General features: G+C 35.0%; 1 protein-coding gene across 2 annotated transcripts; it reads left to right on the forward strand.

The window, feature by feature from the left end:
* The first annotated feature begins 12393 nt into the window (after positions 1-12393).
* On the forward strand, positions 12394-54482 carry LOC122025293 (TBC1 domain family member 13-like). Of its 2 annotated transcripts, none has more exons than XM_042584073.1 (9): positions 12394-12775; positions 12867-12953; positions 13158-13262; positions 13415-13567; positions 25660-25758; positions 25851-25979; positions 49663-49842; positions 54002-54118; positions 54196-54482. In XM_042584073.1, exons 1-9 carry the CDS (start codon positions 12452-12454, stop codon positions 54358-54360), a joined length of 1359 nt encoding a protein of 452 aa, XP_042440007.1. In that variant the 5' UTR covers positions 12394-12451; the 3' UTR covers positions 54361-54482. The 2 variants fall into 2 exon arrangements, with proteins under 2 accessions (XP_042440007.1, XP_042440008.1); XM_042584074.1 differs by having other exon boundaries at positions 25681-25758.
* The last annotated feature ends 17607 nt before the right edge of the window (positions 54483-72089 follow it).

Below are 72089 nucleotides of genomic sequence, written 5' to 3' on the forward strand. Positions count from 1 at the left end.
ATTACCTTGAGTTTGTCGTTGTTTCCAAAGGCAACTGTTCCTAAGCTTTTGTAAGTGAGTTGAGTGAACTTGGTGTGATCTCCAGTCATGTGTTTGGAGCAACCACTGTCCAAAATCCACTTGGTTTCCTACAATGAGTAGGAATTAAAGTTAATTTAAAAATAATTGTTAAAGTTAATTTAATAGTTTTAAAAATAGTTTTTAAAGTTAATTTAATAATTTTTAAAATAGTTTTTAAAGTTTAATTTAATAATTTTTAAAATATTTTTTAATAATTTTTAAAATAGTTTTTAAAGTTTAATTTAAGAAATTTTTTTAAAGTTAATTTAATAGTTTTAAAATAGTTTTTTTTTAAAGTTACTTTAATAATTTTTAAAATAGTTTTTAATTTAATAATTTTAAAAATAGTTTTTAAAGTTTAAAATAGTTTTTGAGGTTAATTTGGTTTTAAAATAAAAAGTAAATTAATCGTAATTCATTTTAGTTATTTAATTCGAAATTTGGTTAGTTCAAAATTTAACTTAACTGATTCAGTTCGAAATTTAATTTGATTAATTTAATTTGAAATTTGATTTAATTAGCTTAATTTTAAATTTAATTATTTTTTTAATTCAAAATTTAATTTAATTTGATTTTGATCCATTGTCATCTCACCCGATCTAAGTTTTCAATCAGGGAATCCTATAATTTTGTGAGATGGATTGGATTTTTAATTATGGAGTTTTGGTTTAACTTGTGTTAGATTCAGGTTTAGCTTTGGTCTCTACAAACAGGCATTCTTCGGATAAACTTCTAAGCTTGGTGAGTCACATGGACGTCATTAGAAGTAACCAACCTTTCGAGGTTTTCCGAATAGTCCTATCCACGGAGCTTAGTACTAAACCTTGGTCTAACTGGTTAGGATTCATTTAAGGGTAGCTTCGGTCAGTTTCACTTGGGCAAATGCACAAGATCGAAACCATATCTTTCTAGACATGCGATGCCCAAGCTTCCCTAACGTACTATCATCCAAAAACTTCACCAGTACCATGATTCAAGTTAAACTTGGTCTCTTTTTAACTAATCCTAATTACCCTGCCGGGTTAGTTTGTTTAGGTTACCCTATCGGGTAAGTTAGTTTTGGAGGTGCCAGCTATTCTGGAGCCTCCCCCTGAATTATTGGTGTTTAATTTAAATTTTCGTTTTAGGTTTGTTTCGATTCCTTTTATAGTTATAATTAACTTGGTGATAATTTATATTTTGTTGAGTTTTAATATTTTTAAATTTTGATTTCTTTGATTTGTGTTTTGGTTTTTGATTTAGTTTATTCGAGTTTATATAATATATATTTTCTTTAGGTATGTAATATTGATTAATTCCTACTTGCGTGGTCAAACATGCTTTCGGAACCCAAGCTTGATTAGTTGATTTGTATTGGGTTATTAATGACTTAAAGGTTTTATTTGAGTTCGACTTGTATCCAAGTCCGGTTTTATTATAACATGCTTTTTGATTGTTCAGGATTAAGTCTAGATTTTTTGATCTTGTAGTGAATTTTTCTAGTATTTCTTTTAAGTTATTAATTTCTGATTTTAATGATGAATTCTCTTCAAGTATTGGATCTTGAGTTGGATTTGAAATTTTTATTTGTTCCTTGAGGTTTTGATTTTCCTCAAGGAGTGATTTGTTTTCATTTTCTATTTTAATTAACTTACTATTTAAGCAAGAAATAATTTTAAAGAATTTTTTGTTTAAATTAAAATATACCTCATCCGGACCTTCAGAAACGAGTACGGACTCGTGGCTTGATTCGGGTTCAGACCCGTCTTCATCTTCTGACTCGTCTTCTGTTTCAGCTTCGCGGGCCATCAGCGCGAGGTGGCTCTGGTGTTTCTCCTCTTCTGCCTCCGATTCGTCCGAGGAGTCGTCCCACGTTGCTTTGAGGGATTTCTTTTTGGTTGGCTTCGATTTGTCGAACTTCAGTCTTGGGCATTCGTTCTTGTAGTGCCCCTTTTTGTTGCATCTGAAGCACGTCACGTTCTTTTGTTCCGAGGGAGAACTGATCTTTTGAAGGTCCTTCTTGCTGAAGCTTCTTTTTCTCCTGGTGAACATTTTTCTTACCAGGTTCACCAGGTGTTCTTCGTCTTCGGTATCTTGGTCAGAATCTTCTTCAGATTCAGGCTTGTTCTTTTTTTCTTTGGATGAGCCTGCAAATAAAGCAATACCTTTCTCGGCTCCAGCATTAGTTTGTTCATGTAATTCTAACTCACAAAAAAGCTCGTCTAATTTTAACTTAGATAAATTTTTCGAAATTTTGTAGGCATCTACGATTGATGCCCACAAGCTATTACGAGAAAAAGCATTTAGTGCGTACCTTATTAAATCTCTGTTTTCCATCTGGTGGCCTATCGCGTGGAGTCCGTTGAGGACGTCCTTGATTCTTGCATGCAGTTGACTTGCCGTTTCCCCTTCCTACATTTTTATATTAAATATTTTATTTAAAAGTAGGTCTCTTTTTGTTACCTTCGCGTCGCTTGTTCCTTCGTGCAACTCGATCAGTTTGTCCCACAATTCTTTAGCATTCTGATGTGGTCCGACGCGATTCAACTCTTCTCATGTTAGACCGCAATGTAGCGTGTTGATTGCCTTGTTTTTTGTTGATGCCTTTTTCCTCATGTCCGGAGTCCACTATTCCGGGTCTAGTGGATTTCCAGAGTTGTCGACTGGAGTTCGATACGCTTTTATAACGCTGAACCATTGATCGTAGTCTGTCTTTAGGTACACCTCCATTCTTTTCTTCCAGTACGAGAAGTCATCTCCGTTGAATAGGGGAGGTCGTACTGTGCTAAATCCTTCTAGTTGAGACATCCTGCACACAAGTAAACAAGGAAAAAAAATTCCAAGACTTGGTCTTGGATTAGTAGTGCGGAAAAAAAAATAATAGTTGTATCTAAATTGGTGTTGCACCAATTTAGATTTAATTGCAACGAGAAGAAAAGTTTCTAAATTAATAGTAATATCAACTTAGAATTAAGCGTAAAGAAAAAGAAGAAAAATATTTTCACCCCCTATCTGATTGGTGGTTGTACCAAATCAGAGCGGTACCTGCTCTGATACCACTTGTTGGATCGTGAAACGTCGATAGAGGGGGGGTACTCGAAGGCAGCGGGTACCGCTCTGATTTGGTACAACCACCAAAGGCACGATCCTACTCGTTATACTCCAGGTACCGCTCCGAACGAAGTAAACGTCACAGGATAACGTTTATACTCGTTATACTCCGAACGAGTATAAACGCAGCGGAATAAGAAATTTGAACACAATGAATTTTACTTCGTTCGGAGCCTGTGACGACTCCTACTCGAAGGCACGTACTCCGTGAGTACTTTCGTTGGGCAATTACTAGCAGTTCGAAAATTATTACAATTTAAGATACAGTAATGCTAGCAAAATAAAGAAAATACCGACAAGAATTAAAGAACAGGAAAGGAGTATATCGTCGGATCTCTTGTTAGCGTCGCTGGAGCGCAGAGCAGCAGAGCAAGCAACAGAAGACTTTCTTTTCGTTGTTGTTTTGAAGCTCCCCTCTGACCCTCCTTTTATATGAGGCTCGGGGCGCCTTGGATCCCTTCCGGGCGCCCTGGTGGGACGTGGCAGGTCCAACCAGCAAGCTCCACGTGGCGACGCGCGAGTTTGGATAAAACTTACCTCCGGGCGCCCGGATTCCTTCCGGGCGCCCGGACCTCCTATTTCCAGGAACTCCTTCTCCTGCAAAATAGAGTTAGTTTGAGGCAAATATATATCCTGTAAAACAGATTGTTAGCACAATTAAAGTTCAACAAAGTAGTAGCAAAGAGTATGACTTAGATTCCGTCTTTCCGAGACCGGAATCTAGTCACGATCTCGACTTAGATATCCGAAATGGATCTAAGCCGAATCGACGCCTAATGTTCCCTTCCCGGGAACGCGTCCTCGCAGTCACTCCCCTCCAGTGACTTACCTCACTTACCTGTCAGACGTCCGGTCAGCCCTTCGACCCGTCTGGACTTCTCGCCAGCTATCCGGTCGGCCCGTCGACCTAGCCGGACTTCTCGCCAAGCGTCCGGTCAGCCCGTCGACCCGCTTGGACTTCTCGCCAGCTATCCGGTCAGCCCGTCGACCTAGCTGGGCTTCGTGCCAGACATCTGATCAGCCCGTCGACCTGTCTGGACTTTTCCTGCACACTCGATCAGAGTGTTTAGACAACAACAAGCTAACTTAACCTGATTTGTCATTCATCAAAACCTGGGTCAAATCGTTAGTGCAAACCGCACCAACAGCATCCGACGATCGAACCTTAGTTTTGATAATGGCAAAGGGATTCAAAGTTAAGTTTGATTGTTATCTAATGTGTATGACTGAGTATTTCAGGAAAGTCCTAGCTGCAGTTAGGCAAGGTGAAAACCCTAGGGGGTGGTAACCCTAGGTCCTAGGGTGTGGTAACCCTAGGTGGAGAAAAGTCCTAGCTGCGGTTAGGCCAAAAGGAAAACTCTAGGGGGCGGTAACCCTAGGTCATAGGGGGTGGTAACCCTATGCGGGAAGTCTTGGCGGATCGGCGCTTCGGGTAAAAATCCTAGGGGGTGGTAACCCTAGGTTAAAATCCTGGTATCGCGAACCGGGTAGAAGACTGGATGGGTCGAGGACCGGACATCCAGCATGAAGACCGTAAGCATCGGACGCTGAGCAAAAGTCCAGTCGATCTGGAGGATCGAATTGGCAAAAGGTAAAATCTCCTTAGTGGAGTAGGTGAGGACGCGTTCCCCGTAGAGGGAACAGTAGGCGTCGGGTCGACCTAGGGTTTCCGGTCGGAAACTTGAAGTCAGACCCGGTCAGTCCGATGACTGACAATTATATTTATCGTGTTATCTTTTTGTGTTTTAACTCTGTTTTGCAGGTAACTAACAGTTTTATGTAGGGTTAGAACTGACCAGGATCGGTCGACCGAACCTCTAAGCTACCAGATCAGATCTCCAAAAGCTGGACCGGGTTCGACAAGGGATCGGTCGACTGGACCTCGGGATCGGTCGACCGAACCTGGGATAGGTGTCGACTGGATCAAGCCGAGGAGTGCGGGTCAGAGGAGACTGATCGGTCGACCGAACGCAGGGATAAAGTTTGACCAGATCGAAGCAGAGCGACGGATGGACGGATCAGATGTAGTGGAGATCATCTGATCTGTCGACCGAACATGCGGATCGGTCGACCGATCCGCTTCGGGTCAAATCTGATCCCGAGACTTGGGGATCTGGATCAAACCTTGCAGAGCTATAAAAGGAGGCCTCGAGGTGCAGCTCAAACAATCAACTTCGAACAGAAAACTCTGCTCTTCCGTGTGCTACTGCTAAACGCCTCAACAACGCTCTGCTACTCCAACGAATCACTCCAAAGTTCTCTATTCTCTTTTTCATTGGTATAGTTTTCTTTACTGCACTTATTTGTACTTATTCAATTGTAAAGATTTGCGCTATATAGTTGTTGCCCACCGAAAGTGGTTAAGGACCGCGGACCTTCGAGTAGGAGCCGAGATAGGCTCCGAACGAAGTAAAACACCTGCGTCTCTGTGTGTTTGATTTTACTTTCCGTTGCGTTTCTATTCTGTGTTTTAAATCGTTAAAATAGCCACGAGCGCTATTCACCCCCCCTCTAGTGCTTTCGATTCATCAAGCAGCAGGAAGGGCAAGTGTGTGTGTGTGGCAGTGGCATGGTGGAAGTGATCTGCTTATGTTTTCAAGACTTATATATGTTTTAAACTTTTGCATGTGAACTTTTACTATTTCCTATTCCATGAAACCTTGTTAGTTATCATGAACTCTAGAGAATAATATCCATGTTAGTTCTTTCATATTTGGTACACTTTATGCTCTAGTTAAACAAGCATGTATTATGTTTCAAGGGGTAGATATCAAGTCACGTTATGGACTCTAGCATGTTCACATGTTTAATATGTTACAAGATGATATCGTTCTCCATATTATGTTGTTAACATGCATATGATTAAATGAAATGAAAATCTTTCTTCCGCTGCCATGACCCCATATGTAGCATTGGTAACACCGCCCCTTCTGAGCACGAGAAGGGCGGGCGTTACAGGTGGCATTCTCCAGCCCTAAATCGCCGACAATATCTAATGTAGGATAGCCCTCTTAAGTTGGAATACCGGACGATCGATCAATAGACAGGAGTTCTGCCACTCCCGGTTGGGCAAGCTCAAGCACTCGATCAGCCACAACAAGAGGCAACATCCACCCGACAAGAAGAAAATCGTAGCAACGCTCCCCAGGGTAATATTAACATGATAGCTGGATGACCAACAGATGGTGATTCTAACCGAGCAAGGAAGTCACATGTCCAACGACTGGAAATTCATGTTGTAAGATGCAGCGCAGAAAAGGCCGCTGAACTAGAAATTAGCTTTGGGCACAGAGATCTAGAAGAGGTAGAAGTAACCCATGATGATGCATTAATAATCAAGGCTATTATAGGCAATTATAACATTTCTCGTACCTTCATTGATACTGGTAGTTCAGTTAATATTATTTTCAAGCAATTTTTTGATCAGTTGCAGATAGATCTGAGCGAGTTGCAGCCCATGGTAACTCCTTTATATGGGTTCACTAGAAATGAAGTTCAGCCATTGGGTCAGATAAAATTAGCTATATCTTTGGGAGAGGAGCCTTTAATGAGGACGCACCGATCATCTTTCATGGTGGTGGATGCACCCTCTACTTATAATATTATCTCGGGTTGACCGATCTTGAATGAATTCCATGCGGTCGTTTCTACTTTTTGTCAGAAAATTAAATTTTCTGTGGATGATCAAGTAGGAGAGGTAAAGGGTGATCAATTGATAGCGTGCAAGTGCTACGTGGAGATAGTCAAGGCGGAGGCCAATGCTGCACGAAAGATACAAAGAATAGAGGTCAATGCCATTCAGGAAGGGTCGCCCGCCCTAGTATATGAAGAAAAAGAGGAGGTACAGATTCAAGCCAGCCGACCAGAAGCTGTTACTCATGTGGCATCAGGCTTGTAACCAAAATTGAAGGCCGAATTGATACAATGTTTAATACGCAATAATGATGTATTTGCATGGATGTCCAAGGAAGTAACAGGGGTATCCCCCAGGTCATGGAGCATGCACTTCATGTGTATCCTGATGCCCGACCGGTTAAACAAAGGAAGCAAGATTTCGGAGCTGATCAAAATAAAATTATCAAGGAAGAGGTTGATAAACTATTAAAACCTGGTTATATTCGAGAAGTTTAATTCCTTAATTGGTTGGCTGATGTTATCCTGCTCTCTAAGCCTGAAAACAAATGTCGGGTGTGTATAGACTTCTGGGATCTTAATAAAGCTTGCCCAAAAGATTATTATCCCTTGCCTCGCATTGATCAAGTAGTGGATTCTACTACTGGATGTGAATTTATATGTATGCTAGATGCTTATCAGGGATATCATCAAGTCCCACTTGCTAAGGAGGATCAAGAAAATGTTAGTTTTATAACTACCGAAAGTACTTATTGCTATAATGTTAAGCCTTTCAGACTAAAGAATGTAGGGGATACCTATCAAAGGTTTATGAATAAGGTTTTTCATAAGCAAATTAGAAGAAATATGGAGGTTAATGTGGATGACATTCTTATCAAATCTTTAAAAGCCTCAGATTTATGTGCGGATATAGAAGAAACCTGTGGAACTCTGAGGCAATATGGACTTAAGCTCAACCCTTGCAAATGTTTATTTAGAGCCAAAAGTGAAAAATTCTTAAGATACATAGTGACCGAGAGGGGGATAGAAGCTAATCCCAGCAAAGTACGGGCGCTTCAAAACATGGCTCCACCACGCAACATAAAGGAGGCGCAGAGGCTGACCGGTCGGATCACTGCTCTATCACACTTTATCTCCCGATCGGCCGATCAAAGTCTTTATTTTCTTCAAGATACTCTGAAGGACTACTAAAATCCAATGGGATGAAGAATGTGATAAGACGTTTGAGGAATTAAAAATTTATTTATCTACTTTACCTGTATTAGCTAAACCAATTGTGGGAGAGACTTTGTGGGTTTATCTATCAGCCAAGGAGCATGCTATTGGCTTAGTTTTGGTAAGGCAAGAGGGGAAGGAATAGCAGCTTGTGTATTTCTTAAGTCATCTATTAAAATGAGTCGAGTGTCGATACATTGCACTCAAGAAATTGGCTTATGGATTTATTCTGGCTGCACGGAGATTACGTCCTTACTTCTTATCACATTGATGTGAATCCAAAGAGAAAGATATCTCAAGAACCCACAACGAATGGAAGAAGAAAGAAAGAAAGAACTAAATCGATAAGATTGATGAAAAGAACCCCGACTCAATGCTTAGGAAAGTATGAACCTTGGTATAGAAAATGGAAGATGCCACAACCTTGGGATGGAGGTTGATAAGTCTTCGAATGCCACAAGGAAATGCCTTGATAAGTTCTAATTCAATGAAGAACCAACAAGTGAGAGCATCACCACACTTTGGATTGAAAATATGCCAAAGATATATGGGTGGCCATCACCCCTTTTATTTATAGCTATAAGGTGACTAAAAAATCCTAAAAGGCCAAAATAAAGCCCATTTAGTAAAGGCCTATGTAGACTACTTAGCTATTTTAAGCTTATGGCTTTATTACAACCTAAATAAAAGTAGAAATTAAGTCTAAATTGAGCCTACATATCCCTACTACATAGACATGAGACTTAAGTGCTATTTAAGCTCATCTAAGGCTTGAATTAGGTAGACTATGCCGAATGACTTGCTCTTGGTGAAACCTTCTTCAATGGTAGCTTTGATCTTCACATCTTCAATTAGTACAATAAGTGCTTCCTTCATCTTTTCAGCCTTAGCCCTTGTAATTGAGCCTTCATTGATGAATAATGGATCATCATTAATATCTAGAGTGGGTAGATCATGATCCATATCATTAGCTTGTTGTTCTCTTTCTTTAACTCCATCAAAGGGCGCAGAGATTAATTGACAGATAAAAGGTTCTGTCGACTAATAGGGTTAGTCGATATAACAGATTTTCAATCGAATGAACAATGCCTATAAAAGAAGGGCTTGCAGTCCGAGAAAATAATTCAATTCACTTTATGCTCATTCATTTCTTGGTAGTTACTACTTGTGTAAGCTTTAACTACTACCATGCAGGGAGACTTCTAACAATCTAGGCTTCATCTCTATCATATTGTTGTTGGTATATTTTATGTTCTTGCATTATTTATTACTATACATCTCATACTTATATGAATTCACTTCTTTTCCAAAAGTTTTCGAAGAGAAGAACTATATTAGATTGCTCATCGAAAGAGATTAAGGATCGCAGAATTTAGAGTATTAGTCGTTAGACTATGAACCAAGTAAAATCGAACTGTGCCCTAATCTACTTTACTTTATTTCGTTGCTATTTACTTTAATTTGGTTTTATGAAACAAGATGAAAAAGAAATAATTTTAAACGAACGAGATTCACCCTCTCTCTTGACTTCCACGATCCCACACTTTAGACCAAACTAATCGATTTTTAGTTCTTTTACTTGTTATTTATTGTAAAATTTGGATTATCGTTTGTTTATATGGTTTGACTTGAACTCTATTTATAATTATAAATCAATTATCAGTTTATTTGCTTGATTTATTTTTGAATATATACAATTTTATTCCTTTATTTGCTCTATATTTCTGACTTAACCCGTCTTTTGATATATGAAAAAGGAGGGCTAAATATTTTTTATTCTTTATCCGATTCAGTGGAGCAATAATTAAGGGGAAGTTATATTTTATTTGTTATATTCATGTATAACTGCACTAACTCCTTTTTTGTTTATTTCATACATTGAATATAAATTCATTCCAATGTACATTTTTGATTAGTATTTACTAACTTAGTTTTCATAATATTAAAAAGTGATAAATTGTCGGTGCTAAGTGTATAATATTTAATCTAGAGTTTTAATATATGACAAGATTAAAGTTATGTTAGTTGTATTCTAACTAATTGTGTCAAGTTTGCAGGTGCAGGATACTTGACAAATGTTAAAGTCCTGGTTGTGAACCAAGCAATGACTAAGTTCTAGTGGATTTAAGCATCAAAAGTTCTGATTGAGAGTTAGGCATGAGTTAAGTCTTGGTTGAGACCAAGCAAACAATTCCTTACTAGAAACTAGGTGAATCAAGTCCAAATGATTAAGGTTTGATAAACAAATTTTAAGTTAGGTGATAGGTGAATTAAGCTCAATTGGAGTCAGCTTAGCATTGAAGGCTTGACAAACAAGTCCAAGTGAAAGCAGCTGGAGATGTGATTTAGCAAGTCAGTCTAGATGAGTCAGCTAGAGGCTGAATATCTAGACCCAACATAAATGTGAGTAACTTTACATTATATACCCTACTCATTACGTGTAACCATTATAAGGAAACATGTTCAACAGTTCTAGGCAACTAGATGAAATTTGGGGGCGACTAGCTAATGATAGCTCTCGACAAAAGGATTTAGAGGGTTCAGGTGACTGGGAAATATGGGTGACCGGAGCAGCTTCAAGGTGACTAAGAGATGGAGTTATTAGCAATCTAAGCAAGGGGTCAAGATGAAATTTAACTTTTACCCAGGTGACCTGAGGTTGTATGTATGACCGGAGAGCTTCATTAATGTTATCTTACGGATAGAAGTTGTAGTCATGTTAGCATGGATATATGCAACCAAGAAGTCCTGGTGACCAGTCCTGCTGATACAATGTTTCGAGGCCGAGCTTAAAAATCACTTGTATACTCATAATTCACTCTTGTACTTATGCTCTAAGTACCCTTTCACTTTTTCATTTGTTTAGTGCTGCTTTATTTGTTTTATCATGCTTAAACTTTTTTGATTCTTTTATATAAGATTTCTCTATATTGGAAAAATTAGAAATAAAAATTATATTTTATAATGCTACGTGTCTATACTTGTGATTTAATTGATCAACTTATATGTTTAAATCGTTAGTTAAATTTATTACATGTCTTTATTATCTTTGTCTTACTTATTCAATTAGTTTAAGTTAATTTTATTGCTGCTATGCTAATTATGATAGATTTAACTATTTATTTACTATTTACTCATTTTTAAAATAATTAATGATATTTACCCTATAGCGTTGAGTTCCACTTATATTCAGTTGACTATCAATTGAAAGTATTAATTCAATCAAATAAAAAAGTTTATAATTTAATTTATCTATTATATTTTAATAATCACAATTTTCTTGTTAAAGTTTAATATTTTTGTACCATTTGTTATAATTTCACCAAATTAATTTTTATAATATTTAAATTAAGTTTGATAATTTAGTTTAAAATTAAATAAGGGCAAAATTAAAATGGGCGCTAGAAAAAAAATCCAAAAAGACATCCCACTAGATATTATATATGAGAAAACTCTTACTTCCATTATTATTGTATCGACTAGTTGTAATTATTATAATATGTAAAAAATTATTAGATAAGTATTAGAACATGTAATATTTAATATAATACTGTTATAGAATTATAGTAGTAGTAATTTTTACACATTGTATCTGTTACAATCATTTTCAAATGATTTTAATTATTTAAAATAATATTGATGTACTTTAAATAATTTTGAGAAAGTTAGCAAAAAAAAAAAAAAAAAAATTTAATATAATAGCGTTCATAATTTATAATTTAAGGGTTAAGATTTTTAATGAAATAACTTTCATACACTGTAGTAGCTATCGAGTATTTTCTATATATGATTAAATTCTAAATTTTAAAATTTTGAACTCTAATCCTAAATTCTAACACTGATATAATTGATTCTTTGTGTTGCAGTAGCTACTAAATAATATTTACACGTTTAGTAGCTACTGAGTAAGCTCATACGGTATGATTAAATCATAATTTTTTTAAAATTTAAGTCCTAAATTTTTAATTCTGATCATTATAATATCAAACATACTCTTTATCAATTATATTAAATTATTTATACATTTTCAAAATTATTTTAAAAATAATTAAATTATTTTTTAAAATAAAAATAATTTATACACATTAAATTAACTACATAGTAACTTTTATAATAATACTACTAAAAGCAAGTATTAATATTGTGATAGTTACGTGTAGTTATTACACCAATGTTGCATAACACTTATCTTGAGATAAAACATCTAATAGGCAGCTTTTAATTTTTTTTTTAACGCGTATGATTTGAAGTTTTTATTTTTATTTTTATTTTATTTTTATCCATTAAATAAAATTTATTATTTTGATGGAACTGATAAATTTAATAGAACATTATAATAAAAATGTGTTTTTGAATATCTATAAAAATGCCTTTTTAACTTTTTGCCATGCTAATGCCCGAATTAAGAGGCAAAACGAGGACAGGGAAGTCTGAAGCGAAAGTCCGGGGGGCCATGGTGATGAAGAAGAAGAGCGTGCCCGAGTGGCTAAACAGCCCCCTCTGGTATTCCAAGCCACCTGATGATCGCCCCATCTCCCACTACAATACAAAAACTCTAAGACCGGACTCTTCGCCGCCGCCGCCGCCGTCGCCGCCGCCGTCTCCCCCGCCGCCGTCGCCGCCGCCGTCTCCCCCGCCGCTTTCTAAATCTCCTTCCCTTCCTGCGCTTCTCGGTTCCGAGAGATCGGACTTACCCTCCGGCGAGCCGAGTCCATGTCGTCCTTGGTTAGAGGAGGAACCCCGCGACTCGGAGCTCTTAGTCGACTTCCGGATCACGGTTAGGGTTACCCTACATGTTGTCGCCGCCCCCAGGTTCCACTTGTTTCGTTTTCTTCAATGTTGATGAACTTATCGTCTTTGGTTCTTAGTTGTCGAAGAGGGTCATCAATCTTGGGGAGGTGCGGAAATTAGCGTGTCAGGGAGTTCCGCATGCCGTGCGTCCGACAGTATGGAAGGTCCTGATTGATTCCCGTTGAATTACGAGATTTTATGGAAAGTTACCAATGTCCGGACACTTGATCAGTTCACCATTCTAGCATTCTCCATAAGACATTTTCTCTCTCTAGATAGCTGAATCACCTTGTGATGCTACTTATTAGTATGATCTCTGTTTTTATTCATTTATTGTAACTTATGAGAATAATCTTTGTAGTGAGCAGCTTTTGTTGGGTTATTTTCCACTTGATCACACATTATGGGCACTTGAATTGGAGAAGAAGATGAAGCAGTATAATAAGCTTAAAGATGATTTACTGCTAAACCCCGTAAGTCTCTATCATTCATCATATTTGATTGTACCATTATTGACTATATGAAGTACTGGAAACACAAGGGACAATTAATATTTCCTTTAGATTTCTATATTGCATTATTTTTACGTTTTCTGGGTTTCTGAATTTTTACTGTTGCTAGTCAGTCAGAAATCACGCGTAGAATGGAAGCTTCAGCTGCCACAAAAACTGAAGAGTTAGCTAATGAAAACATTGGCTTGCTTTCAAGGTCAGAGATAAAGCATGAAGATCATCCTTTGAGTCTTAGTAAAACTAGTGTATGGAATCAATACTTTCAGGTATTACTATTTTTTTTCTGACACTCTGACTTTTGCTGGAGAAATTTAATGTTTGATCGAAAAGCTATTTAAGAGCACTTTTCTTGTGTGATTATATAACATGAATACCTATCATGTTTCTTCTGATAATATTCTGTTTTTCTTTATCACATTCAATTTCTTTACATGAAGAAACCATGTGGAAGAGAAACATTTATCCATCTTATCTGGTCATTTTTTTTTTTGAATTTTATCCTATTGACTATATAGCAGGACGCTGAGCAAATTTTTTCATCCAGTTGTTTTATCTTTATTTGATCTGGAACCTCTTTCATAGAAAGATTGCACTTGAACCAATATATAAAAAGAATACTTTTACTTTTCAAACAAAGAGGCAGTTGGCTTTCCATGTTGACTATGTTACCTATCTATCTAGTGCATATCCCATTATTTTTGATCTGCTAGTTATTTTAGTAATCTTTGTCTTTGGAATTGTGCTTAAACCAATGCTTTCAAACTCAGAATGCCCAGGTGGTTCAACTAGTTCAATCAGAAATTGTTAGTGTTCTGATCCTATTTATTAAAAAAGGCCAAAAAAAGGAAAAAGCAACTAAGAAATAACAACAGTTAATTTCAAAAATAACATGAGAGTCGAAGAAAGATGGAAGAAAAAAAATAAAGGCGCATACAAACATTGCAAAAATCTGGCAACCAAAAATATTTAATTTTCTGAGTGTTAATTCTTGCATTTAACTATACAACCATCAACCTTGATTATTAAAATCAATATCAAAATCAATGTCTGGTTGGGACGGTTAAAAATGCTTGGCATCAATTGAGATCAGTAGGATTATTGAAATTTAAATCGGTAAAATAATTCAAATAGGAAAAAATAAAATGTCAATTTTTATTCCGACAGTATCAACTTCAAATTCTACATTAGCTCAAATAATTGATCTTAAAAGTAGTTGGATTAAGTGAACTAAATGCAGTAAAACACAAACCCTTTTAAGTTAATTAATCTTGATTTTATTGATCATTCTTATTTATTTTATTGATTCATTTAAAATTATTTTTTCTAATTAATTGATTGAAAATTTTGCATTTAATTAAATACACTTAGGTGTCTTAGAAGATAACATAACAAATTTGTATGCTATTTATTAGTTCATTGATAGTTGTCAAGCTTGATAGCATGATAGTTAAGATTATGGTCTAGACTTAGGATCTTATGATCCAATCCAACCTAAATGAGCCAAATCCTACATAAATGCGCTAAATCCCAAGTAGGTCTAATTGAGCCAAATCCCAAGTAAAATCTGAGTGGCGCTATAGCCTTCTTTTGTAGGATCTCAATCCCAATAACCATGATAAGATAGAAAATAAGTATGCTTACACATTCTAAACATTGATATTTGCTATTGTAATTTTTTTTTTTATCATAATTTGAAGAAATCAATTATATAATATTCTTTTTAATTCAGTGGAAGAATCTTTTTTAATTATTGTCATTATCATTCATATTTCTAGTATCATTTATGTTATAGAAGTTGTTACTTGCTAAATAAATATGAAACAGTAAACATTTTATTGTCTTTTTCATATACTTTCTATTAGGGATGTAAACAAGAAAACCAAAGCCAAACTTTGTATTGTTCAAGCTTGTTTGATAAGGTAGAGTTGTTAACGAGCCTAACCAAGCCAATCCTTGTATTATTCAAGCTTGTTTGATGAGGTAACCGAGCCAAGCCAAGTCTAAAATGAACCAAGTTGTTCAAGGTTGGGTTTGGTTCGTTTAGGTGTTACTTACCTCTAAATTTTAGCTCGTTTGAAAATTTTACATTTTAAAGCTTTTTTGGTTGATTAGTGAGCTTGATATTGTAAGCTTATTTATTTGTTTTGAGAGCTTGTTTGTCTATTTATAAGTTTGATAAGAATATTGTTGATGAATATGGTTCATAAACTTTGTTCATGGACATTGTTCATCAATATTGTTTATGAACAATTCACAATTATTGTTCATGAACATTAATGAGCCGAACACATGTTCAAGCTTCTTCATTTAGTTTAATAAATTGTTCAAACTTGTTTACTTAATTGATCTTGTATATATTGAGCGAATATAAATAAGCTCTTACCAAGCTGAACACCAAGTTTGCTTATGAACATTTGGTTCACTTACAACCCTATGATAAGGTAACTGATCCTAAAATGAACCAAGCCATTGAAACAAGTGATTAAGCTTGGCTTGATTTTTTTTAAGCTTGAGCTAGGTTCGAGCTTGATTCATTATCGTGTTCTTAATTCGAGTTTGTTGATTCTTAATTTTTTTTTATATTTTTAAGTTTGTTTGGTTAGTGAGCTTAATATCGTAAGTTTGTTCTTTTTGGGAGAATCTTTATATATTTACAAGTTTAATAAGAGGTTTGTTAATGATATGCTTTTTAAGTTTTGTTTGTGGAGATTCTTCATGAACATTGTTAACAAATAATTAAAAATATTGATTAATGAGGCAAAAGGCGATTCTCTTGTCCCTAGTGCCCCACCAATCCGTCCCTGTGCCAACATGGAGGATGTAAATCATGGATGACTACTAGCCATTAGTGCAGGTGGCCAAGGCATACTCAAACATGCCAAGTTTCGACCCCAATACCTCATGTGGCAACACCCTATGCCTTAGCTACCACACCGAAAAAAGACACGAGGATTCATGAACATTAACAAGATGAACATATAATTGTTCAAACTTGTTCATTTAGTTTAATGAGTTATTCACAAGAGTGCAGTGGTCTACTAAGGATCGCTAGAGAGGGAACAGTGAATAGCGTACCTACAAATAATTTTTTTTCTCTTGCTAATTATTTAGCAAGTCCACACATTAATTAAAATAAATAACAAGCATAAAAGAAGAGACACGAGGATTTACTTGGTTCACGACTCCAAGGATTGCTACGTCTAATGCCTATACACAAATCGCTGTCTATTATCTCTCTCATCTTTGGTAAGGTGCCAAAGATGGAGAAACCTCTTACACATATCAAATACAAAATACAAGGGAGGTTTAATAGAAAATAAGAACAAATCTTTTCGAGTGTGGTTGTGGTGGTTTGAACATGAGCTCCAGACCTCCTTTTATAGACTCTGGTCAAGTGCTGACGTGGCATGTTTGGTCGATCAATCGGAAAATCCTATTTGGTTGATTGGAGATAGCCAATGTGGTAGATCAATTTCATCCACGAACAGGTATTTGCTCTTCGCCGTTGTTGCCATGATGTCCTTTCGGTCGCTCGAACTCCAGTTTGGTCAATTAGAACTGATCTTTGCTTTAGATCACATCCCACGTGACATTCGGTCGCCTGGTTATCGGTCACCCAATTCAAATCCTATTATAACCTATCCAAACAGATAATGGATGATGACTATGCATCGATTGATCGGACGTGCTAGTTCAATCAACCAGATCTTTAGAACCAAAACTCTTATTTTGTTTGTTCGAACCTCCTGACTCAGCTGATTATGCCCGAGTTTGCCTAAGTTGAGTCTACCCTCATCCAAGTATAGGTCACAAAATTCATCTCATCAACTTACTTTCTATAAATTTCTTCAAGGCTTCTCGTTCTTTGGATGTACCAAGCCTTTCTGCTTCACTTTTTGTGCGTTCTTCTCACACTGAAGTACTCTTCCGTAGCTTCTCGTACCTTAGAGTCCGTCGGTTCTCTTCCTTTGCCATCTTTCGAGCTCTCTTGTCTATTCTGCCAAAATCTCGCTGTCGCTAATGCTCCTCGTCCTTTCCAATCCCTCGAGTGCCCCATACTACCTTTCATCGTAATGCATCGGATCCATCATATACTATGTGTTTTCCTAAGTCTTTACACACTTAGACACATGCATCAATAATAACAACAAGACAGATCCTAAACAAATTTGACTAAACATCAAAACAATTATGGCTCTCACCATTTGGGGTTCCCGGTGATCTTCCCCTCAACTGTTCGGGGTACTAACAATCTCTCTTTCTCTCTCTTTTTTGTTGATGTTTGTCAAACTTTATTTAAGTTTGGGTAAATCAAAATAACTTCAAAAATAACATAACAAAAATGTAGACAGGAAAGAATTAGCCCTAATCCTAGGCTCCCCTTGCATTGCATTCAACCTTTCTTGATAAAAAATTAACCTAACTTAATCATTTGACTCTCATTTTTCTCCCTCTTTGACAATATAAAAAATATGGGGGTCCAAAAATTAAAGATAAATTTTTTTAATAATTTTAAAATTTCAATTATTTTCCCTTTGATTTTTGAAGTTAGAGAACTTTGCATGCCTTAGAATATTTATTAAAAATTTCTAAAAGTCGAAATTTTTTGAAATTTTTATCATGTCCAGTACACAATTTGCCCTTTCACAGAAAATTGATTCTATTTAAAAATTCGTTTTCATTTTCGAAAACTAAATTGCTAATTTTGAAATGCATGGGTTTCTTTAGAAAATTATTTAATTTTTTATTAAAAGTTTGAAAATTTTGAAATTTTAACTACTAGTAGTAGACATGATATATTTTCAGAGAGAATTTTAACTTCAAACTTGCATATTGAGTCAACCATCTTATTCATTGAAACTTTCATTTTCTATAGTTGACTAACCTAGGGTTTTTCTTAAAAAGTCAATTGATTTTTGGCACCCAAAATAAAATTGTGCCTACTCCACACTTTTCTAATATAACCCTTAGGGTGCGTTTGGTTCAAGTTATCATGTATAATCTTGGTTATGTGATTACCAGGTAATCACATAACCAAGGTTATGGGGAATAAAACACAACCAAATGATGTTTGATTCAATTTAGGTAATGCAACAAAAACTTGTTTGTTTGAAAGTTCTAATGAATAACCTAGTTTAATATTTTACTATATTACTCTCAGTTACAAAACCAACTATACTTAACTCTACGTTTTTTTACTTTTTCTTTTTCACGTTTTTCTTTATTTATATATATATATATATATATATGTATTTTTTTTTTTTTGATGCTTTTTAGTTTTTCATTTGTTTATTTTTAAAGTTTTTTTTACTTATTTTTTATTTTTGAAGTTTTTTTTTTAAATTTGTTTTTTTATTTTTTTATGTTTTTTTGTTTAATTTTTTATGTTTTTTACAATTTTTTTATTTTTTATTTTTTAAGTTTCTTTTATTTTATTTATTTTTAATTTTTTTACGTTTTTTGTTTTTTTGTTTTTTTTAATTTTTTATGTTTTTACATTTTTTTCTATTTTTTATGTTTTTAATGTTTTTTTATTATTTTGTTACTTTTTATTTATTTTTTTAATTTTTTAAGTTTTTTATTTTTTTTATATATTATATTTTTTATGTTTTTTTATTTTTTCTCATTTTTTAAATGTTTTTCCTATTTTTTAATGTTTTTCTATTTTTTAAGTTTTTTTACAATTTTTTATTTTTTAATTATTTTTAATGGTTTTTAATTTTTTTATGTTTTTTTAAATTTTATTTTTTAAATTTTTTTGTTTTTTCTTTATGCTTTTCTTTTTTGTCACATTTTTCTCTTATCCGAGGGTATTTTGGGTAAAAAAAATTCATTAACCTCGAAATCAAGAAAAACTTCAGTTTTCCGATTCTTGGTTGCACGCCCCTTTTGCTGACGTGTCGGGTATTGAACATTACTCGGGAATCATCAATTACCTAAACCAAACAGGATTTTTGTTGATAACCTTGGATGGATAACCAAAGTTATCCAGAATAACTCCCAACTAGACGCACCCTTAGGTTTTACGAACTTACAATTAGGTCCTCCAAATCTCAAGCCTTCTTTCTATTTTTTTTTGTGTTGTTCAACAATAATTTCATATTATTTGACCCGATTGAAAATTTTTCTAAAGTCAAAGTCAAGATGGTCAACGGGTGGAATGCTGTCGGCTGGTCGAGCGAGCCATACGCCGATCGCGGATTAAGAGCAGACCCACTGTCTTCGACATGGAGTAATCAAATCGACGCTCAAGTGACGTGCAGAAGTCGAATCGAGCGACTTCCCCGCTTGGCCTAGCAACAGACTCCACGTCAGTCGAGCATGCGGACAGTGAGCTTCCGGCCGAGCGGCCTTCCCGCTCGACCCAGAGACAGATCAGGGCAGCGGATTTCCAGCCGAGCGACTATCCCGCTTGACCAATTGCAGAATGCACGGGATAGTGGACTTGCAGCCGAGCGGCTCTCCCGCTCGGCGCGACAGCGGACTTTTTGCCGAGCGACCATCCTGCTCGGCGTGGTAGCAGATAGCACAGGGATAGCAGAATTTTGGCCAAGCGGTCATTTCACTCGGCCAAGCAACAGACACAACCGGATATCCTTCGGCATCCTTTTGGGAGCTAGTGTCGCTGACAGACGACATGGTTAGACAGAGGATCGTACGGCGGAAGTTTCCACTATCACTTCAGAGATACGCTCGGCCCGTTAAGGTATTGTGTCAGGGACATTTTACTGACATGTCTTCTCAGGAAAAGCTTGGGAAAGCGTGCTCGCTTTAAGAAGCGTGTACACACGCTATAGGAGCCCTATATAGAGCGGGGTCCAGACATTTCTCTGTTGCGCTACGTTTCTCTTTGCTTCTTGCTCCATCAACTGACTTGAGCGTCGGAGGGTCATCGCCGGGGACCCTTCCCTGACTCGGTACTAACGCTGCTTGTGTTGCAGGTAGGAGCAAAGTCCACCGGAGGTCAATAGGAGCGCCACGTCCCCAACATCCGTCTCTTCGACTTTCGGACAGGATCAGACACACTTGGCATAAGAGAGAGTACTCATGCTGATCAATTACTGCAACGATAAATTTTGATCATGCCATTCAAATGGTTGGAAATTTCAAACCATGTTTGATAGTGTTGATGTTGATGTTCATGTTCACATGTGTTGGTAGGTTTCGGGTCACAAGTAGAGGTTGCTAGTAGTGGTGCTAACCAAGGAATGAAATGCCGTTCCGTGCCGCTCGGCACGGACGGTTTTTACCATTTTGTCGTGCGGCCGAAATTGGCACAGGAGGCGTCCCCATCTCGGTGGCGCCGGAGGAGACGTGGGACACCTCCAGTGGTGCTGGAGGAGACGCGGGATGTCTGCAGCGTCACTTGAGGAGACGTGAGACACCTTCAGCGGCGCCGGATGCATCCCGTGACACCTTTTGCAACGCCCAAGGCGTCGCCGAAAGCGTCCGGCGACCCTGCCGGCGCCGCCGGACACATCCATCGACCCTTCCGACGTCGCCGGACACGTCCCGTGTCTCCTCCGCCGCCGCTAGAGGCGTCCCGCGGGGATCGCGTGGACGATCTCGCGTTCACGATTTTTTTTTTAATAATTAATTATTTTATTTAATTAATTTAAACAATTTCTAAGGATATATGATATTTCGAAAAGACTTTTATAAACCCTAATTAAATTATCCTAATAAAATATATAAAAAATATATTTAAAATTAAAATAAATTTAATAATTTTTATTAATTAATATTCTAAACAAAATAATATTTTAAATTTTATTTAAAATTTTTTAAAAATATAATAATTATTATTTATATTCTAATATTTTTTTTTATTATTTTGTATTATTTTAAATTTCATTTAAATTTTTAAAAAATTCTAAAAATTTTTTAATTTTTTTAAACAAATTCTAAGAGGCGTTTGGTTTAGGGGAATAGGAGTGGGGAATGAGAATCATTGATTGCCATTGTTAATGTTTGAATTATAGGAATAGGAATGCAAATAGGGGAATGAATCCTTGAAATTGGGTAATAACTCATTCCCATGTACCTCCCCTTCAATGAGCCATTACCCTATTTTCATCAATCAAAATATTCCCTTATTCCAAAAATACCCTTGACTTAAAATTAAAATTTTCTCCCTTAATACCAAATATCAAACTATATTTATTTATTTTTTCTTTCATATCACTTCTCTCTCCTTGTTCTCTCTCATCATATTTTCTCTCTCATCATTTTATCACACACTTTCTCTCTCCTTAATCTCTCCTATCACACTCTTTTTCCTCTTTTTTTCTTATTATACTTTCTCTCTCATCATACTTTCTCTCTCCTCAATCTCTTCCATCGCACTCTCTTCCTTCTTTTTCTCTCATCATACTTTTTTTCTCCTCAATCTCTCCCATCACACTATCTTTTTTTTTTTTTTCTTATCACACTTTCGCTCTCATCACACTTTCTCTCTCCTCAATCTCTCTTGTCACACTCCCTCTTTTTTTCCTCAACACACTTTCTCTCTCATCATTCTTTCTCTCTCTTCAATCTCTCCCATCACACCATTGTTCCTTTTTTTCTCATCACACTTTCTCTCTCATCATACTTTCTCTCTCCTCAATTTCTCTCATCACACTCTCTCCCCTCATTTTTCTCATTACATTTTCTCTCTCTTCATCCTCTCCCATCATACTTTCTCTCACATCATATTTTCTCTCTCATCTTCTCTCATCATGATCTCTCCTATCACACTCTCTTTTCTCATTTTTCTCTCATCATACTTTCTCTCTCTTCATTCTTTCTCATCACACTTTCTCTCATCAGACTTTCTCCCTCATCATTCTCTTTCATCATATTTTTCTCTCACATTCATCTTTCTCTCACATCTAATTTTTTCTCTTATTTTCCTTTAAGGGTAAAAAGGAAAATTTTGATTTATTCCGATAGAAAATATGCAACTAACCAAACATTGTTTTTAAGAGTGATATTCATGCTCATACCCATTCCCATTCCACAATACAATGATTCTTATTCCGATTCCTATTCCTAGAAAAGAACCAAACGCCCCCCTATATTTTTTTAAAATTCTAATAAATTATATTTATATTCTAATATTTTTTTTATTATTTTAAATTTTTTACTTGATATTTTTTTACTATTTAAAATATATATTATTTAATTAATAATTACTTAAATAAATAAATAAATAGTTAATTTATATAATTATTATTATATATAAAGTAATATCTTGTATTAATTTATATACTTATTATTATAGATAGATTCATTTTAATTATATATCAATTCTATTTAAAAAAATTATTTTTAATTATTTTTCTAACAATATTAAATTATTCAATAATTGAGAACTTATAATAAATCAATATATAACTTATTTTTATATACACCATAAACATATTTATCTTATAATTATTATATATAAATAAAAAAAATACCGAAGCTGTATCAGCATGGCATGATATGATACCGAAACCGTATCATTCCGATCTGAGACCGACCTTAGCACGAGTCAAAATTTTAAACCAAGTCCTTAATAGTGAGCTGAAGTAGGTGTTTAAGTTATGAGCATAGGCTTTGGGTATTAGTGCTCCCCACATCTTGGTTCTGGCATTGCTTTAGATCTTCAAAAGCAGAGGAGGATACCATTGGCAGGTGCAACAATTGTGTGTGAGCTTTGGTGTTATAAGGATCAGAATTAGGAGTAGCTAGTGCCTACATGTAATAAAGAAGGATTATGAAAGACAACGTTGGAATGCACATGAAGCAGTAACTCAGGTAATAAAGGATTTTGCAAAATTGAAACTTCATCTAGAAATTTGGAAAAGATGTTCAGAGGTACAAATTTGTGCTGGAGCCTAAGGTTTCGATGACCTAGTGTTGGTATTGGATAGATATTTATTTTGCAGACCTAACTACTGAGTGATAACATGAAGTAGTGTATTCTCATGACATGGAAAGATATTAATATAAGTCTAATGTGCATCTTGACCGTGAAGTTGTCCAAATTGCTAATGATATTTCTCTTGGGCTAGTTGTGGAAGCTTTTGTATGGTTATCTGTAACGATCATAATAGTGTTTGGCTTGTATAGCTTAGGAGGGCGGCGAGGCTATGTCGCTTGCAAAACAAAAAGGGTGGAAAATTTTCTCTGAAAGATTGGGTTCAGCTAGAGTGGTGGCATGAGCATTGCATGACACTTATTAATGGATGAGCCATATTCGATGTTGTGGAGGCATTGATGGTGACCAGGTTGCAAATAACGTGAAAGGCTTTGCTTTGGCGCAATAGGGATTGCTTGAGCAGTGGGCACGCGTTTCTTTAGTGATTGAAGTATCCATGGAATGAAATGCTGTTCCGTGCCGTTCGACACAGACGATTTGACGACAAAATAAGCACCGGAGGCGTCCCTATCTCGACGTGTCGTAGGTGGCACCAAAAGCATTGTGACGCCTCTGACACCGTTGAAAGCCTCCGACAACATTTTCTGCGCCTCCGGCGACGCTTTCGGCGCCGCCGACGCGCCCCCCAATCCACCGTGGGTGGGCAGTAGCGAGTTTAGGGCAGCGACGTTTTTCTCTCGAGAAATTAAATTTTCTATTTAATTAATTTAAAAAATTCCTAAGGTACGTGTGATATTTCGAAGAGACTTTTATAAACCCTAATTAAATTATCTTAATAAAATATATAAAAAATATATTTAAAATTAAAATAAATTTAATAAATTTTATTAATTACTATTTTGAAAATTTAATAATTCTGATTTATATTTTAATATTTTTTATTATTTTAAATTTCATTTAAATTTTTTTAAAAATTTTAAAAATATCTTTAAAAATTCTAAATTTTTTTGAAAAATTCTAATAAATTAGATTTATATTTTGATATTTTTTATTATTTTATTATTTAAAATATATATAATTAATTAAATGAATAAATACCTAATTTATATAATTATTATATATCTTTGTATTAATTTATATACATATTATTATAGATAGATCAATTTTAATTTGAGATATTGATAAATCAATTTTATTTTAAAAAATTATATTTATTTATTTTTCTAACAATATTAAATTATTCAATAATTGAGAACTTGTACAAAGTCATTATACAACTTATTTTTATATACACTATAAATATATTTATTTTATAATTACTATATATAAATAAAAAAATATCGAAATTGTATCGACATAACACGATACGATACTAAAACCGTATCGTTTCGGTCTGAGACCAAAATCTTGGCACGGGTCAAAATTTTAAACCTTGGAAGTATCTAGAGGAGCTGGTAGCGAGCCATGAGGCCCCAAGTTATGCAAAGGCATCACACAATTTAAGAGGGTGCAGGTCATGTGGGCAACGAGTGTCAGATTTAGGAAGAAATTTCTTTGAACCCCACAAAGCATAGAAATAGGGAGAAGACCTTGATGGGGAGGTCAAGAATCTCCTGTTGAGGAGGATTGTCTTTGTAAAAACCTTAACCCTAGAAAGGGGCTGTGATAAAATGTAGAATTTAGGAAAGAAATATTGGATCTTACCTCTAACTTGATGTAGAATTTAGGAAAGAATTTAGAATAATAACTAAATAGCTAGATGTAGATTCATGATAAAACCCTAAATGTATGACTACTAATATGAGCCCAAATTAACTATTCTAATACCTCTAACGAAAAAGAAGCATGGAAACAAATCTTCTTATGAGAGAAATTTGCTGGAAAACATACAAAAAGGAGCATGGAAAACATTTGGGGATGGAAAGTGGTGGCAGAGTAAATGGAAGTTGCAGTAGGAAGAAGGGTTTGTTGTATCAATATGGTTATGTATCGGAATGACTGACTAAAGTTGTTCGATTGGTCAACTGCGTAGCTGAGAAACAACCAGTCGCAGCTGATGGACGCAATTTTAAAAACATAAGGGACGCATAAATCAGGGTTATTTTTGTGGTTGTTTGTCTTTGATGTACTAAATTACGAGAAAACTTATAGTTAGGCCACTCAAGAGATAGCAGATTTTACTGTGCCACCAGTTTTTTGCTGCACATTGCACTAGTGTTTTCTCTTGACACTGCTATGCAGGAATATTCAGCAAGTCCAGTCAATGTAAAACCACATAATAGATCTACAAAATGAGTGTAAAATTCATAAGATCCAATCAATATCTGTAACCGAAGAGTAACAGAATATCAATAAGCGGAAACTTGAATCTCCATGAGTCATATCCATACTTACCTCTTATTTTGGTTATTGTCTGCCCTCCTGATTATATCTTTCTGCAATTACATCCATTATTTCCTTCACTGCTTATCATTACTTCAATGAAGTATTTTTACTATCTAAACTATTTAGGAGGCTGAGATTCTGGAACAGATTGATCGAGATGTAAAACGTACTCATCCAGAGATGGATTTTTTTTGTGGAGACTCTCCTATTGCAAAGACTAATCAGGTGAACAAGTGACAAACATGGCCACACATTTTTTGCAATATATTTGATGTATCAACTTTAGTTTCTTACTCTTTTTTTGTTTTTTTTTTCAGGAAGCTTTAAGGCGTATACTTATTATCTTCACAAAATTGAATCCTAGTATAAAATATGTACAGGGAATGCACGAAGTTGTAGCACCTCTCTTCTATGTCTTTAGGAATGATCTAGATGGCACTAATGCGGTAAGGACAATGTTAATATATTAAGACAAATTATGTTAATTATTTCACTTGTTTATTGTAACTTTCTGTAACATTATGGTCTCAATCGCTTACACCATTCTATTATTGTTTAATTTTTAATTTGACACCGAAGACGATAGTTCACTTTGGGACAAAATTCAACTGTCTCTAATATGCTAGAAACAAGTTCGAGTTACATGACTTGATTATGAGATTTCTAGCCATTCCAGAATTGCTTTATACGACACTAGAGAATTTTTTCTTTTGTTATGAGATAATTTGTCCCTTGCCTACATGCCATATTGTCGGGATTGCCATGCCAACATATAATTATATTATTTCTTTAATTGTAATTAATTTTAATAGTGAAACGGTGATAAGTTATATATTGTCATGATACAATTTCAAACTCAATTTAATTACTGAACCCTCTCTACGCTAATGTAGCATTTGACTCCCAGTGAATGTAATGACAGGTTGATAGTTCTTAGGATCAATTTATTGCTTTGGGTTTTTTATGGTGTAATTGAGGGTTTGGATTTTGGGTTGCTAAGACTACTTGAATAAAAAACAATGCAAGTAATTAAAACTCTAATATAATCTAAACTACAATTGCAAGGGAATTAAAGGAAGCACAATAACTTAAGACATCTAAATTAATGACAAGAACTTAAAACATTAAACAAAGCAATCATGCAAGTAATTAAAGGAATTGAAATGCATTAACAAAAGTAACAAAATATAAGGGGCATTTAAACAAGCAATTGAAATGCAGAAAAATTAAGTTAAGCTAAGACTAGGGTAAGGTTTGAGATCTCTCCCTTCGATGATGGATGTGGATTCCGGCGATGAAGGGGGGAGCGCCTTTCCTAATCCGGACTAGGGATCGTTGCTATGGATGGATCCTCATCTTTAAATGATGTCGACGAAGTGGCGAGGAAGAATGGAACACGTTTGTAATCCTGACACATGGTGGAGAATCCGAGCTCTCTCTAAGTTGTTCGAGCTTGGGGGAATGCCGTCGGAGATGAAATGGATCCTTTTCTCTAATCCGAGCAAGAGAGGTGGATTCTGGTGAAGTGGTGGATGTGGATCGCCTAACCTCGGATGCGGAGCGGACTTTCCTTTCTAATCTAAGGAGGAGAGGTGGAGATGATCTCCCTTCCTCCTAATCCGGAGGAAGGGAGGTGGAGATGGCGGCTAGGGTTGATGGGTTTGATGGAAGTTGAAGGAGGCGATTCCAGAGAGATTCCCCTTATTTGAACATACTTGCCTTTGAACCACTCAAAATTGCAAACAGAACCTAAAATCGTGGATTGTTACGCACCTTGACACAACCGTGCCTGGAGGCACACCTTGACCGTGCTTGGGGCTGCCCTCCTGACCGTGCCTAGGGTTGTCCTCTTGGTTTTCATGCTAATCAACTAGTGCAGTTTACACAGCTTGGCCATGTTCTTTGCTGAATGAGCCCTAAAACTCCTTGATATACTTCTCAAATACCCTACAAAACAAAGTATATATCAATTCAAGCATTAGAGCCATCAATTAGATGATATTTGCATGCTTATAAAACATGTTAAGTCATGTGAAAACATCGAGAAATAAATCAAAATAATGTGTCAAAAATGGTTGTTATCAAAAGGTTCATTATGGATGAAGTTGTAGAAAATTTTGTTTTATGTAGTTTGGGATAAAAAGAATACTATACCACTTTATTGAAGAGGGAGACATTTATATAAACTAGGATCTATTTTAGGAAATTATAATTAGGCTAATTTACAATTAGCCTAATTGACCCATATATATATATTAACTAATTAATTACCAATAATATGGTAATTAATATATACAGATATGGTAACTAATATATACAAATATGGTAACTTATATATATATATATATATATATATATATATATATAACTCTCCCTCAAGTTGGAGCATAGATATTATTCATACCCAACTTGTTATCAAAGATAATCAACCCGAACTCCATTTAAAGCTTTTGTAAAGATGTCCCCGAGTTGTTCTCTAGTCTTCACATATCCAGTAGAAATCAAGTTTTGTTGAATTTTCTTACGAACGAAATGACAATTGATTTCAATGTGCTTAGTTCGCTCATGAAATATAGGATTGGATGCAATATGAAGAGCAGCTTGATTATCACACCACAGTTTAGTTGGTACTGAAATTTTAAGTCCTACTTCAATCAAGAGTTGATATATCCATATTATCTCACACATAGACTGTGCCATAGCCCTGTATTCTGACTTTGCATTAGATCGTGACACAACATTTTACTTCTTACTCTTCCATGAAACTAAATTTCCTCCAACAAAGATACAATAACTTGAAGTAGATCTTTTATCCATTTTAGAACCTGCCCAATCTGCATCTGAAAAACATTCAATATGAGTGTGCCCATAATTTTTATATACAATACCCCCTTTCGGATGCTCCCTTCAAGTAACACAAAATTTGTTCTAATGCTACCTAATGATGAATGGTTGGAGATGACATAAACTGACTGACAACACTGAATATGCAATATCTGGATGAGTTACGGTAAGGTAATTCAACTTCCCAACCAACCTGTATTATCTCTCAAGATATTTAAATAGTTCCCCATTTCCTATGAGATGCATGTTTTGAGACATTAGAGTACTACTAGGCTTCACCCCCAATTTTCTCGTCTTAGTTAATAAGTCGAGGACATATTTTCTCTGAGATAGAAATATACCTTTTTTACTCCTCATAACTTCAACTCCCAAGAAATACTTTAGCACCCCCGAATCTTTTGTATGAAGTTGAGTATGAATGAAAGATTTAAGAGATGAGATTCTCGTAGTATCACTTCCAGTGATGACAATATCATCCATATATATCTAATAGAATGATACCAGTTCTTGACTGCTTATAGAATACAGAATGATCAGACTTGCTTTTCATCATACCAAATTTTTCAACAATCTTACAAATTTTTCAAACCAAGCACAAGGACTTTGTTTCAAACTGTATAAAGATTTTCGAAGATGACAAACTTGCCTTGACTCTCCTGAGCAAGAAAACCAGGAGGTTGCTCTATATACACCTCCTCGTGAAGATCACCATGAAAGAAAGTATTCTTGATATCAAGTTGATGTAAAGGCTAATGATAAGTAGCGACCATTGAAATACATAATCAACAAGATGTCAATTTTGCAACATGAGAAAAATTATTAGAATAATCCACCTCATAGATCTGAGTATAGCCTAGCAATAAGACGAGCTTTTAATCTTGCAACTGACCCATCTGGATTAACTTTAACTATGAATACCCATTTGCATCCAATAGCCCGTTTCCTTGAAGGTAAATCGACTAAGTCCCAAGTGTCATTGTTTTTTAAAGCATTCATCTCCTTTATCATTGCTTCTTTCCAACCAGGATGAGATATGACCTCACACACAATCTTAGGAATAGAGATAGAATCAAGTGAAGTAATAAAAGAAACAAAAGTAGGATAAAAACACTGTCGTTTACCTTTACGTAATGCATTAGGAAGATCATCGCTCAAGACTGGATCTGATGACGAAGTAGTAGGTGCAGGATATGAATCTAGAGGGTGATGCCTGAAGTAGGTTTGAATAATAGGAGGTTTGACAGGAGCTAATTCTGGAATAAGTGCCGAGGATGTGATAGAATACACCAATAAATCATCATCCTCCCTTTGATGAGTTGGAATAGGTGAGGATGAGAAATACGGTGTATCTTTCACGAAGGTGACATCAATTGATATAAGATATTTGTTAATACTGAGACAATAATATGTATAACCTTTCTGAAGACGAGAATAACCAAGGAAGATACATTTCAAAGACTTGAGATCTAATTTAGTGACATGTGGACGAACATCCCAAACAAAATAAGTACTACCAAATATCCTAGGATTAATAGGAAACGACGACTTACTGGGAAAAAGAATGTTGTCAGGGATCTCACCATAAAAAATAGAGGATGACATACGGTTAATGAAATTGTATTAGCCCAAAAAGATTTGGGAACATTCATTTGAAATAAAAAGGCCCGTGTAGTTTCAAGAAGATGCCTATTTTTACGTTCAACTATACCATTCTGGGATGGAGTATCAACGCAAGAGGTTTCATGAAGCATGCCATTCTGACTCATATACGATTGGAATAAATCGGACAAATACTCTTTAGCATTATCACTTCGCAAAGTACGAATGGATGTATTGAACTGAGTTTTAATCTCAGCACAAAAGACACAAAATAGAGAAAATAACTCAGAACGATTTTTCATTAAATATAACTAGGTTACATGAGAATAATAATCGATAAAAGTAACAAAATACCTAAAACTAGATTTAGATAAAACAGGACAAGGGCTTCAAATATCGGAATGAACTAATTCAAAAAGGGTAGTAGCACGTTTATTTACTCTAGGACTCGAACTAAGACGGTGATGTTTTGCAAATTGACACGGCTCACAATCTAATGAAGACACCTTGTCATATTGTGGACAAAGCTTTTTGAGCAAAGGTAGAGATGGATGTCTCAACCTACAATGCTCCTCGAACGGAGAAATGACATTTGAGCAAGCAAAAGAATTTGGGAGTGATGTGTTAAGAATGTAAAGGCCTCCAGACTCATGTCTTTTACTAATAATCTTCTTCGTTAAAAGATCTTGAAATAAGCAATGATTAGGGAAAAAATGAGATGCAATAGTTAAGATTACGAGTTAGATGACTAACAAAGAGCCAATTAAATAATAAATTAGGTAAATATAAGAAGCAAAGGGGTAGGATCGATATTGCTAGACCCAGGAACACAAGATAGAGATCCATCGCTAAAGATATCAGAGAAGGTTTGGAAAAAGTGGAAAAGAGACTAGAATTATGTCATATGATCTGTGGCATCAGAATCAATAACCCATTTGGAGGATGAGGAAAGAAGATATGCGTTTTGTTTACCTGAATCGGCAATAACAGTGACAGAGGGAGATGACGACTCGAATGATTCTTGATATTTTGAGAACTTGTCATATCATTTGCAGAAATAAGGATTGATTTATCAGAGGCATCATTAGTGGATGCAATATGGGCTAAGTGTTTTTGCTGATTTTTGTACTGAAGCTTTCTACACTCAAATTTGTATGACTTGACTTACGACAGTAATTGCACACGATACCACTTGAATTAGGTGTTCGAGTTTGAAAGTCCCGAGAACCTCCTTTTTTTTTTCATTGTGACTAGTTGATTTTCCAGGCATATAATTAGTATTGCGACTTACTAAAGCACTATTAAGGTGAGTGGGTGTAGTACTTTCTGTACGGAGAATGCGGCTGAATACATCTTGTAGAGAGGAGATCTCAGAACCAGAGAGAACTTGTGACTTAGCAGACTCAAAGTTAGGAGATAGGCCAGCAAGGAAGCTCATGACCGCCATAAGCTCATTGGATTTGTTGAATCTTCACATCAGGACTAAATGACAGCAGCATATTAAACTCTTCATATGTCTTTTTGAACGGCATAAAATAATTAATCAGAGGCTGATCTTGTTTTTCCACACGGTAAAAGGCTTTGTAAACCTCATACATGCGGGAGAGATTCCCCTTTTCAGAGTACAAGAATTCCAAATAATCCATTAGTTCTTTAACGAATTCATAGTGATTGATCAAACCAATTACCGCACTATCGATACAATTTTGAATCTGAAGAAACAAGCGGGCATCCTCTCTTAGCTATGTCTGTTTCGAATCATCTTTAGGAGGATCTTTAGTCAAATGACCATCTTTATCAATACTTCGTAGAGAAAGACGAATAGTCTTACTCCAATCTAAATAGTTTGAACCATTTAGCTTATGGTCTATAATCTTAGACATCACGGGAACTACATCCGCCACAAGATAAGGCTTATTTTTGGCCATAAGATTTTATCTTACGAGAATGCAGCAACAGGAGGATGGAGCCTTGGTGCACAGATTGTAACTTGTGTAGTCGTCGGAAAGACAAAATGCAACAGGAAGAAAGCACAACAATAGGACAAGTATAAACGTAGCAACAGAAGAAAGCACAGCTACGTGAGGATCTGAGAGCAGACACTAATGATAATGAAACACAAATTTACCGTGAACAAGAAGAAGCTGGTTGGTCGGATGGATGCAAACCAACGACGAGCTGCAATGACGTGGAGGCTCCTTTTCTAACCCGAAGAATAAGAAACCCCTAGCTATGAACTCGACGGATGAAGATGGTTAGAGATGTTCCCTCTGGTAGCGGCAGTGGCACTGGATGGCGAGAAGTAGTGTTGTGGTTGCCACAACAAGAAACTAGGAGGTTACTGCTGACGAGCTCCAAGCCCCTGTCTCTAGCAATGATCAGTCGCACAAGTGTGTGGCAAAGACAGCAATGAGGAAGGAAAGAATCTTGATAGTGGGGAAGGCCGACATCTCGATGGGTAAAGGAATGGAAACGCGCCCCAACACCATATCCTCGTAAAGCACCAGCGCTTCCTCGCGGCTCACCTCCGCATGGCGTGAGGTAGAGGAATCAGAGGCGATGGGCTTCTGTTCGCTGACGACATCGGAGGGGACGGCGAGGGGAGGGCGAGGGAGGCGAGTCGACCTGAGCCCGGAGCAGAATAGAGCGGGAGCGAACGTCGAGGCGAGGAAGGGAGACGAGGGCATGTTGGTCGCGGATCGGGTGGCGAAGAAAGGAGGGGAGAGGCAAGCCAGACGATGACTGATAGAAACAAGAGATGGGATCTGAGAAGGCGATGGTGATCGACTGCTAGTAGCGACGCTCGAACGTGCGAGTGAGAACGACGGAGAAGAAACCTAATTTCGAAGGATAATCCAAAGCTCTGTTGTCATGTAGTTTGGGATTAAAAGAATACTACACCACTTTTTTGAAGAGAGAGACATATTTATATGTAAACTAGGATCTATTTTAGGAATAATAATTAGGCTAATTTACAATCAGCCTAATTGACCCATATATATATAACTAATTAATTACCAATAATATGATAATTAATATATTCAGATATAGTAACTAATTTATACAAATATGATAACTTATATATATATATAGATAATATTTTACAAGTAGTTTATTTTTATTGGAACATGTCTTAAATAATTTGTGGTCAATGTTTAGCATCTACACAAGTTCATAATAGTGCATGTAGGCAAAATATAGGGTCGGACCGAGAGAAGGTCCAAGAAGAGGCCTTAGGCCCAACCAACTAGCGAGACCTAAAAAAAATTAAAGGTTAATTAATTAGTTTTAATTTTATAAACTATAGGTAACTTAATTATCCAAATATATGGAATCCTCAAAAAATTTTAGGCTCCTTTTAAATAATAAGTTGTGAAAAAAAAGGTTAAAAAAGTTTACAATGTATCCACGCCATGATGTGATAGAAGATATTCATAAATGGAAATTGACTTATTTCCCTATAAGTAACATAAGTATTTGGATAACAACCATTCATTTTCTTTAGATAATTCAACATATCAATAACTCTTTTTGCTTTTGCTTGTAAAGAACACTTGAAGATCATTAACTCCATATACAAATCATAATCATCAATAGTATAATTTCTATGCCTCAATGATTGTTTGATATTTTTACAAAATCTCAATAAAATATCAGCAACATTTCATAATCTCTCCAAATTAAATAAAAATTCAAAAGTTTCTTTATAGTTTTAACATTGTTCAAATTGAGTTTGTAGTGAAGAAATAGCTTCATCAGTTAAAAAGAGAAAATAATTAACTCTTAAAGATTTTTCAATTGATTGTGTTGTCATCACGATCACATTCATCAATGACGTTTTTCTTTGAATACAGTTTCTACTCCCATTTTACTTGTCATTTTTTTAGCTTTTGTCATTGCTTTATCAAACCCAGTTTCTCTATAGTCTTTAAAAGTCAAAATAAGTCCTTTTAACTGATTAATAACAACATCGATATCTATATTTTACTACCACTTTGGCTGCTTAAGCGGTTGAATTTTTTTACTATTTTTTATATATAATATTATAAATAGGTATAATTCTTTACGTAAGTAAATGATGTTTATCCATAAATAAGCTTCATACAATACAATATAATTTATATAAGATACAAATAAATATATAAATGCAACTAACAAGATAGTTAATAAAAATTCATCATCATATTAATACTAAAAAAGTAATATCATTACTTTTACCAAAAGCCTAAGTATAAAATTCAAAGTTTCAATCTAATATGGCAACAAGCCAACAAGGACTAGACAAAACATAACTAATCTTCTAAATCATCTATACATGCACCATCAACTACATCTATAATTCTCTCATCATCGGACTCAAAATCAACAGTTCGTTCTTCTCTTCCAATGTATAGAAATCCTCTTCAAGTTCTCTAATGGGGATGTTCCTTGCACTCCTTTTTAGTTGTAGCACTTCATCTGCTCCCGTGGCCTTGACACCATTCTCCAAGTAAGTCCCAAACAAGAATTGATCTCATCCCCATCAACAAGCCAACCTTGAGCATCACTAGCTTGAGAGGATAGAAGCAAATTTCTACCCATTTCTCTTTTACTCTTATTCATAAGATTGACGTTGAATTTGACATATACAAGATCATTTAATCGTGATGTCTCCATCTTAGTATGCATCTAAACAATTAGAAAATTATTAAAAACTAATAATAAGAAAGGATAGATAACATAATTTATGAATGACTACATACTCTTTCAAATTGATTCTAATTTCATTCACATCTCGATGAACTACTTATCAAAGAGAGAAATCTCATTGCCATTTTTTATAAGTTTGGAGTGTCACCACCATAATTGGACTACCATCCAACTTAAAAAAAACATAAAGACACAAAAAAAAAATATTAAACCAAAAAATAAGTAAAAGAGATATGTATGCTAGTAAATAGAAATAAAGGAAAGAGATGTATTTGAATCAAAGTCATGGTACACATCCACTTTCTCATATGCCGCAACCACCAATTTTCTTCCAAAGTTTCCGGATTTACACTTATACTTTAGCAATTCATCATTAGAAATAGTGGATTGCATGTCCTCGCCAGATGGAAAAAATTCTCTCAACACAATTTAAGAACTCATTCTTAACATTGGTGTCTTTTTGTTTTATTAGATCTTTGAAGTAAAAAATCACATTCAATAAGTAACTTAATGCAAAAGACTATCAAATTTACCCTTAGACTTTTCATCAATAATCTTCAAAATAGGGGTGATATTTTTTTTCTTTTTTGAAAGTTTTGATAATCTTTTGCTTGACTTATTTAAGTGCACCCAATAAAAGGCCATTGAGAGCTTTTTTCACCGTCAACAAGGTATAAAACTTTCACTAAAGGGGTGAAAACATTCAAAGCAAAAAAAAAAAAAAAAACTATTCCAAAAAGAGATACTTGTTACCATTTCCTCCTCTGCTTTCCCCTTTTCACTACTCAATTTTGTTTTGCTCCACTCGGATGCAAACGTAAGTCTCAATTGATCTTTCTTGCTTTTGAGATTTTTCAAGGTCAAAAATGAAGTAGCAAATCTAGTTACTTCGGGCCTTATAATATCCCTCTTTTTGATATATCCTCATAATAGCCAAAGTTCTATGTTGTGTATGTATGAATATTGCTAGAGCCTTTGATTTCTTAAGCATTTTGCTAAACTTGGGTAGCTTTCCAATTGCTTCAAGCATGAGGTTGATTGTATGAGTCACACAAGAGGTCCAAAAAATTTAAGGTTGTGTAACCTTCAACAACTCTGTCGTCGTCATATTATTGTCCGTCACTATTTGAACAATATCTTGACAACCAATTTCATTAATGTATTTTTTCACAACTCGAAGATGTAAGCCCCGGTGTGTGCCCCCAAAGATTTTTCAATAGAATCAAGGAATGAAGTGCCTAGTTTGCAATTTACATATAAATTCATAATGCTTCTCTTGCAATTCCTCCATGCATCAGTCATAATTGAACATCCATTTTTCATCCACTCTTCTTCATGTTTTTTAGAGATAATTTGGTCCCCTCAATTTCTTGCTTCAAAAGTGACTCTCTTAAACGATATTAACTTGGAGGTTTGTAGCTCAGGGCAAATTGGCCAAGCATCTCAATAAATTGTCTAAAGCTTTAATTGTCAATTGTATGAAATGGAATTCTCACCTCATAAATCCATCTTGCAAGTTACTCATGCACATCATTTATAAATTTTAACTTCAATACATCATTTATGTTTTGTTGTCTTGCCTTTTGTTAGATCAATTGCGGATGCCCACTTATCAATAGGTCCGAGATGCTTTGACTTCTTTTTAGAAGAATTTCCTTCCACTTGACAATCATCATCCTCTTCTTTTAGTTCGTCCATCCCTTCTCGCTTCTTATTTTTGTTATAATCAAGCTAAGCTCTTATTCATTTTTTTTTGTCTTCATTAGATGCTTTAGGACATGCTTCAACTTGTCAATAATACCTGTAATATGATGCTTCATCCGATAAACTCTTCGAATAATAAGCCTTTTACACAATTTGTATGCTATCTAATCTGTTTTTTCTTTGCAATACAAAACCTCATAATTCCAAACAATATCACTAGACTTTCGCTTCAATTCCACCTCCGGTTGTTTCTCATTTTCCGCAATTAATCTTCAATAATTAAATAAAATATCAAAAACTAGAATAAGAATGTACTAGAAATATATAAAAGCTAACTTGGCGGTGGCGGTGGCTCTGGCGGCGGTGTGACAACGTGACAACGATGGTTCTAGGCGGAAGGAGGTGGGTTGTGGGTGATTTGGTGGGCTGGTGGAGTTATTTATGTTTTGGAAGGGAGAGTATATTAATATATCTAGGGGTTTTTAAATCTCACCTACTATCTTGACCACCTCACCACTACCTCGTCAACTTCGCCAGGCTGGCCTTATCTTTGACCACCTAAAGCACCTCCTAAGGCAAAGGTGGTGCAATTGATTCCTGCCTTCGGCCTAGGTGGTCGCCCTAGCCATCATTTAGAACATTGTTACTTTGCCAATCAAGAATTCAAAACTCTAAGTTCATATGTTGTTAAGTACTCAACTTCACTTTGTTTTAGGATCCTCACTCGTGTCTGCCAAATCAATCAAAGTATTTCTTATTTTTGAAGTTTGGTCTTTTATAGGTTTCACAGTTTCAACATGACTTTCTGAACGTGTTTGTGACAATGACTTAAGTGTTAGACTCTCCACATGATCTTTGAAAATTTTCCATGGCTTGGTAGAAGAATATAAAGACATATTACTCCAAACAATGATAGATTTGGGATAAAAATTTGTCGTATCACATAATACCTAGTTAAGGCTATGACATCCATATAGAGTATAAAAAGCTTTAGGATTTATTTGAAGTAATCTTCTATGTACACCATTGTGTTGTCCTTTCATACTTGATCCATTATCATACTACTGACCTCTTACATCATTAGTATCAAGCTCAAGATTTCTCAATAGTCAATACATTTTTGTCCAGTAAAAAGTTGTCCAAATGTATCATCTACCTTAAAAAATGCTATCTAATATTCTTCTACCACTACATAATTTGTTGAATCATCACACAATGTATTAGAAGGGGAGAGTGACCTAGAGGTCACGGGTTTGAGTTTTTGAAATAACCTCTTGCAAAGCACAGCAAGGCTGTGTACAATAGACCCTTTCTCGGGACCCGGCGGGAGCTTCGTGCATCGATCTACCCTTTATCCATAACGTATTACAGGAAACATTTATTCTTCATGACTTGCATCTAGACTACAATCTAGTAAAATCGAGTAATATTTTGCTTTTTTAACTTTTACAATAATGACATTCTTCACTTTAGTTGTCAACATCTATATTAATTCATTTTGAATTTTAGGACCAATAAATGTATAATACATCTCTTGTGCTTGAATACTGCGAATGTGCTCTTGTATTATTGGATCAAGAAGATACCGTTGTTAGCATAAATTTTTTCATAATCTCCTTGAAATGCTAAGTTATTTTTTTGTTATGCACAATAGCTATTATCCACTTTAATACTAATCTCTAATGTTCTTTTTCTTTGTTAATTTTTGCTCGAAAGCTTTCATCAATTGTCTTATTTCTTTACAATTTTTTTTCCTAATTCAATCCAATTAATCATACAACTAATATGCTCCTTACTTCATGACATTTCAGGCATTGACTTAAATTATGCCCATCTCTGTACCCTTTATTAGCTAATTGACAAATTTTATTCATGACATATTTTGTTTGGGACAATTTCCAATAAAAGAATATTCTGTATAAAGAAATTGGATAAATTAGCCATTTCGTATTACTTGTTTTTCCATTCTGTAGTAATCGCTTATAATGTAAGACATCAAAATATCTACCAGTGAAGATACTGTCAATTCTAGTCGGACCATTTTCAATAAGAAGTTTCCTCATATTTTGACCAATTTTATCCTAAATTCCCAAGATCATTAATATTCAAGGGAAATAAGCTATCTGCATTTATATTTTCATGCTAAACATCTTTCATAATATTAGCATTACCTTCGTTATTAAATTCATTTACAACGAGAGGATGACTTCTTTATTATCATTCTCCTTCATAAATTGATCAAATTCTCAATCCACATTCATTAAATCATTAGTTATTTCTTCCATCGATATTTTATTTTTGCTTGCAAAATATTTATCAATGTCACCTATTTGGTTTTGGATTAACGCTTATTTTCTTTATTTCCTTTTGCTCTTTTGAGAGCCGGACAAAAGTTTAAGAGCCATTGTTTACTAATTATATCTAGGAAAATATTAAAAATATATTAGAGTACATCAATTATTGAATTTTTTATAAACAATTAACTCATATTTTAAATCTAACACAAGAAAGAACAACTAAAGAAATTAGAATACACTGCAGTGATAAAATAAAAATAAAATTTGTGATTAAAATTTTTAATGATTTTTCTAAAATCCGAATACACAACTTTATAAAGTCTCCCCTTAGCCTCCCATATTCTCAAGTCAATCAAGCTTCTTGGACAACTTGCAACAAAAGAATACTCTGTCTACAGAAATTGAATAAACTAACCATTTCCTATCACTTATTTCTCCATTTTGTAATAATCGCTTATAATGCAAGGCGTCAAAATGTCTAGCCGTACTATCTATAGGAAAGAAAATACCATCAATTCTTATTGGACCATTTCAACTAAGAAGTCCCTCATATTTTGACTAATTTTATCCCAATTCCCCGGATCATTAATATTCAAGGGAAATAAGCTATCTGCATTGATATTTTCATGTTGAACATCTTTCATAATATTAGTATTACCTTTGCCATTAAATTCATTTACAATGAGAGGATGGCTTCTTTATTATCATCCTCTTTCATAAATTGATCAAATTTTCAATCCACATTCATTAAATCATCAATTATTTCTTCTATCGATATTTTATTGTGCTTGCAAAATATTTGTCAATATCACCTACTTGGTTTTGAATTAATGCTTATTCCCTTTATTTTCTTTTTCTCTTTTGAGAGCGGACAAAAGTTTAAGAGCCATTGTTTACTAATTATATCTAGGAAAATATTAAAAATATATTAGAGTACATAAATTATTGAATTTTCTCTAAACAATTAACTCAAATATTTTAAATCTAACTCAAGAAATATGAACACATTACTCTTAAATATATAAATGAATGATACGTATACTTGCACAAGAAATAACAACTAAAGAAATTGGAATACATAGTAATGATAAAATATAAATAAAATTTGTGATTAAATTTTTTTATGATTTTTTTATAAAATCCGAGTACACAACTTTATTGAATCTCCCCTTAGCCTCCCATATTCTCAAGTCAATCAAGCAACAGTTGAGCAATCTCTATGGCACACAATCTACGAATTCATATTGAGGGGAAAAACTAATATATACTATCAAATTAATTAATTAAGTAACAAAAAGATATCAAAAATAAAAAAGCAGACGACACATCATTAACCAAGTGGAACAAATTTAAAAGTCTCTTGACTCCACAACACTCACGAACAGGTTGCACTAGAAAGAAAGCATATCTACCAAAATTGAAAGAAAGTAGATCCTAAGTCAGATGGAATATAACAATTAATAAAAAAAATATACCTATTGAGTTTTGACTCTCGATCAAATGAAGGACATGTAAATTGTCAAAGAAAGAAAGCTAATTATATCGTCAATTCGCCACCTATCAGCACCACTGCGTAACTATCGCCACATCATGATGTAAATTCATTGTAATTTTTTTTAACGTAATTTGTTTACATCTTGTGATTTAAAAGGTGCCTAAAATTTATCTTGGGCTCTCTATATGCTTGGATAATTAGGCTACTTAGGGTTTTAAAAAAACAAAATAAATTAATTAACCTATGACAAATTTTTAGGGCCCCCTAGTTGGTTGGGCCTGAGGCGGAGGCCTCTTTGGCCTCCCCTTAGGTCTGGGCTTGCTATTTGGGTTCCAGTCGATTGCTATTTGGGTTCCAGTCGATTCAGGATCAAACAAAATTGAATATAATGTTTATGTTCAAGAGGTAATCGAATTGAATATAATGTTTATGTTCAAGAGGTAATCGATTGAAGTCAAGGCAGTCAATTGGATTATCCAAATCTGTTGATTGCTATGACAGAAACTATGTAAGGAGTCATTTAGCAGATAAGTTGAAGCTTTAACATTCACATTTGCAACAAATATTGTTCACTAGAGTTGACTGATGGACAGATGGGTTTATTGATTGTTGCATAAATAAATAAGACCATTGCAGAAATGGAAGAGACTATAAATATAAATCGAGATTTTGGGGGATTGGCCAAGGTTAACAATGGTGATCAACAGTTCTCAGAAAATCCATTCCAAGCTCTTTTACTGTCACTTTATTTTCTTCCTCCTCATACTCAAAGTTCTGTTCTCTTATAAGAAGAAAAAGTTGTAAGAGGTTTTTCAGCCTCTAGTGCTGTTGTGTAGGAGAAAGATAGTGGAAAATTATGAGGATAATCCACTGATGGATTATAGGGCGTGGATTAAGAGCCAAGGGTTATTGAACTACACTAAATATCTTGTCTCGGTTTGCATTCCAGTATTTTGGTGGTTATAATTTTTGTATATTTTCTGTCATGCATACTAATATTGTAGGGACAAACAAATGCAAGCAAATTGTATGAGAGCTAGCTGTTATTGACACCGAAAAAGGTAACACAAGCTAAATCTCAATACTCACCACTCTAGGGAACCCACCAAATTGTTTAGAGAAATAACTAGAAGATAAATCTTCTAATAAGCTTAAGAGCTCACAATATATTTTTCTAATCTCAAAAAAATATCGTGCCTTCCAACAATACAAAAGATGGCCGTTATAGGTAAGACTTGGAATAACCCTCCAAAATGAGTTAAAATGCATTAAACGAGATTTAATATTTCTTAAGGCCTTGAGAATGAAAAGTGAGTCTAACGATGAAAAAGTTGATGCAAAGGTATTAAAGAATTATTAGCTTTCAAGTACCAAGAAGCAAATCACCAAGAATACCAAAAGTTGGTTGGACCTTTAACATGTCTATAACTTCCTAATATTATTTTTGAGCACCGTCTATCTTTTATTGAAAGCTAGACATTTGTGGCTTTCCAATAATATATGGCTTGCCTTCTAATTCGTTCCTAATAAAAGTAGATGATCTTTGAAGGTGTCACAAACTTCTAGAACGATTCTGTGTGAGTTATTGGACTAATCGCCAATAAAGCACAAATTGAAAGAAGGCTAGGGACTAAAACGATCAATCAAAATCGAGATAGATTTTAAGAGACTAATTTGGGTTTGATACTTGAGTACCTCCATCCTTTGGAATAGGAGATTTTGCCTATTGGAAGTCAAGATAGAATGCTTTATAGTAGTGGATATTGCGAATTGGTTTGTCTTGATGGGAGATATTAAAGTATCAATGGATAAGAGGAGAACACCCTTCAAGAGGAACAAATGGAGGGAGGAGTAAATTTAGAAATTGGAGCCGGATGACAAAGTAATAAAATTGTTAACTAGTGCTTTGCCTAAGATATTTTGGGTAAAATAGGAGAGTACAAGAACACTCATCATTCATGGAACAAATTGATCAAATTTGACAAAGATCCATGACCAATTCAAGAGAAGAAAGAGCCCAAGGAGAGTTGATCTTTGGCTTAAGAATGCGGGAATTTAAAAGCTAAGAGGTGCTCAATATCCAAGGTGGAGGTTGAGGAAGCATTTACATTATCTTTCGAGAATGAAGGGGAGGAGTGGTCATTGACACCAAAACAAATGGAAACTTAAACCTTTAGATTCATAAGTGATTAACCTTCAACCTTATTAGTTGTGGAAGAGGAATGCACTACCTTTCTAAGGCTTAAGGATCTCACACCTAAAGGTATACATTTTAATTGATAAAAATCATATATAGTATAATATGCTTTAAGTGTAGAGAACAAGAACACTACAAGAATAGGTATGCTACTTTGGCTAAGGAGAAGCCCAAGGGAATTGTACTCATGATGCAAAACAAGGACCACATTGTTTTGCTTTGAATGCAATTTAAAGGGACACTACCACAATCGATGTCTAAATGGGAGGCAACTCAAAAAATATAGGAGAAGCTCATATTAAGGGGAAGCTCTTAAGATAAACTGTAAGGTATTATCATCCTCTTGCAATTATGCTAATTTTAATGATATATCTTCTAATTATGATAGGAAACATACTAGTGTATACTATAATAAATTACATGATTTTAGTGCTTCATATAACTCCACTTATGATGAATTACCCTCTCCTGGCCGGTTCCAAGCTCCGGATAAAGGAGAAGGATTGCGTTAGGTTGCCTGCTAGCGCGTTAAACTAAGGCAAATATTCAATGAATAATGTTTCATATCATAACAACAACCAAGCCTTATCCCACTAGGAAGGGGTTGGCTGTGCTTCATATCATAAGAGTAGCAAAAAAATGATACTCTTCGGGTTAATTCTAGAAAATTGGATCATAGAAATAAAGAATATAAGATTAGGAAGTTAGAAAAGGAAAATCAAATTAAGCTCAAGATTTGATTAATTAGAGAAGACTTTAAAGAAAATAATAAAAGGGTCTAAGAAACAAAATCTATGATTAGAAGCCAAGAGTCTTCCAATTTCAAGAGTAGTTTCGGATACAAACCAAAGTCTAAGGACAATGTGCCAATCTATCATTAGGTTGCTTTTGACTATGAATCAAAGAAATCTTCTAGGTCTAGGTGGTAATAAGGTTTCAAGTGAGGCCATCCCTAGAGGTGACTTTGATAAGATCACCAAGGTCAAGGCTTCTAAGAAGCCTAAGAAGGTTATTAGGAAGGCATTAAGGGACATTATCCCTTGTGAGCATCTTGAAAACCCAATAAGCTCTAATAGGTATTGGATTACCAAGGGTGTGATTTCATCATGTTAAATGGGTTGGGAGAGTAGTTAACTTAACAATGGTAAAAGTTGACATCTCAGGGGATTTTTTGAGTGAGATATCTAGAAGATGATGTTCTAATTTTATTTTAGAAGGTTTTAAAGTATACCAAATTGAATTAGATTGTTTCCTATGGTTTTGGCACATTGTTATGAGTTGATACATAAATAGGAATAAGCATGATTTTTTATATCAATTTTGACTTAATTCTATATCTTTGTAATGTGTTAGGTTTAGCCCATGCTATGATTTGTAAGCTTTTGGTTTATGTCATGTTTAATTTATTCATACAATACAATTAAGGATGATAACAAAAATTGACATCCTAAGCATGAGTGTCAATTAAAAATCTCTATTGTCGACTTGTATGATCACCTTAGTTTTAGGTTGAACTTTGAAATTATCTCACAATATAGGGTTAACTTGTTTGTGTATGTAAGCACAAAAATAAGTAAGGTGTTAGGATGATGTACTAAATTCAAGATGTATGGTGTGGTCTATCTAGATGAACTAAGTATCAGTAACACATATTTTGTTCTTGGATGACTCTTGATAGTTGCATTCTTAAGCCATTTTTGAGCAATTCCAAAGCAAGAAAAAGCAAGTAAAAGAGAAAAAATCATTGTTAATTTAGTTTCTTGTATTGTATTTATTTATTTTTTCTTTATTTGCATTCTTCTTTGTGTTTACTATAAGAAACAAATGTTATAAGACTCGACCTTTTCCTTCGATCTAGCCAAAGAGTTAGTGAAACAAGTAATAATTTCATACAATTTATCTAACTCTGAAGATATTACCTCATCAAAACTAGACGATGATTTCTCTCCACATTATTAAGCTTCTTCCTTGTTAGTGGCTGAATCCTTCACTTCATCAATGGCCATGAAAGCCATGTGTCAGATAACCCTGTGAAGCTCTTCTTCATCCGATGGCCCTTCATGTCGCATTCAAGGCGTGTAATACTATGGTTTAGTTTTACCTTTGGATTTTCCTTCTTTCTTTAAATCCTCAAAGATTTTTTTCACATCCTGTTGAACCTTTTAATCTTGGGCTTCTTCTTTACAAAATATGTCATCTCACTGGTAGAAATGTGTCCCTTGCTCTCAGTTTTGAGCTTTGGTTTGGCTCTATTCTTGACTTAGTCAACTAGGTAGTCAATTGATACATTGATTAGTCGATTGATGTCTATGTTCAATTCAGTCAGTATAATAAAGAAATGGACAAGAAAACTTTTGTTCAGTTGCATTATCTGGGTGCTAATCAGACTAGGTAGTCGACTAATACATTGATCAGTTGACTCAACGTCAAACAGGAACGAATAGAATGCTTTTGTTTGGGTTGATTGATACATTGATCATTTGACTCATATGCTTAGCTAACTGTGGACCAAACTGAACAAGGTTTCTATTCAAGAGGTAGTCGACTGATCAGTCAATTGAAGCCAATGCGCTGATGATTGTGCAAATCAGTATCCTTTAACAGGGAAGCAAACATGTAAGGAGTTGTTGTGCAGATGACCGAGTTAAAACGTTCAGATTCACAATAAATACTATTTAGGAGTCGACCGATGGACTGGGCAGTCAACTGATCATTGCGGGAAATAGAACTGCTGCACAAATTGAAGAACATACAAATAGGGATCTTAGGGGATTGGCCAAGGTTTGCAACGATGATCAAAAACTCCCAGGAAATTCATTCCAAGATCCTTTACTATCATTTTCTTTTGTCTTACATTAATTACTTTCTCCTTATACTCAAAGCTCTATTCTATTGTAAGAAGAAAAAGGGGTAAGAGGTTTCTCTACCTCCGATGCTGTTGAGAAGGAGAAAGATAGTGAAAAACTTCAAGGGGAGATCCCTTGATAGACTAGCCTGTGCAGTAGGAGCCAGGCTGCCCAACCATGTTACATATCTTGTCTTTGTTTGCATTTCTGTGTTTTGGTTGTTTGCAACTTTTGTATATTTTCCGATGCCCATATAGTAATATTGTAGAAACATGCAAAATCAAGCGATAGTCTATTTAGCCCCTAGCCTCTCTTCAATTTCTATAAAATTCTATCTGAATTCTTTTAAGTGCAATCATTTTATCGTGAAACTGTCCACTATGGACTACTCTAGAGATTATTTGTTTTACATGTATTTTTTTTATTTGAATAAATCTAAATAAATAATCCTACACAAAGTTTGCAAGTTAAGCTAATTCATAAGTTTCCATATGTTTACATTAAGCAAGTTTCATGAAATTATCTCTTTTCATCCATTCTTGTCTCTGTTTATGAGTTAATTTTTTTCTCTTATCTAATTTTTTTCTCTTGTTTCTTTATTGTTGTCTATGGTGCTTGATCCCTTACGATCATAACAATTGGATTTAGAGTTGGCTGAATGACTATTTTCAATATACATTAGTAATCACCAAATAGTTGATAGAGGACGAGAACATGACTAACAATAAGTTTATTTGAAGCATGGAGAAGCAAGGCGTACAAAATTGTTTTGTGCCAGTTGACATGATAAAACTTATTGTTCTATTGTCCAATCTAGAACAAGATTTATACAAAGTGCATCTTGTTCTTCTTCTTGGATGAGGTCTCCAGCTCCTCCAAGTTTTAAGGGGCTATCACCTTGTCCTCTTCTCCTTGTGCTTCTTTTCTTCATCAGTCCCTCCCTTTCTCCAACACCATGCATATATAATATCATTTTGATCAAGGACTGATACCTCAATTCAGAATGATTTTATCTTCTTCTCATAGATGCCTCTATTAAATGGTTGCGAGTGTCATGTTTTGGTACACTAACATGACATTGACACTATTGAGGATCACACCCCCGCTCAAAATGATACTGTAAACCTTGTAACCCTTGTCAGATCCTCTCTTGTAACCAATTTTGACACTATATGTCCTCAGATTGACAATATATTGTTCTAACCAAGGACAGATCCCACATCAGAATGATACTTTAAACTTTGAACAAAGATTAATCTAGATTTCTCCTTCAAGAAGTGGAGTCACTTTCAAGCAATGAAGATGTGTTGGAATACCAAAAGTTATATGAGAACTCTAGAATGTTTGGAAAGTTTTCAAGTCTTTTTGGAAGTATTAAAACCAAGTTTTTTAAGGAGCAAGGTGATGTAATTATAATATCATCACTTTCTTTTATTTATTTTAGGTTTATACATTGATAGAATGCTTACAAATGGTAGCAATAAAGTATTTAACTTGTGTTTTCTTTCTCATCTCCGCTTCGTTCTTATAACATTTCCCTCTTCTCTTCAACCTCTGCCTCTTCTCTTCAACCTCTGCTATGATTAGCTTGAAATGAAGTATTGATTCATCCTTCCACTAACATCTCTTGTCACTACTTTGGCACGACATCAACACAATATCACGTGCAATACTTTGACATGACATCGACACAATATCATACTAGTTGGAGATAAATACCTAGCTTGAGAGGACTTTAGACTTAGAAATCCTCATATGTTCCTCTTCCAAATTGATATCGGCACCATTTGTTAATAGCCTAATGTGACATTGGTACCTATTATTGTAGCAGAGGATTAAAACCATGGTTTAAAATTTTACGAGTGGAATTTACCTTTTTGCCCGTCACCTAGCACATGTACCAGCACCAACATTGGCGGTACTAGCACCAACATCAGCACACGGTTCGCCGTGATCCCATAATTTTTTCTAAAAAAATTATTATTTATTATTTTTTGCATTTTAAATTTGTTAATATTTAGGTTAAAATTTTTATTTTTAAAAATATTTGTAATTAATATATTTTATATTTAAAAATATCGAAATCATATCGGCACGGTACAATCTAGTATCAAAACCATATCATTCATAAATCAAAACTATGATATGTCTCAAAATTTTAAACTATAATTAAAACTCTAGCTTGGAGTGATACTTTAAAAACTTGTGACAAAGATTAATCGAGAAATTACCTTCAAGAACTGGGGCCCACTTTTTGGAAATGAATCGGTTGGAATTGCAAAATGTAATATAACTTTTTAAAATATCTTGAAAGTCTCTTGGCCTTTTTGATGAAGTTATCTAGGGATTCTATCATCACTTTCTTCTAAATTTATTTTAGGTCTATAGAGAGATAAATTTTGTACTATGATAGTAGTAATCGGTAGCAAGGAGATCTTTAACTTAATGCTTTCTTTATCAAATCTCCAGTTCTCTCTACTTTCTTCCGTTTTCCCTTGTACGCTTACCTCTACTTAGGTCCTACACCGATATAGAATCAAATCATTTTTTCTGTCTTCTTCCTGTTCTCCCTAGAAATGAGTAACAAAGGGAGTTTGAAGCTAGTCACACAATTTCACACTAGACTTGCCTGATGAGTGACTACAGAGAATAACTAGGCAAACATCATAACCGTTGTCTACTTTTAGTTAGATTTCTCCAAATAGAGTTTTGAATCCTTTATTACTCTACCATGCCTTCTTCATATTCATACATTTGCTAAAATTAGTTTGTTGTTACATCAATTACCCTATAAAACTATTTCCATCCCTTCCATATGTTCACCGCCAACACTTTTCATCTATCCATCCTACAAATTTGTCCATTTTATAGGTGTATCTCTTATGCTTGCGCGTCAGTCCTAACATCATATTTTAAATAGACTCAACATCATTACACAACCGCCAAGCATCATCCAACACAAATTTGCATTATTTTTATATGCAAAGATTCCCCATTCCTTTGCTAAGCATATCAATAAAATGCATTTCGATATTACATCAAAGATCAATCTAGAAGGCACCATTGAGGAATGTAGATTGGTGAATACATAAAGGCTATATTCAAATTCTAAAGTTAACATTTGAAGTTTAAGTGGCTTTCTGAAAGTAGGGAAAAATTTGTCTAGAGACTAAGGCCATTTAATTATTACTACCATTGCTTTTTTAGGTTTCACTCTATGAATATATGGATCTTTTACCTGGGTAGCAACAAAGAAATATTAAACTTAGGTTTCTTTCTTAACTTTCCTCTTTTCCACTCCACTATTCTTGTCCCATTGTCTCCTTTTCTCTCTCTTCATCGTCTTTGTATAATCAATTTAAATTGTCACATTGAAAATGAAAATGGATAAAATTGGTACAAGAGGAAGATCCAATCTAGTTGACTTTTCATGGATCCCAATTTGAATTTTTGTGAACTTGGATAAGAGGCAGAAGAGTCTTCATCTATCACTTCAATCTACATTAAATCATTTAACCTTGTGATAACTTGAGATAATGTGAGTTCGAATATCACTCATCCAACCTTGGGCACCACTCACTAGATTTGGCAACTCACCATTCTTTTTTTAGTCACTACCAATTAAGAGAACAAGAAAACCTTTGTCAAGCAATAGTCGTCAAAAGTCTCCCCTTTTGTTAAACAACAATTAGGATGTACTTGAGAACTCAACTAAACTCTACAATATGAAATATTAATCAATTAGATGTTATATTAAAATGATTAGTATTGTTTAGTATTATTATTATGAAATATATTTTTATTATTGATTGCCTATATTTATATGACACGATTCTATTATCTAATTATCTCATAAATGTACGTATGTAACCTATAAAATTATGATGAGTCCATCAAATAATAATTTGATCCTATTAATCTAATAATGAAAAGGGGAGTTTTGACGCAACGGTAAAATTGCTACTATGTGATCTTATGGTCACATGTTCGAGTTACGGAAATAATCTCTTACAATGCAGGATAAGACTTCGTATAATAAATCTAATGTGGTCTTACCCTTCTTCAGGATCCCACATTGGCGAGAGCTTCGTGCATAGAACTGCCCTTTTATTAATCTAATAATGAACAATGGATGTCATTATTTATCAATATATATGTGCTATTTTAATGATGAATAAAATATATTACTTTTGAACACCTTTTGTAATGTTCTCGGTGAAATAATTTTAATTTTTCTTTCATTTTTTGTATTTTTCCAGTCTATATTGGTTTTATTGGTCCAATATGATTGCCGCCGATATTGACTGTTTAATTCTGATATTGATATAATCATATTTCTACCTCTACCTTCCAACTTAATTATGACTTGTGAGAAAATATGTTTTTTTGTTTTCTTTTTTATCTTACCATTATTTGGAGACACTTCTGATTAAATATATATAATCACGGTGTACGCAGACCTTTGCAGAGGCCGACACTTTTTTCTGTTTTGCCGAACTACTCAATATTTTCAGGGATAACTTCTGCAAACAACTTGACAATAGTGTCGTTGGCATCCAGTCTAAAATGGAGAAATTATCACAGCTTCTGAAAAGACATGATGAAGAGCTTTGGAGACATTTGGAAGTCATAACAAAAGTAATATATTTGCAAGTTTTCTAAGATTGTCAATAGTATTTATTGCTTATTGTTATTTACTATGCTTTGCTTTCCACTTTCTATTCTGCATTTGGCCAAACTTTAGTTCTGTAGGTTGGAATATGAACTGTTTTTATTCTACCAAGTTATGCAATGACCAAAAAACTGTAAAGGCTAGCATAGTAACTTGAAAATAATGATTGTTACCTGCATAGTCTATCTTCTTTTACACTCAATAAATATGCCCCCTTCAATGTTGTTTATCCTCATCTAGTATATCTTGTCTTGCATTTCTCAAAAATGTCATCTCTTTGTGACACTGAGTCGAGGCAAACTCATTAAGCTCTGTGATAGCCAATAGTGCTCTCATGAGGTTTTGGCCTACTTTCGTGACCAATCCCTCATGTCTCGGTTCTTTATGGGTCGAAGAATTGGGTTCACCTTTCGGTCTTTCCCCGCCTCCCATGGGATACAAAGGTGCACAGTTAGTATCACAAACGTGTATGCACAATAAAGCTGGATCATGAAACAAACATATCATGCAATAAGGAAAAGATAAATAGATTCATAAAAACATGTTAGCAATTACATCGGGCTACTCCCTTATCCTAAAATCTAGAGAACTACTCCATCGAGATGGAGTTACAACCAGGAGACATTAAATTAAGCATCTACAACTCAAAACTGAAAGAAGAGAGGAGGAAACTTAGTCAATTGATGCTGGTGTCTTCAGATGAATTTCCCAAGCTCTAAAGGTGAATAGATCGCTTTGATGGCTCTTGGAACGACGACTTTAGGTTCCCTGTAGTAGGGAAAACCCTCCCCCCTTGATTTTGTGACCTCTTGGGCTTTTTATGGCCTTTCCAACTGTAAAAAACAGTTGGAAATAGCCCAACTGTCAGGGTAAAACCATTGCGCCACGGCCGTGCCTGGGAGGCATGACCTTGCTATGTCGCGCCCATCGACTGGGTTGGGGGTTGGACACTGCCACAGGGCACATCCAAGCCATGCCCAACTCTGTGGAGAAAAACATGGTTGTGCCACGGAGGCACGACTTGGGCATGTTGGCTGTTGTGATGAAGGACACCCTTGGCATGGCCTAGCCATGTTGCTTGCGGTGGGAAAAGACACGACCGTGGCTGGTGGCACGACCAACTTGTGTCGATTCATGCTACGACTGGACGGGGCATGGCCGTGCCAAAGGGCACGACTAACTTGTTTCAAGTGTTGCAAGCCTCGTTTTTGCTCCGTTCTTTGTTTAACTTCGGCAGGAGGAACACACCCATGTCGGAGGACACGACTAAAGCGTGTTCCTTGCTGAAGATTTTCGTCTAAGGCTTTATAACTCTGTTTTTGCTCCGAATAAGTGGTCTATAAATAAAAACATGCAAAGAGTAGTTCTCCGAATTAAAAGAGAAACAATAAGAAGGAAGATGCGAAAATGCGAAATATGCTAATGAGATGACACAAAATGCATACAAAAGGATACTTAAAATCACGTATGAAATGCACTCATCAATAAGCCTTTTAATTCTTATCTTTTTAGATGGATTAACTAACCAAAGAAGAACAAAATATTCATCAGGTATTTATTTATGGAGAACCATTTGTTGGGAATTAGCATTTAGGCAAGATTGTCCTGTTAACAATGCAACTACTACAATAAGTCATGTAGTGAAGACAGAGTAATACTAATACAACTAAGCTTTTATCACACTAAGTAGGGTCAACTAGATGGATACTTTTTGCATCATTAAGCTCAATACCTTTCTATATCCTCATCTATATGTAAATGAATTTTATTGTATTTTTTTTTTCTAGTTCAGTTTTGTTTGGTCTCCTTCTTCCTCAATTAATGTGTATTTATTATAGTCTCACATCACCTAACAAGGACATTTATTTGTTACCTAAGTATATGTTCGTATCATTTTAAAATCCATCCCTTGGAGTTTTACCTCAATTGACGCAACTTTGACTTTCTAATATTCTAATTTTTTGTCTTGTCCATTCTCTATCTGACTTTCATCTTTCTCGTGTGCTTGATTCATAGTCCAACATTAACTCCATATAACATATTAGGTCTAATTATTGTTTTATAAAATTTTCCTTTGAAGGTACTCTAGCATCATAAAAAACATTGACATCCTTCTCCATTTCAACCATTTGACTTGTATTTTATGTGAAACATCTCTATCAACCTTTTTTCCTATTGTAAAGATGTTCTTAGATACATAATTCTCAATTATAGACTTAGGTAACTATCATCTTTTATTTTAACAATTGTCATATTATGTCTACTATTACAACTAAAGTAAATTTCTTATATTCTGTTTTACTCTTTCTTGTGTACCATTACTCAAAATCTGAATTCTCTATCAACCTTGCTTTCTCCCCTACCTATTTTGTCTGATGTAAATATAAAATATTAGTTCTTTTTCTGATCGTTCAATCTATTATCCCATTGCTTTTCAGTGAGCATTTTTACATTCCATGTTTCAAATATAAGATAATATCTTTATCCAACATGTTCTTGCTTTGTATAACAATCTAGCATTAGCATAATAATTTGATGGATCCATAGATATCATTAGGTTGACTGACAACCTAATTCAACCCTCTTGATTTATCTAGGTTTGTGAGTAGTTATAGCAGAGTTGTTTCGCGATGGGCTGAGTTTATGATAATAATCATAATCAAGCTTGTATATATTTAGTTACGACATTGTCCAGCTCTTTCTAATTTGAGCCCAAAGTAATCCCAAAATGATCTCCATTTAATACGATGCTCAATTGGCTTACATAAAAACAACTGAGACAGGTCAGTTCAACCATAAGCACTCCTAATTACACATTCAACTCTTGAATCACCTAATAACCCATAAATAAACCTCAGTTTATAACAATGTATGTTGAAGAAAGGCATTTAATGGTCTCATTTTATTTCCCTTTCCCACCCCCTCCAATTGTTCTGCGTTGGAGTAGCCAATTTTGATAGAAAGGCGAGGTCAAGGGATGCCTCCTTGGTTATCTTTTTTTCACTAAGTAAACATTACTTCTTTCTTTCCCCTCCCTCCTCGATTTTGAATCCCTTCTCTCACAGTAAACATTCAAGCCACTCTTTATGAGTAGCTGCTTTGGTAGGGTTAGTCCATTGTTGTCTTTTTATGACTTAGTATGAAATTGATTGTTTCCTTAAATGGCTGTGATATGGTTAAATATTGCCCCCTTTCTTCCCTTCCCTTTTATTTCATTCCATTGCCTACAGGAACAACTGCAGAGAAGGTTGGCCGATGCTGATGATTGGTGGTGGTTGGTTGAGATATTAAGATAGCTAGTGATCGTAGACTAGCTGGTAGGTATAATTGATTGCTCATTGATAGACTCACATGTCACAGAGAGATGGAGGTGATTGAAGGGGAGTGTGTGTGTGTGTGTGTGTTGTCTTTAAAACTTTCATGTGAATGCCTTATATTTTATTGACCATGATTTGACATAGCAATCATTGAAAAAAAAATCTCGGGAAAAAACATTTTCTTTGTAATAAGACAGATTGTTATTATGATAAGCTATGTTATGATGCTCCTTATTATAAGAAAAGTCACAAAATAGTATGACTTGGAAATTCTTTTGTCCATGACTATTATGTCATGGATATTTTAGTTGTTTAAAGAACCAAGTTATTGTGTAGTTGGATGAAGTGAGTAAATCATTGACTTGCTAGTAGACAAGGATGGCCTTGTTCAATGGGGCTACACACCAATGAAAGAATTGAAGGTGTACAAGGATGGTTCAGTGGGTTGGAAATGACCTACAAACCAATGAAAGGGTTGCACTCTTAGGTGGGTAAGGATGGACCAAGACATGGTGAAGTTCCAGCTAGCCACTAAACATTGTATAAAAGAGTTTTGAGCCAATGATGCTTGAGCTTCAAAATGTGCTAGCTTATGGTAAACTGAAACGATTTAGGGTTAATACCAAAGAGTTAAATTCTCAGACCACGTTTTATCTGTTTGATTAATTTTACCTCAGTTTGGACATCACTTCGCAAATCTGCAGTTGCAAATTCAAGATATGTTCTTCTAGTTTTCTTTGCATGGTAGCTTAGATTTATATTATTCTCTTTGATATGATAAATTACTGATTTCAGATGAAAATCTCAGGTAAGTCCTCAATTATATGCTTTTAGATGGATTTCAATACTATTGATGCGCGAGTTCAACCTTACTGAGTGTCTGCATATCTGGGATGTTCTTTTAAGTGATCCAGAAGGCCCACAAGTAGGAAATTGATCCTTCATTTCTGCCTGTCAACTTATTTAGCCCAACTCATGGAACATTACTTGATTCTTTTGCAGGAAACATTGCTGCGAATTTGCTGTGCTATGTTGATACTTGTTCGAAGGCGTCTTTTGGCGGGTGATTTCATTGCTAATCTCAAGCTCTTACAAAATTTTCCAAACACAAACATCAGCCATATCCTCCATATCGCAAACAAACTACGAGGGCCAACAGTTGACTAACAGCTGTTTGTTTGTTTTTTTTTTTGGATTTCTTATTATCTTTTAGCACTTGGGTCAGTCAAATATTAACCATGTGGTATATCTTTTCATAAGTAGTGGATTTAAGGCGTTCAGTGGTTTAAGATATCTCAGGTATTTGAGGGTATAAATGAATCAAGCCGCTCATAAATTATTCGAAGTTTGATTTGATAAAAGTTTGTTTGAATTCGTTTAATGAGATTCGTTAAGATAAACAAATCAAATTCAAGCTTTATAATATTCGACTTATTAAATTCATGAATTAATTTTTAAATAAAAAAATTAATGGCTTTGATATTGAATTTATAGATTTTACACTCTATTTATGCAATAAATAGATAAATATATTAAATTTATTTATTAAAATAAAATTATAAATTTTAATAAGAATATTATAATTTTTTTTAAATATATAATTTTGTAGTGTTCGGAAGTATTTATTTAATTAAGAGGAGTTATTAGATTAAATTGTAATTTAATTGAAATTCGGATTTATTTAATTAAGATAATTTATTAGATTAATTATAATTTAATTAGATTTTAAATTTATTTAATTAAGGATATTTATTAGGTTAATTGTAATTGTTTATTTGATTTAATTAAGAATTTATTTATATAAATAGACCAAATTAATTAAGTTAGCCTAAGATTAGTGAATTATATTAAGAAAATAGTAAGATACAAATATATAAAGACATGTAACTTGTATGTGATAAATTGATATTCAAATCAATATATAAATATCTAAAATTAAATCTAAATAAAATAGATTTAATTAAATTTATATTATTATAAATTAGTTTAGTATTATAATTATACTTTACTAATCTAGTAAAATAGTCAAATTGAAATTCAATAGTCAATTTGATATTGAATCAAATTTCATATATATATCCATATATATATCATATATACATAATAATATAAATATATAATTCATATATTATAATATTATAGTTTCTTAGTTATTATATATCTTAGTTATTATATATACTATATATTTTACATGTTATATATACACGTTATATATATATAATATTAATCTTATAATATTGAAATATATGGAATATATATATATATATATATATATATATTACTATATGATATATACATAGAGATATATAAATATGAAATTAGTATATTTAATTACGATTTTAGTAAACAATGGTATTAAAGACTTATAAATTTTATTGTGGGTTATTCATTTAAACAATATAGAAGAAAATATAAATTTATATGATGCATACCAAATTAAATAAAAGATTAATAAAAATAATTAAGCACTATAACCTACTGATTTCATATAGATTTATATATGACTTGGTATGCATATGGAATTATATAATCATGATTATAAATTTCTATTTAGACTTAGTATTAAGTTTTATAAAAATTATATATAGGACTTGTATTTATAAAATCTATCTAGAATGGAAATTTACATGATTTAGTAGATAAGACATAAAATAAGTTCTAATATCCCCACCTTATATAAAACCTAACATGAAACTCCACCTTGCTCTTTTGATTCCTGTCGACCCTAAGCTCCCACACTCACCGATTTACCCATAGCTCCATGGGAAGATAAGAAGAGAGGGATAATAGCTAAAGGATCAAAGATATGTTCCCTACCTTGTTAATGTTTTAGTCGGCTTCTATAGTTTGTGTATTTCGGGTAACATAGTTGATATCATTGTTTGTTGTTTTAACATTCAAGAAGTTTCTTCATCTTTTTTTTTATGCGTATAATGATCCTAAAAATTAGAGAACTCATGGTTACTGTATGGAGAACATTTAGATGAATTAAATCCGAAATTAAAGTCATTTAATTGATGGTGAAAATGTTAGGTTTCCTCATGCTTCATAAAATCGGAACATTTGGTTGTTGTTTTAACATTCATGAAGTTTCTTCATTCTTTTGATGTGTATAATGACTTCAAAAATTAGAGAACTCATGGTTACTAGATGAAGAATATTTAGATGAATTAAATATGAAATTAAAGTCATTTAATTGATGATAAAAATGTTAGGCTCCCTTATGCTTCATAAATCGGAACATTTGGTTGTTGTTTTAACATTCATGAAGTTTCTTCATTCTTTTGATGTGTATAATGACCTTAAAAATTAGAGAACTCATGGTTACTGTATGGAGAATATTTAGATGAATTAAATCCGAATTTAAAGTCATTTAATTGCTGGTGAAATGTTAGGTTTCCTCATGCTTCATAAAATCGGAACATTGGTTGTTATTGTAAGGAACTAGAGCACTAAACATGCTTATGCGCAACGGAAACCATCTAGTTCCTCTAGGAGATCCATGCGAAGGGAAAAGAAAAATATACTAAGTTTTCTAAAAGAGCATGAACGAGGTTATACCTTTGATGTGTGCACACGGACTCCAGACAACTTGGATCACAACACGATCATAGGTTCCTGCCTCTATGGTATCCACATGAACAAGCCTTGCCTTCGTTTGTCTGACAAACTCACAAGTAGGAGAAGGAAAACACCTAAGGTTGTGCTAGCAACCTAGAGTAGGTGTTTCGGCCAAGAAGAGAGAAGAGGAAGGAGAAAATGAAGATCTACCCAAAAATGAAGAGAAAAATGGTTAAGTATTTTCATCCAATAAAAACATTTAATGAGCATTAATTCAATTAATGAGCCTTAATTACACTCCATTAAGGATCACACTTGAAACTCCTCATTTCAAATTCAATTTCAAAAATTGAATGAAATGATTCATTGAATTTCGAAATTCAATGAATATCTCCATTAATCCTCACTTGAGTCTAACTCAAGTATAATTCACTTGAGTCTAACTCAAGTCTAATTCAATCGAGTCTTACTCAATTAATCTCATACAATTTCAAATTCAATGAATCATATTTCATTAATTTGAATTAACTCCTTGAGTTTAGTTTGAATTGAACTTAATCCAATAATTATATCCAATTGAGTCTAACTCAATAAGTCCAATTCGGATTAGACTTAATCCAATGATTCATCATATGAACCCATCTCCAAATCTATTTGTTCTTTGTGTGTGACTTAATATGTTCTTGTAATGTTGGCAATGTACCCAAACAACATTTAGATATATAAGCAATGAGTGGCATCTGGCAAGACATCATTGCTACTCAAGTGACGAGAAAGTCGAGATCCGACCTAACTTGCCCATGACTATTATCTTGTATGACTTGGTCCCTCTATCCTTGATATCTAGATTAATTAATGAGGCATAGACCGTGTCATCTTCTTATTAACCTTTGTGTTTCTTGATCTCTAAGTAGACACACTCAATTAAATAAGCTCAATATCTCATATTGACTTATTTGAGCATGACCATGCTTTCTTGAGTCCTACTAATCAAGGGGCCCATAGATATCGCTTCCGTCATATGGAAGGGATAGATCTCATCTACATCATTCACATTCCCCCACATAATTCATTGCATACCCAGTGATTGACTTTATTGTCCACCTTGTTACACGTGACATTTGTCGATACCAAAGTACACAACTCCTTATATAGGGAACTGTAGTGACTTCAGGTCTAAGTACTATTTGTTGGATTTTTCGGGCCGCGAAAACCGCTTTTCCGCGTCGTAGAAACCCTGAAACCCCCTAGCCATTAGATCCGTGCGAAGAAAAATTTCGAAATTACGAGTACGAGTTTTAAACTTCGATCTACAGTAGATCTACAAAGGAAAACCATTTTATACCTTCGATGCGTGCCCGTCGCAATCCCGCAAGTCCAAGGTACGCCGGATCTCGAAGTTGTCAACGTAGACAACTCTCTAGTGATATCCACACGAACAAGATGTGTTCTCTAACACTCAAGGATGGAGAAGAGAGCACCCCAAGTATGCTAGCACTTTCTAGGGCTCTCGGGTAGGATTTGAAAAGGGAGAAAGGAGAGAAAGTAAAAGGAATCTCACATACTCCTCTAGGTACCCTCCTTTGTGACCTTCCCTCCACTTTATTCTCTTGGAACTCAACTCACTCACCTTCACCCTTGCTTAGAACTCACGGCAACAGCAAGAGAAGAGAAGGAAGAAGCTAGGAAGAAGGAGAAGCAATTACCACAATTGATTGCCATGAAATGAAAAAACCCCCATCACAAAATGTGGCCAGCCACACATGTAACTCCCATTCCATTTAATGTGGCCGGCCACATTAAATGAAAATGGGATTTGTAACCTCCTTGACAACTTGGAGATGATGTGGCTGCCATGTAGGATGAGTCATCCTCCATGAAGTGGCAATACATCAAGTCAAACTTGATGTTTCAACTTCCCATTTGGTCAAGTCAAAATTGACCAATATTTCTTCCTTGTTGAGTTAAATCCAACCTTAGATTCAAGTCAATTTCAATCTAATGAATCTCAATTCATTAATATAAATTGACTCAATGAATCAAATTTAAATTATACTCATTCAACAATTGAATCTAATTGAGTCTAACTCAATAAGTCTAATTTGAATTAATCCGAATCCAATCTTTGGTGCATCATATGAACCTAATCCAATTGGTTCATCCTATGAACCTAATCTCCATCCACTTGTTCTTTGTGTGTGACCCAATAGGTTCTTGTAACGTTAGCAATGTTTTCTAAACTCCTTTAGAAACATAAGCAATGAGCGGAATCTAGCAATACATCATTGCTACCCAAGTTACAAGAAATGTTGAGATCCAACATCACCTTGTGACTACTAATTGTAACTCCTCACAATATATGACAAGTGTCCTTCTATCCTAGACATTTAGATTGATCAATGTGAGGCATAGACCGTGTCATCCTCTGACCAATCTAAATCTTGAACTCCAAGTAGACTCACTAAATCAAATGAGCTCAATATCTTATATTGACTCATTTGGGCATGGCCATGCACTTCGTGGTCTCACTCTATCAAGAATACCGATGTCTCTCCCGTCATATAGGAGGGATAGATCTCATCTACATCACTCACATCTCTCTGCATAATTTGTTATATACCCAGTAATCGCCTTTATAGTCCACCCAGTTACGGGTGACGTTTGACGAAACCAAAGTACATAACTCCTTATGTAGGGAACCATGGTGACTTCAGGTCTAAGGACTAGTAGTCATACTAATAGCCACATGAGAAAGTATATGACACTCATATAATGATCCATGATACTTTCTCATGGCGGGTCATTCAGTATACATTCTCCAATGCATACCCATGTGTCAACTTGATATCTCTATATCCATGACTTGTGAGATCAAGTCATCGAGTTGACCTACATGCTAGTCTTATTGCATTAACATTGTCCCTGAATGTTAATACTTGACTAGAAATGATTAAGAGTAGTGTTTCCTATATCATCTCACTATCGGTTCAACTAACCGATTGATATAGGTGAGAACCGTCTACTCAAGGACGTTATTATACTTAGTTTATTTGGCACCAATACAAGTAAGTATAATAACCAAAAATCAAATGCCTTTATTTATATAGAATATGATATAACAAGTCCAAAATACAATCATCAAATGATTGGCTCTAGGGCTCTAGCTAACACTATTCATACCAATAGTCACATGAGAATGTTTATGACACTCATATAACGATCCATGAAACATTCTCATGGTGGGTTATTCAGTATATATTCTCTAATATATACCCATGTGTCAACCTGATATGTCATATCCATGACTTGTGAGATTAAGTCATCCGTTGACCTAAATGCTATCTCAACGCATTAAAATTGTCTTTGTATATTATTGCTTGACTAGAATAGTTAAGAGTAGTGTTCTATGTATATCTATAATATCTCACTATCAATTCAACCAATTGATATGCTGTAGATAAGAACATACTACCCAAGGACATTATTATACTTATTCAATCGGTACTGAATTGAAACAAATATAATAACCAAATTTGCCTTTTATTAATAATGAAATTGTTGGTTGATACTCGGAATATCGTATCAGTTCCCCTGTACAAAATTTTTGTACAAGTCCTGAACCATTCTTAACAACCTATTGTGTTCTTTAGAAATTAAATTAGGAATCGCAAGCGGAACTTAACATTATTGATTCCAAATTTAACTTATCTGTTCTTAGAGGTTTAGACTTGGATCGCAAACGATACTTAACATTATTGATCCAAATCCACCCATGTTACAAATTCAATTAAATATTAATTTCAGATATTGACTTCCAGGTTAAACATGGCGAGACACTAGGCCTTCTTGGGTATGAGAGCATCCACCACTTCCTAGACAAAGCCTTTCAATGAAATTTAATATTTAATTTCCTTATAGTAACCCTAGGTTTAACTAAAAGGAACAATTGAATCACAAGATCGAAAAAAACAAAAACAAAAGAACACAAACTCGAATCACAAATTCGAAACCTAGAATCATATGCCTCTTATGTTTGGTATTTCAAAATCTATACAAAGAAAACTAGTAAGATGCGGAATAGAATTACTAGTTATACCTTTCTTTGTAAGCAACAACCTCTTGATCTTCTATCGTATTCCTCTTCTTATCTCGGACCTCGTGTGGGAAACGATCTACCGAGATGAGAACCACCCAAGTTTCCTTCTTCTCCAAGCAAGTTTCGGCCGCCACAAGAACTCCAAGAGAAGATGAGGTTTGGCCACCATCAAGTTCCAAGGGATGCTAAGAAACAAGACCTTCTATCTCTCCTTCTTCCTTTAGCAAGATCCGGCCACCAACCAAGCTCCTTGAGATGAAGATGCCGCCGGCCAAGGAAGAAGAATAGGAGAGGGAGAGGAGGAGAGGGGCCGACCACCAACCAAGGAAGAGAGGATTAATAGAAGAGATATTGTTATAAGGTGAGACACCTCTACCCTCTCTTTTATATTCTTTGGTCTTGGCAAATAAGGAAAGTTTTATTAAAACTTCCTTATTCTCTTTGCCAATGAAAGGAAAGTTTAATAAAATTTCCCTTTCAAACTATATATGGCCGACCATCTTAATCCTTCCAAAGAAGGAAAGTTTTAAACACAAAATTAAAACTTCCTAATTTGTTTCCGGAATTTTTTAAATAAAAATTTCTTTTTTGAAAATTCCTTTCATGGTTGGTCATAAAAGCAAACTTTTATAAATTAAAATCTCTCTATTAAAACATGTAGATGATTTACAAAAAGGAAAGTTTTATCTAAAATTAAAATATTCCTTTCAATCTATAAATAAGGAAAGATATCAAATATTTTCTTAATCTTTTATAGAAACTATAAAAGGAAAGATTTAATTTTAAAACTCTCTTTTAAATCATGAGGATGGTTATAAAAAAAGAAAGTTTTATCGAAATTAAAGTATTTCTTTTAACTACAAATAAGGAAAGATATCAAACCTTTCACTTAATCATTTGTAGAAAACTATAAAAGGAAAGATTTAAATTTTAAACTCTATTTTAAAACCATAGCTTCCATATAAGAAAGATTTTAAAAATAAAAACCTTTTAATTTATTGTGGCTGGCCACACCAAGCTTGGGTTCAAGCTAGGGCCGACCACCTAAAGAAACTAACCCACCTTCGTTTGGCCGACCCTAGTTTGGGCTCCAAGCTTGCTTGGCTGGCCACCTTAAGGTGGGTAAGAAGGTGGGTATGGGTGGGTATAATACTTTATAAATAAGAGGCTACGATAAGGACCGAGAGGAGGAATTGGTTTTGGTCTCCCGATGAAATTAAGCTTCCCGTGTTCGCCCCGAACACCCAACATAATTTCATCAATAATAATTCATACCACTAAAGAATTATTACTGAACTACCGCACCAATTTCAAATTACATTTTGGGCTCCTTCTTATCATGAGTGTGTTAGTCTCCCTGTGTTTGAGATATAGAATGCCCACTAATTAAATGAGTTACCGACAACTCACTTAATTAATATCTAACTCCAAGAGTAGTACCACTCAACCTTATCGTCATGTCGGACTAAGTCCACTTGCAGGATTTACATGACAATCCTTATGAGCTCCTCTTGGGGACATCATCAACCTAGATTACTAGGACACGTTTCCTTCTATAATCAACAACACACACTATAAATAATATCATTTCTCAACTTATTGAGCCTATTGATTTATCAAACTAAATCACACCCTTTGATAAGTCAAAGAAATAAATACTAGATATATGTGCTTGTTATTATATCAGGATTAAGAGCACATTTCCATAATAACAAAGGTCTTGTTCTTTTATTCAGTCAGTATAAAAAGATCTTACCTTAAATGGTCCTGATCAATACACTCAGAGTGTACTAGTGTAATTTTATAGTTAAGATAAACTAATACCAAATTACACTATGACTATTCTAATGGTTTTTTCCTATCCATCTTAGTCATGAGCTACTATTTATAATTTATAAGGAATTGATAACATGATCTTCTGTGTGTGACACTACACACCATGTTATCTACAATATAAATTAATTGAACAACTACAGTTAGCATATAAATGTAGATATTTGACCAATGTGATTCTTTATTTCAAAATAAATATTTACAAAAAGCTAGGCTTTTAGTATACATTCTAACATAAATATGATACAAAATTGAGCCATTTACAATAATCTCATAATTAGTACTAGGGCTAATACTAACAATCTCCCACTAGCACTAGTGCCAATCACTGAGATATCGAATACCCATTAACCTAGTGTGACCATCATGCTTTCTCTGTGCCAAAGCCTTGGTCAAAGGGTCCGTAATGTTAGCATTGATCGGTACTCTACATATCCTCACATCTCCTCTATCGATGATCTCTTGAATGAGATGGAATCACCGTAGTATGTGTTTGGATCTCTGATGAGAGCGAGGTTCCTTAGCCTATGCAATAGCCCCATTGTTATCACAATAAATGTCTATTGGGTTTGCCATATTAGGAACAACACCAAGCTCTGTAATGAACTTCCTGATCCAAACAGCCTCCTTTGCTGCAGCTGAAGCAGCAATGTACTTGGCCTTTGTTGTCGAATCAGTGACTGTATCCTACTTTGAACTCTTCCAACTCACAACACCATCATTTAAGCAAAACACATATCCTGACTGCGATCTGTAATCATCCTTGTCAGTTTGGAAGCTAGCATCGGTGTAACCCTTTACAACAAGCTCTTCATCGCCTCCAAAGATCAAGAAATAATCTTGAGTCCTTCTCAAGTGCTTAAAAATATTCTTGACTGCTATCCAGTGACCTTCACCTGGATCTGATTGGTATTTGCTCATCATGCTTAACGCATACGAGACATCTGGGTGAATACAAAGCATGACATACATGATAGACCCTATAGCAGATGAATAAGGAATCTGATCCATGCGGTCTCTTTCTTCCTTAGAAAAGGGACATTGAGTCTTCAAAAGACTCACACCATGTGACATATGTAGGAATCTCATCTTGTAATTCTCCATGGCAAAATGTTTAAGCACTTTGTCAATGTACGTACTCTGGCTTAGGCCAGATAATCTTTTAGATCTATCTCTATAGATCTTAAGGCCTAAAATATAGGCTGCTTCACCTAAGTCTTTCATTGAAAAATAATTCCCAAGCCAAGTTTTCACTGACTGAAGAGTAGGGATATCATTTCCAATGAGTAATATGTCATCTACATACAATATGAGAAAGATGACTGTTCTCCCACTAACCTTCTTGTAGACATAAGATTCATCTTCATTCTTAATGAAATCAAATATTTTGATCGCATCATCGAATCGAAGATTCCAGCTTCTAGAAGCTTGCTTTGGATCTTTGGATCCATAAATGGATCTTTGCAACTTACAAACCTTTCCAGCATGCTTTGGATCTAAAAAACCCTCAGGTTGTGTCATGCACACATCCTCGAGCAGATTTCCGTTAAGAAATGCAGTTTTGACATCCATCTGTCAAATCTCATAATCATAGTAAGTTGCAATAACAAATAAAATCCGAATGGACTTAAGCATCACAACTAGTGAAAAAGTTTTATCATAGTCTATACCATGAATTTACTTGAAACCTTTAGCTACCAATCTACCTTTATAGGTATGCATATGTCTATCCATGTCAGTCTTCACTTTGAAGACCCACTAACACCCAATGGGGTTGATCCCTTAAGGTGGATCTACCAAAGTCCATACTTGGTTAGTGTACATGGATTCCATTTCGGATCTCATGACTTCTAGCTATTTCTCAAAATTTGGGCCCTGTACAACTTCCTGATAAGATGTAGGCTCATCGAGACCAATAAGCACTACATCACCATGGTCAGACAAGAGAAATGAATATCTCTCAGGTTGACGACGAGTCCTATTAGATCTGCGTAGAACATGTGCTACTTGAACAGGTTGTTGTTCCACAACTTCTTATGGTGTAATAGAATCCTGATCCACAACATCTTGTGGTACCTGCTCAATTTCCATCAAGGCATCGGTGCTAGTTTGTGTATCTTGAATTTCTTCAAGATCAACTTCACTCCCACTAATTTTTCTAGAAATAAATTCCCTTTCTAGAAAGACACCAGTTTTGGCAACAAACACCTTGCCTTATGTGGGATTATAGAAGTAATATCATTTTTTTTCCTTGGGATATCCAACAAAATAACACTTGTTTGATTTGGATCCTAGTTTATTTGGGACTTGTCGTCGAACGTAAGCCTCACAATCCCAATTTTTCATAAAAGACATCTTGGGACTCTTCCTTGTCCATATCGTATATGATGTCTTTATGACGGCATTAGATGGAACTCGATTAAGTGTGAAAGCGGCCGTCTCTAGAGCATGTCCCTAGAAGGAAGTAGGAAGATTTGTATGACTCATCATCGATCGTACCATAGTATGGTTTCTCCTTTCTGATACACCATTCTATTGTGACGTTTCAGGTGGAGTGAGTTGAGATATGATCCCACGCTCAACGAGATGGTCATGAAACTCTTGGCTAAGGTATTCCCCATCTCGATATGATCGAAGCATCTTAATACTCTTAACAAGTTGGTTTTATACTTCATTCTTGAATTCTTTGAACTTTTCAAAGGATTCTGACTTGTGTCTCATCAGATACACATAGGCGTATCTACTAAAATCATTAGTGAGGGTAATGAAGTAATAATAGTCTCCTCTAGCTGCTATTCTGAAAGGGCCACATACATTAGTATGTATGAGTCCTAACAGATCATTAGCCCTTTCGCCGTGTCCACTAAATGGAGTTTTTGTCATCTTGCCTTGAAGATAAGATTCACATGCCTCATATGATTCAAAATCAAATGAATCCAAAAGTTCATGAAGTTGGGATATACGACTCTCATTTATGTGACCCAAGCGACAATACCAAAGATATGTTTGGTTCATATCATTAGATTTGAACAGTTTGGTATTTATGTTATAAATTGAGTTTTTAAAGTCTAGAATATAGAGACCATTCATAAAAGGTGCACTACAATAGAACATATCATTGAAATAAATGAAACAACATTTGTCATTTATTACAAATGGAAAACCTTTCTTGTCCAAACAAGAAACAGAGATAATGTTTTTTTTGTCAAAGTAGGCACATAACAGCACTCTTCTAGTTCTAAAATAAGCCTAGTGGGAAAAGATAAGGAATATGTTCCTACAGCGACAGCAGCAACTTTGCACTATTGCCAACTCATAGGTCCACTTCGCCCTTTGCTAACGCTCTACTATTTCTCAGCCCCTGTACATTAGTACAAATGTGAGATGCACATCCGGTATCTAATACCCATGAAGAAGAAATAGATAGATTGACTTCTATAACATATATACCTGAGGCAGAAGTCTCACTTCTCTTCCGTTTCAGTTCCTCTAGGTATACCTTGCAGTTCCTCTTCCAATGTCCGGTCTCACCGCAATGGAAGCAGGTTCCTTCCTTAGTAACCCCACCTTTGAGTTTCAGTGCATGAGTCTTACCCTTGCCTTTGGCTTGGGTCTTACCCTTACCTTTGCTTTTAGACACTATCAAAATGGAACTAGGCTTTACCTTCTTAAGGTTGAGTTCAGCAATTCTCAACATGCTCAACATTTCAGGCAGTGGGTTGTCAATTTCATTCATGTTGTACTTCATGACAAATTGACTATAGCTATCGGACAATGACTGCAAGATAAGATCAGTGACCAATTCTTGGCCTAGTGGAAATCCCAATCGTTGTAGGTTTTCTACATACCCAATCATTTTGAGTACATATGGCCCTACGAGACTTCCTTCTTACATTCTGCATTGAAACAACGCTTTAGAGATCTCAAATATCTCATGCCTTGCTTGTCCTTGATATAGTTGTCGAAGGTGTTCAACCATATCACAAGCATCCATGTTCTCATGTTGCTTCTGAAGCTCAAAGTTCATGGTGGCGAGCATAAGGCATGATACATCTAATACATTATCTTGATACTTTTTGTAAGCATCCATATTAACTCTAGTGGCAGTAGCAGTGGGTGCTTCAGGAATAGGCTTCTCTAGGATGTACAGTTTCTGTTCTTACTTGAAAATAATTCTCAAGTTTCTATACCTGTTTAGGAAGTTAGCTCCATTGAGTTTGTCTTTATCAAGGACAGATCACAGAGAGAGAGAGTGAGTGTTCGACGTATTTGATGACATGGTAATCTATAACAACATAATGCAGAACTTAGTATCATATATCAATCATTTAATTATGTCTTTAATTAAATGATTCTCCCATAGAATTATAAAACTTGGTAGGAGCGAGTCATGGTTGTGGTTTTACCCACACTACTAGCTCTAAATCCCATCACAATAATATTCATGTGGGACAAGATCCATATTATACCTCATCTTGAATTAGCTTTGGCTAATCACCCAAGACTCGTATAATGCAGGTAGGCATCATATACCAATTGCATCAAATGCAACTCTTGTATAGCTAGATGAACAATACTATTTGTTCATTTGTCCATCTTATGAAATTCATATTATAGCTCATCTTGAGTTAGTTTTGGCTAATCGCCTAAGATTAGTACAATTTGAATTCCATCTTATGGGATATGCCTCTAAGCTCTCAATCTAAATGAGACAACTTAGTTAAGTCGCACCCAAGTTTAATAGTCAGACATCACAATTGTCCTATCACATTCTAGCAAGATAAATTAAGTCACTTTGCTTTGGCAAAACCTGACTACAATTGATCGATCTAGAAGTGAGTATTAAACTTTGGTAGACATATATTAAAAGGACCTAATTATATTTAAACTAGACATGTATCGAATACAATTAAAGCACACATCATATATATATATAAATTAAAACATAACATGGTTATGACCCCCATAAACTATGATCTTCTCAAGCCAATGAGAAGAGCGATAAGTCAACCTAGGTCAAAGCAACTTCTCCAAGCGCTTCCTTGGTTGTCGTGTGTTGTTGTCCTTCCTTCCTTTTCACCCGTCGTCTAGTAGACTAACTCCTTTCTAATTTGTACATTACAAAATCTAAAGAAACTCGAGTTACATTTGAGTGTAGTCTAAAATTACAACAAGAATAAAAGGATGAAGGCACGACACGCAGGCCGTATTATGAATTACAACATCACACACAATCACATAGAGGTTCAAGGGCCATAACCATGCACCATGTCATATATATATATATATTCACAATATCCTTATGACATAAATCTATTATGATGTGAATATCAAATTATGAGCCACAACGTCACGGCGGTCCCGCTAGCCGGTTAGCGGGCGGGTTCAAGGGGTAGCACCCCTTGCGGGGTTTAGGGGGCAGCTCCCCCGAAACAAAAATATTTTGCATACTCATTTATGAGTTGCTGCCATACCAGAGACCCTACTACCCTCAAAATCGACTATGTTTCATTCCGAACAAAACACCTTTGGTCGAGACCTTGCTGGTCACATACAAACTATGTTTCGTTCTCAACAAAACACTAATTTTTGACCGAAACTCATAATTTACAGATCATAGTAAACCTATCATGCATTTTATCACATAAAAATTTTAACAACTTAGTATATCCCTTCCCAAGTGGCTCTGATACCACTGTAAGGAACTAGAGCACTAAACACGCTTATGCGCAGCGGAAACCATTTAGTTCCTCCACGAGATCCATGCGAAGGGAAAAGAAAAATATATTAAGTTTTATAAAAGAGCATGAAAAAGGTTATACCTTTGATGTGTGCACACGGACTCCAGACAGCTTGGATCACAGCACGATCATACGTTCGCGCCTCTATGGTATCCACACTAATAAGCCTTGCCTTCGTTTGTCTCACAAACTCACAAGTAGGAGAAGGAAAATACTTAAGGTTATGCTAGCAACAACAACCTAGAGTAGGTGTTTCGGCCAAGAAGAGTGAAGAGGAAGGAGAAAAATGAAGATCTACCCAAAAATGAAGAAAAAAATGCTTAAGTATTTTCATCCAATGAAAACACTTAATGAGCATTAATTCAATTAATGAGCCTTAATGAGTATTTACACTCCATTAAGGACCACACTTGAAACTCCTCATTTCAAATTCAATTTCAAAAATTGAATGAAATGATTCATTGAATTTCGAAATTCAATGAATATCTCCATTAATCCTCACTTGAGTCTAACTCAAGTCTAATTCAATCGAGTCTTACTCAATTAATCTCATATAATTTCAAATTCAATGAATCATATTTCATTAATTTGAATTGACTCCTTGAGTTTAGTTTGAATTGGACTTAATCCAATAATTAGATCCAATTGAGTCTAACTCAATAAGTCCAATTTGGATTAGACTTAATCCAATGATTCATCATATGAACCTATCTCCAAATCTACTTGTTCTTTGTGTGTGACTCAATAGGTTCTCGTAACGTTGGCAATGTACTCAAATCAACATTTAGATATATAAGCAATGAGTGACATCTAGCAAGGCATCATTGCTACTCAAGTGACGAGAAAGTCGAGATTCAACCTAACTTGCCCGTGGCTATTATCTTGTATGACTTGGCCCCTCTATCCTTGATATCTAGATTGATCAATGAAGCATAGACCGTGTCATCTTCTTATCAACCTTTGTTGATCCTGCCCAGAAGCTGAGTAGATGGCCATCGGGAAGTGACGCTGAGGTGGCCCTTCGTCTTCACGGATGCTCCCGCGCTCCTGCAACCACAAGTCGTTAGTGCCAAGCGAGGACCTTCCGACACTCAAGTCACACACCGGCACGCGAGGAGAATAAAGGAAGCAAAGAAGAAGAGAATAGTGGCTCCAGAAGACGTCTGTGCGTACCTCCGCGGGAGGGCTGCTCCTCTCCTTATATAGGGCTTCGACGAGTAGACTGCATGCTTCCCGGACGGACGCGTATTCCCAAACATTCCCCAAAAGTTAACATTGAAAAAGGATCCCTGACCTCTTACCATAACGGGGCAAACGTATCTCTGCCATGGCGGCGAGATCTTCTTCCGTACGATCCTCCGTCCTTCCCCGCCGTCAGTTGGCAAAACTGACTCCCAAAAGGATATTCTATCCATACACCCCATTAATCAACGACACTGACTCCCAGAAGGATGTTTGCATATATCCCCGTCTTATTTGTCGGTTGCCGTCTGACCGGCTTCCCCTTGATCGGGTCGACTGGCCTCTTCTTTGGCTTCCTGTGCCTATGTCTTGGCCGATCGGCGTGAATGTCTTTTGCCTAGCTGGATTGCGCCTTAATCGGTCCAACCGACCTCTTCTTTGGCATCATGTGCCTATGTCTATGCCGATCGGCATGCTGCCCCTTGCCTAGGCCCGACCAACACCCTCCGAACTTCTTCTGATCGGACGAGGACGAGGGGCCTTCTGTCACTGGCTAGTCTCTCGGTTGGCCACCCCTTGACTTCGACATCTACCAAAGCGCTGAACTTCCTTAGGGAACTTCCTTGGAGGTGGGCCCTTCTAGGTCATCACTGGATCATTTGTGTTTCTTGATCTCTAAGTAGACATACTCAATCAAGTTAGCTCAATATCTCATATTGACTTATTTGAGCATGACCATGCTTTCTTGTGTCCTACTAATCAAGGGGCCCACATATATTGCTTCCGTCATATGGAAGGGATAGATCTCATCTACATCATTCACATTCCTCCGCATAATTCATTGCATACCCAGTGATCGACTTTATTGTCCACCTTGTTACATGTGACGTTTGCCGATACCAAAGTACACAACTCCTTATATAGGGAACTGTAGTGACTTCAGGTCTAAGGACTATTCATACCAATATTCACATAAGAATGTTTATGACACTCATATAACGATCCATGAAACATTCTCATGGCGGGTCATTCAGTATATATTCTCTAATATATACCCATGTGTCAACCTGACATCTCATATCCATGATTTGTGAGATTATGTCATCCGTTGACTTACATGCTAGTCTCAACATATTAATATTGTCCTTGTATATTAATGCTTGACTAGGAATAGTTAAGAGTAGTGTTCTATGTATATCTACAATATTTCATTATCAATTCAACCAATTGATATGCTGTAGATAAAAACCTACTACGCAAGGACATTATTATACTTATTCAATCGGCACTGAATTGAAACAAATATAATAACAAACTTTGTCTTTTATTAATAATGAAATATAATACAAAATTGAGCCCTTTACAATCATCTCATAATTGGTACTTGGGCTTGTTAGTTAGAGCCCTAGAGCCAATCATTTGATGATTGTATGGACTCATTGTATCATATTCTTGTATATTAATAAAGGCATTTGGATTTTGGTTATTATACTTACTTGTATTGGTGCCAAATAAACTAAGTATAATAATGTCCTTGAGTAGATGGTTCTCACCTATATCAATCGGTTAGTTGAACCGATAGTGAGATGATATAGGGAACACTACTCTTAATCATTCCTAGTCGAGTATTAACATTCAGGGACAATGTTAATGCAATAAGACTAGCATGTAGGTTAACTCGATGACTTGATCTCACAAGTCATGGATATAGAGATATCAAGTTGACACATGGGTATACATTAGAGAATGTATACTGAATGACCCGCCATGAGAAAGTATCATGGATCATTATATGAGTGTCATATACTTTCTCATGTGGCTATTAGTATGACTACTAGTCCTTAGACCTGAAGTCACCATAGATCCCTACATAAGGAGTTAGTACTTTGGTTTCGTCAAACGTCACCCGTAACTGGGTCGACTATAAAGGCGATTACTGGGTATATAACAAATTATGCAGAGGGATGTGAGTGATGTAGATGGGATCTATCCCTCCTATATGACGGGAGAGACATCGGTATTCTTGATAGAGTGAGACCACGAAGTGCATGACCATGCCCAAATGAGTCAATATGGGATATTGAGCTCATTTGATTTAGTGAGTCTACTTGGAGTTTAAGATTTAGATTGGTCAGAGGATGACACGGTCTATGCCTCACATTGATCTATCTAGATGTCTAGGATAGAAGGAGACTCGTCATATTTTGTGAGGAGTCACAATTAGTAGTCACAAGGTGATGTCGGATCACGACATTCTTGTAACTTGGGTAGTAATGATGTGTTGCTAGATACCGCTCATTACTTATGCTCCTAAATGGGTTTAGGGCATTGCCAACGTTACAAGAACCTATAGGGTCACACACTAAGGACAATTAGATGGAGATTTGGTTCATATGATGAACCAAGAGGATTAGATTCATTTGATGAATCAAATTGGATTAAGAGTAATCCTAATTGGGCTAACTTGAGTTGGACTCAAGTTG

This window comes from Zingiber officinale, chromosome 9B (genome assembly GCF_018446385.1).
Source record: "Zingiber officinale cultivar Zhangliang chromosome 9B, Zo_v1.1, whole genome shotgun sequence".
Lineage (NCBI taxonomy): Eukaryota > Viridiplantae > Streptophyta > Magnoliopsida > Zingiberales > Zingiberaceae > Zingiber > Zingiber officinale.

Excerpts from the sequence above, each read along its gene's own strand:
- LOC122025293 (XM_042584073.1), top strand. The coding sequence starts at position 12,452 with ATGGTGATGAAGAAGAAGAGCGTGCCCGAGTGGCTAAACAGCCCCCTC. Across the intron at positions 25,759-25,850 it reads CTATTGCAAAGACTAATCAG|GAAGCTTTAAGGCGTATACT; the intron begins GTGAACAAGTGA and ends TTTTTTTTTCAG. Across the intron at positions 54,119-54,195 it reads GTGATCCAGAAGGCCCACAA|GAAACATTGCTGCGAATTTG; the intron begins GTAGGAAATTGA and ends ATTCTTTTGCAG.